The sequence below is a fragment of the Nicotiana tabacum genome, chromosome 3, assembly GCF_000715075.1.
Source record: "Nicotiana tabacum cultivar K326 chromosome 3, ASM71507v2, whole genome shotgun sequence".
NCBI classification, from domain to species: Eukaryota; Viridiplantae; Streptophyta; class Magnoliopsida; order Solanales; family Solanaceae; genus Nicotiana; species Nicotiana tabacum.
In genome coordinates this window covers 85,808,662-85,880,750 of record NC_134082.1, presented here as the reverse complement: position 1 = coordinate 85,880,750, position 72,089 = coordinate 85,808,662, and the positions used below count along the sequence as shown (strand labels likewise).

The window sequence follows — 72,089 nt, the reverse complement described above, 5'->3', positions numbered from 1 at the left end:
CACTTGGATTGACCAACTTTGCTCCAAAGGCGTTCTAGGTCCTCCATCTTTTTTTGCAACTGAAGTAAACGAAACATTAGCCTCAGAAGATAGAAGAATAAACACGCACTCCCTTGAAACAAAAATTACCTGCTCCTCGAGGTAGCTTTCGTAGTTCAGACTTCGACTCGCCTCATACCGCAAGTGTGCCAATACGTCTTCCCTTTCATCGCAAAGAAGCTTGAGGGATTTCTTTCCATCCACGGCTTTTCGCAACCTGGTCTCACAACGAAGCAGCTCGGACTTGAGCTTGTTAAAAGCCTATGAAGGAGAAACTCGATAAGAGAGTAAAAATTGCAAAAACTATAAGACCAATACGATCGGCCAAAACTCACCACAGAGTAGAGGTGCTGAGCTTCCTCAAAAGTCGAGCGCACGTCTACTAGTCTGGCTCCATCAATCCCAGTAGAACCTCTCCCAGTTGGGATATGGTCGCTCGATATATACGGCCCCTAACTTCGAACATCCCTCAAAGTGCCTTCGACGGGAGAAGAAGTCGGGGGTAGAGAACCCTCGTTCCTCGAGGTACCTTCGACGAGAAAAGAAGACGGCAGCAGAGGAGGGACTGTTTTTCTAAAACCAGAGATCTCGAGCACTGCAGGCTCAACTGATACATCCTCTCCGAGCCTCCGGGCTGGACTTATCTTGCTATAATTACCATCGCCCTGCGAAGACCCTTTCTGCTTATTATTATTGTTCCTCGGCCCCAAAGTTGACAATCCTTCTCCCTCTCAGAGAGGCATGATCTCGCCTCAAAGAACTCCCCAATTCCTATGATGGCGGAGTTAGTACGCATAAAAAGAAAATTCCTTTCAAAAAAGGAGCAAATCACATAGCACGTATTGTGGTGTTTTGCCTCCTATCTACCCTTAGACAAGTCTCGCCACTTACATTCATCGTAAGTCGAGTGGGTCACCAACTTCCAAACCCAATCCGTCAGGTCGGGGACCTCGTATGGCATCCATGTAATTACTGTAGAAAGGGAAAGAAAGGCACATTTACGGAGCCCGCCTCCGCCATAAGCAAAACAATGAAGGCACAAGTGTACCACTTACATGTAAAATTCCATTCCTTAGGAAATGGAAGAAACTCCGCAAGGATAATATCAAGAGTCCGTACTCGGACGAATCGGCTCATCCATTCCCGACCCCATATTCTTCATCATCGACACGAAGAGCGTAGTGGATCGGCATTGTAGGGTTAGCAGGACTCGGTGGTGAAAAGGCCAGTACAGCCTGATGAGATGACTAAGGGTGAACTCAAGCCCTACTTCTTCCGCAAAGAACTTCATCATCAATACTATTCTCCAAAATGACAGATGAACCTGTGCCAAGGTAACCTGGTACTTTCGACAAAAGTCGAGCACAACCCTATCAAGGGGGCTCAGCGTAAAGGGGTATGTGTATACGTTCAAAAACCCCTCGACATGATCCATGATGCTCTCTTCTGGGGAAGGTACCTACAGTACTACCTTTTCCCCCATCCACAATCTTTCCTCACTGACTCAAGGTGCCCTTCTCCTATTAAAGAAATAAACTTCGAGGCATACTCCCAATGACCCCAAACATTATGAGGTTTTTCTGACGGAAAGTCCCCCCTCGAAACAAAATTTCCCGAGGTTGGCTCACCTGGCACCAGCGGCGTAACACTAACCAGGCAAGAACCAGAGGCGAAACTTCCTTCTCCTTGCCGAGCGGACCCTGGCGTAGCAGCTATAACTATGGTAAAACTAGGTAATTAGAGCGGGAATTTGAGCAAGGGCTTCAAAGTTAAATAGTGAAGGACCTAACGAAGGAAAGAAGAACTCTATGAAGGAGGACAACTACTCAGAATAGCAGAATCCTCGAAGGAGGGAAGACAACCCTATATATATAGAGAAAGTGGTGATTGTACGCCTACCTTAAAGGCCAATTAAAAATACTGACTAAGCCATTATTGCTTTGGGAAGATGTACCAGCGGGATTTCCTCGGTCGTTTCATAACCATGTCATGCAATTAATGTTGTCGTACGATGTTTTGGGGATCAAAGACCCCGCATCAATAAGCCTCGAGATGGTATCTGATCTCGAAGAACTCTGTCAAAAAGAAGATAGGCTCTAAGGAGCCATTGATATCTTTACAAGCCTCGAGATGGTACCCAATCTCGAGGACCTTTGTCAAAAAGAAGATAGGCTCTAAGGAGCCATTGATATCATTACAAGCCTCGAGATGGTACCCGATCTCGAGGACCTCTGTCAAAAAGAAGATAGGCTCTAAGGATCCATTGATATCATTACAAGCCTCGAGATGGTACCCGATCTCGAGGACCTCTGTCAAAAAAAAGATAGGCTCTAAAATGTCATTGATATCATTACAAGCCTCGAGATGGTACCCGATCTTGAGGACCTCTGTCAAAAAGAAGATAAGCTTTAAAAATCTACTCATACAGGCCTGACCTCGAGGTGGTACCCTACCTCGAGGATTTCTACTATTGTAAATATGGGTCATTTACCTGATCCTCTGTCCCTTAAGCTACCTGAGCCCGAGCCAATTTGCACTCGAAAACTACTAATAAAGCCTTAGGGCTATTTCTTGCCTTCAGATCAAGTTAAACGTCCTCTCGGTTACTTTAATCCAGGGGCTATCCGAGTCCATGTGTACCCTCATTCGGGATCTATCTATAACGCCTTAAGGCTATCTTCGCTTTAAGTTGAAAACAAGTTTTTAGGTCGCCCGAGCTTAAGCGAACTCTCACTTAGGGACTGCCTTCGAAAGCCTAAGGGATATCTTTATTCTCAGGCGTCCGAGCAAGTTCCCCCTCGAGGACTATCGATGGGATCTAAAAGGCTAAGTTTTGTTTTAAATATTTGAAGCCCTACTTTCACTCAACTCGAAGTCAGGGGTCCCGGCGGCCTAAGCTTGTATCAATTCAATCTGGGCTTAGTTTGAGGAACGACAAAGGGCTCCATGGGATATCGTATTGACCAATTAGGAACCGGGGAAATACCTACACCCGGGCCCGGTATTTAGACCGATTGGTAGAGTCATGCACTCGATTCTTCACAAACACAAATAAAAGGAAATCCGGCATAAATCAGGTACAAAATTGAAGAAACACTTTTTCATTAGTAAACAATGATTACAAAAGCCCACGAAAGGTCCTTACACATAATTATAAAAGCCCATGAAGGGTCTTTACACAGAAACAAAAAAGCCAAAAAAAATACATATAACAGCTACAAGCCTAATCTGCTCTCGGGGGTACATCCTCGGGGGTAGTATCTTCGAGAACCATTTCCCTGGGTGCCTCATCGTAGTCTTTCAAACGGTATCTTCAAGATTTAAGAAGAAGCAGAAAACAATGAAGAAGAAGAAGAAGAAGAAGAAGAAGAAGAAGAAGAAGAAGAAGAAGAAGAAGAAGAAGAAGAAGAAGAAGAAGAAGAAGAAGAAGATGAAGAAGAAGATGAAGAAGTGGTTGGGTGAAAAATCTGGCGAGTATGGGTCTCGCCAGCACTACTATTGTGAAGCCACTTCTTGAGACGTTGCACCAGTGCAGGATGCAATAGTTAGTAGATGGCACCACCTCACTCCACGGAAAGCAAAAGGAGTGAAGTGCTGCACCGGGTAGTTAAGAGAGATGAGTAGAAATTCATAGTCTGCATATCCTTTAATGCGAAGATAACTTGAGATTTATCTCTCATTATTTCGGGCCAACAACAACAACAATAACAACAAACTAGTGCAATCCCACTCAGTAGGGGAAAGCTCTAGGAAAGGGCCATGGCATAACTGATGAGAACACTGCCGTGGGACCTTATGGCCACGGGCTTCAAATATGGGAAATAACGTTGGATGAGGACGAAGAGAAGAAAGAAGTAAAAGGCTGTTGAAGAACATTTGAATGAAGTTTTGGTTCAAGAAAGCTTCCATTTATAAAAAGGGCGGCAATGTAACCGACGGCGCAATCAATGTCTTTGGAAAATGTACCGACAGGTGCAATCAATGCATTTTAGGAAACGGACCAACGACGATATTATCACTTTGGAGAAAATAAACCATCGGTATAGTGGATGGCTCTAGGAAGATGAACTGATGGGACGCTTCAGTTATCACAAAGGCTTATGTCATAAGCATGACATCATCGCGGGAAGCTCGAGGAGATAGATATCAAAGTCATTTCTTTTCGTTTCACTCTAAGAAACGCGGGGACTATATGTATACAGTAAAAATCAGTGGTCCGATTTTATGATCATCAAGGTGCCTCGTAAAGATCGCCCCCAAAAGGCTCGAAGCTCATCTCGGGGTTTTGACCCCGAAGGTTCTCAATGATCGACCTCGGGGAAGTGCAAACGAGCAGCTATGGTGGATCGATGTGAAGTTCCCAAGGCATGAGACTAGAGCTGACAAAGTCTATTAGGCTAGTTCTAACCCATATCATGGCATTAAATGGTTGTACCTGCCCCATATCTTTGTAATAAATGTATTTGTACTATGTTGGGATTCTCCCTCATATATAAAGGGGATCCTTGTCATTTTGTAAGACATAATATCATTACACACTACATCCAATACAAGAACATTCTCTACTCTCTAATTCAAACATATTCTCTGTTTGATCCTATTGCTTACATTTATTGTCTTGCTCATATTTGTTACATTTCATTAATTGTTCTTCATTTATTGCTCATTATTGGTCATAAAGAGACGCCATCAAATTTATTATAACTGTTAATCCTCTATCGACTGCCCTTAGTCGGGCATCCGACTCGAACTCGAGGCTCCGTATACGCAAGCTCGAGGCCCCGATTTCCAGCCATTCGGTTTGATTATTACACTGTCTACAAGCTATTGTCTTATTTTCTAATTTTTCACTTAGCATCTATTTCTTAACAAGTAGCATAAAAATATATCACATATTTTTAGAACCACAAAATCAAATCTAATTGTTATTACCATTTTCAAGGTAAACAATTAGTAGATCGAAAAACTTATTTAATTTGGTGGTGGGGTTTAATAGGGTGGGTGTAAATTCTGTTCATGTGGAGATAGTTGTGCACGTGGGGTTACTTGTTTTTGTCTTTCATAAATGTAGTGTAAATCATTATTTATTCTCTGAAGTTCCATCCTTTTATGTTTTTGTTCTTTTCTATTCCGGTCTCCCAAATAATTGTCTTTCTAGGGTTTTATTATTCTTGTATTTTTTAATTGCCGATGTGTAATTCTGATTTATTCACTCAATTTTCTATTTTGTTTTCCTTTTGCATGTGAACATTATCGCATCATGACTGACATAGTGGATGTGTATTTCAACTATGGGGGTGAATGGGTAATTTCTCCAGATTTATTGTATAATAAGAAACTGGTCCATATGTTGAATAGGTTTGGCCCGAATTTATTGTCTTATAAAGATTTATGTAAAGAGTTCACAAAAGAGTTAAGGTTTACTGAAGTGAAACAACTTTTAGTTGTTGGGCCGTCGAGTAGGTTCTATATAATTGATAGAGATGATGGTATCAGGGCATTACAGTGTCTTATATGTTTGGAGTTCAAAATCATAAAGTTGTTTGTTGTAGATGAGTTAGATTTGATTGTCCATACTCAAAGTATTCTGCATCATACTGAAATATTTCATGTAGATGTTGAAGTAGTATCTGAAAATGAACATGTTATTGGGAATTATAATTTTGATGTTGATATGCTCTATCTGATATTGAATATGATTCTGAAGGACTTGGGGTTATTAGCAAACAAAGGAGAAGGGTAGTGAGTGATAGGTTGGAAAACTTTAAGGAGTTGGATAAAGGTATGACATTTAAAGATATTGTGGAAGCTAGAAGTGTAGTGAACTATTATGCAATTTCTAATGGTTATGGCTTGAAGATTGAAAAAACAGATCCTAGTAGGGCTAGATATGTTTTTGATGTTGGATGCCCTTTTACATGTTCTATATCAAGGGATAAAAAGACTAATGAGTTTAATATCAAAAACTTGAAAGCAGAACATAATTGTAATCCTTGTTATAAAATCCAAGGGCTGATGCTAAGATATCAGCACAATACTTTAAGAATAAACTACAAAACAATCCCAAGTATACTATTAAGGATATGAGAGGGGAATTAGAGAATGATTTTAATTTTAATGTGACAAAATCTAAGCTTAAAAAGGCTAAGGTGATGGTCCTTGAGAAGTTAGATGGGAGTTTCAAGGATGAATGTAACAAGCTTGAAGCATATGGTCAAGAACAAAGACTGTCTAATCCTGGGAGTGATGTTGCAATCAACATATCAAAGGATGCTTTGGAAGAAGGAAAAAAGAGGTTCTTGAGATTGTACATATGTTTCCAAGATTTGAAGCTAGGCTTCAAAATTGGATTGAGACCACTTATTGGTTTGGATGGTACTTTCTTGAAGGGAAAATGAAAAGGCCAGCTATTGGTGGCCATGGGATAGGATTCTATGAATCCGTTCTATCCACTTGCTTGGGCAATGGTTAACAAGGAAACAAGAAGGACCTAGAGTTGGTTTGTTGAACTTTTGAAGAGGTCTTTGGACCTAAATAATGGGTTTGGAGTGACATTTATATCAGACATGTAAAAGGTACCAAATTTCACTTCTGAAAATTCAACTAATTTGTTGATCTTCTTCTGTTTTCACTTTTGATTTTTCTTCTATTTCACTTTTATTTTTTCTTCTGTTTTTTCTTCTTTTGTTTCTTTTGTTTTCAACAAATTTCACTTCTATTTAATTTACTAATTTGTTGATTTGCGCCATCACATGAATTATTAGATGATGTGAGCACTGTACTACCTTATGCTCATCACATGTATTGTACTAGACACATTGAAGACAACTGGTTAAAAAAATGGAGGAGTGGGGAAATGAGGAAGTTGATGTGGTGGTGTGCTTGGAGTACTTATGAAGAAGAGTTTAAAGATCAATTGTTGAAGCTTGGGGGGATGTCAAAGGATGTTGCAAGGGACTTGGTCAACTATCCACCAAAAGCATGGTGTAAAGCCTACTTTGATATACAGTATAAAAATCTAATGGTGGATAACAACTTTATTGAGTTCTTTAATGTATGGATCCTAGATGCTAGACATATGTCAATTATCAAGATGTTGCAGAACATAAGGATCAAGGTAATGGAAAGGCTTGCAGATTATGAAGGCAAAGCTATGAGCTGGAATGCCAATTTCAGTTCACCATATATGAAACTATACAATGACTATAAGGCAATATCACATGATTGCACTTTGAACTTTAATGGAGACAATGGCTTTGAAATCACTAAAGGTAAAGACAAACATACTGTGAATCTTGAGAAGAAGAGATGTACCTGTAAGTTGTGGAATTTATCTGGAATACCTTGTCCTCGTGATATTAAGGCATTGATGCATGAGAAGATTGAACAAGTGACACAAATACACTAGTAGTATAGTAAGGAGGCTTATTTGCTAAAATACAACTACAAAATTCAGCTTGTTAGAGGGGTACAATTCTGGAAAATTCTGCCTAGTTAGGCCATGGAGTCACTTGAAATTTTCAAGATGGTTGGAAGACCCAAAGTAAAGAGGAATAGGGTTGCTGATGAAGCTTTGAAGAGGAAAGGTGAGTGGAGTAGTTCAAGGAAGGGAATTATAATGACGTGCAGTAAGTGTGGTGATGAAAATCATAATGCAAGAGGATGTTACAAGGTAAAGATTTATATTTCTTGTTGTTTATGAAATACTTACAATTTTGGCAGATTATGTACTAGCTATTGTCTTTGATTGGCAGGGTAGTGGGGCTGGACTTTGTTCAAAAAAGAGGAAAGACTTGGACAATACCCCCACATTTACATCTTCAGAAGATGAAACACAAGAGCTTGGACAGAGTTCAATGTTTAGTGAAGCATTCTTTGAAACTGAAGTGGGAACACAATAGTCACAATAGTAAGTCTTTAACACTCAAGCTGGAACACAAGAGTACAATAGTTATGGACCTGATATTGGAGATGATGAAGACCCAACAATTAGGCTGATGGTTATATCTGAGACTGACACAAAACTAGCCATGAGGAAGGTACATATGAATCTAACTAGTACAAGAAGTATCCAATTTACTGGAGATGATACAGGTGCAGTAACACCAACGAACTTACCTTATTCACCAACAAAGGCTACTTGGAATGAAAAACCAGTAATTACTTTAAGCCAACTTCAAGTAGAAATTAGAAAAAAGAAGTACAAATTGAAGGAAAGGAAGGGCCAAGGAGAACCAGTAGATGATTGAAGCTACAGTTGTTGAAGCATAAGCTACTATTGAAAGCTACTTTTGGTTCAGTTTTTGTAACGATTCTAGATGTAGCTAGACTGTTGAAAACTACTCTTTTGTAATGTTCGATTATGCAGCTAGACTGTTGTAATGTTCAGTTAAGCTACAATGGGTTAGTATTATGTATTTTGAATACAACTGATACGAGACATCGGTTTGGTTTAGCTTCAATTTCTATGTGAACAGTTTGGTTTAGTTTTGTAATGTCCTAGGTGAACTGTTTGGTTTAGTTTAGTTTCTATGTCAATAGTTTGGTTTATTAGTGCAAGTTATTTCTCTGCTTTAAAGGTCAAAGGGGAATATGATCTGAACTAATTTGAGCTCTTTTGAAGGCTATTTTATCTTGTACAGTAGTAGTATATTTTCTGGGTTTGGAGATTTGGCAAAGATTGGTTGATTATTAGGGAACTGCACCTGCACGCATGAAGAAGCCCTTGTCAAATTTTTGCAGCTCATAAAGCAACTTAGTTCAATATCATAGTGACTCTCACGAACAACCAAGGAATTCAACTGTGATGATAACACAAGATCAGATCAAGTTCAAAACATAGACTATTACATGATTCGGAAAGACTGGAGACAAGTTCAAAATATAGACTATTACATGAAGTCAAAATTACATAGCACAAACATATACCTAACAAAAGACCAAACTATAGAATTCTAAGCAATGATCATTACACGGATCATTTTGTAGCCCATGCTGCCGAGAGGAATGAGTTTCCTAGCATGCGCTTAGGGCGAAGACATCAAGGTCTCTTTTAATTTCCCCATATTTTTTCCCATGAGCATGGTTTTGGGCTAGGTTATCAACCTCAAGAGGAGGATTCCTTTTTATTTTGAGAAATGGTTTCATTCGCGCTAAAGCACAGCATACTTTCAAGGCTGAAGGAAGATCTTTCGACCCCAGCAAGCCATACAGACTCAATCTTCCATAGCTACTTCCTCAAATAAGGTAATTTTCTCCTCAACTCCACAATCTTCAAGTTATCCTCAACAGCAGACGCTTCAAGTGTATCCAATCTTTCCCTCAACTTTATTATCATTTCAGCATCAATAACAGCAGAAGCTTCAAAATCATCTATCTTCTTCATCAACCTATTTCTTTCAATTTCAAAAGCTTCCAATTTTCTCCTTTGACTGCTAATGACAATTACAGCTCGCGGGAAAAATTCAACATCGTCCCATTCTCAATACCCACAGCCTTGTTTCTGCCAAATAATTACACAATAAAATCACAGATTATGTTCCAATAAAATATTACACCATAAAATTGTGAAATGCATTATGTAAATTATACTTACTTCAGGCAATGGACACTTGTAAAAACGTCTCCATAATTTATAGGAGTCGTCCCCATAAAATGATGGGCTACAAATCCACAACGACACTTCCTCTTTGAGTCAATTGAGTCGCTCGGCCCAGTAGACATTTTGAACTCTTTAACAAGAAAAAGTTACTGTGAAGATGAATCGTAATTGAACAATAGACCTAAACCCTATTAGGAATTTTAGAATGATAATGGAGAAATTGAATTTAATGATGGATAGAGGGTTGCTGATTTGGGGGAGACGACTGGAGCTAGGGTTTAAATCTGGGTTAGAAAATGAGTTTGTTTTATCGGGTTGGGTATTGGTAAATAAACCTAACCAGGGTTAAAACAAATGTAGGGCAGGGTAAAGACATACCAATAATAAACAGACACGTGAAAATATGGGGTCTAAAAATTAATTATAATTATTTAAAAAAGAAAAAGTTGAACCGTTTGGCAAATAATGGCATAGATAGGCCAAATGTATAACGGTAGTGGCATGGAAATAGCGACCTTTTAACGGATGACATCGATAGGTCATTTCTATAAGTTAAGTGGCATTTTCAGACCTTTTCCGATTTAAAAAGTACTATTGTTATCTTTTAACTAAACACATTACTGGTTTCTATATAGAGTTATTCTTGTCATTTAATTTGGTTGTTTTAAAACCATGTATTAGCAATTCTACATTCTTATTTCATATTTTATCATACATAAAATATTAAAATAGTATATAAATTCCCCCACAGCCTACGCGAGTACATTGGTTATGTGAAAGAAAAATTAGAACCAAACATTGTATAAATATAGCAAAATTTTATGTCCAAAAGAAAAATGAAATCAAACATTGTATTAACAATGTTAAATTTTATGTTGAGATCATTTCCTCCTAATTACGAGGACCACTTTATTATTTTGAAAAAGGTGGTAATCGATTAATTGCAACTAATATATTTAGCGTCTAAAAAATAACTTTATATATATAAATATCAGTTTTCTAACTTATTTTCTGCAAGTCATGCGCTTATAAAAAAGTGTGTAGACTTTCGTTGCCATATCATCCCTCAAAGGTGTATTAGCCCGTAACAAACAAGTCTAGAGGTAATGAATTCCTCCCAAAAGTATATGTATGTAATTTGAAATTAACAAGTTTAACGGTGTTTTCTATACCTTTTCCTCAAAACTGTTTTGGTTACGAGATGTTCTAAAGCCATATAAAGGAATACAGATTAGCCGATCCACCAATTACTTTTAGGGACTTTTTCGTATATATACACGATTTTAAACTTATTTTCACGGTTTTGTCTAAGTTTTCATATTTACAAGAAGTGACAAACGTTTTTTTTACAAAATATATACGAATCCGGTCAATAACTCTAATTTACAGAATCCGGTCAAAAACTACAATTTATATACAACTTATATACAATTATGTAAATTGTAGAAATTTTGTATACCATTTCTACACTCAGACATATAAAATATATACAATATATTTATGTCTTCTTTTTCGAGTTTCAATCTGAAATTTCAACCAAAATCACCTCGAATCTTCACCAAATTGTCTCAAAATTGAGATATAAACTCTAACGGATATTCCCAATCATTTGCAACAACACTCAATCCAAATAAAAAATAATTTCATAAAATTTGATTTTCGAATTCAAACTTCAAAGCATTTTAATGGTTGTCAATGGAGTTTTTAATGGATTAACATAGTTTTCAATTCAATCTACTCACTTCTAATTAATTCTATTTTGTTTATTGATTCAAAAAAGCTAAAAGAATTATAACTAAAATGGTTCTCTTCATCAAAGTTAATTTCTTTCTTACTTACTTCCTCGATTTTGTAAGATCTGAAGCAAGAACTTTTCTAGGTACTAATGTTCTCTCTTTTTTTCACTTAACATTAGTATCATTTCTTCAGTTAATCCACATGAAGATATTAATATAAGAATACTAATCGAAAGAGAGAGAAGAGGAAATTTCTTACTCAATTCCTTATACAAAGAGATATACATTAATACTAATTTATATATAATTGGTAAATTGTATATCAACTTGTAATTAAGTTAAAACTTACTCCCTCCGATTCACAATAAGTGACCAGTTTCCTTTTAGCACGCTCATTAAGAATATACTAAATCCTATACAAAAATACCTAGTATGACTAAACTACCTTTATTAAATATTGGTCACATAGTTATAGTGAGGAGTGAGAAAACTTTTTAGAGATATGCACATAAGAGTAAAGGAGTAAAAACAAATTGAATTTTTTCTTGATTACCTAACTGGACACTTATTTTGAACCAAAATGAAAAAGTAAACCGGTCACTTATTGTGAACTGGAGTGAGTAAACAGTAAGGGTAAATAAGTTTCTAATGTAGTATATATAGGTAAAAATCCCTTACTTTTACCAGCTTTAGTGTACGTGTGTTGCACGTGTTTTTAAGTCTATTAATAAAAAGTTTATAAAATTTAGAATAAGAATGAATTATGTGTTATAACAATTAATGTAATATTTATATAATTAAGAGTAAGGAAAAGGGGTATCATTACTTTTAGCTTGCGCCAGAAATTATTTACATTCGGTAGCCGGAAAAGTGTATAAAATTTGTATAATATTTGTATATAACATACATAGTGTCTCTCTCTCTCTCTCTCTATCTATCTCTATATATATATAATATTTTTTGGTTATTATTTTGAGAGCAGTTATACAGTGTCATTTTCATTAAGAAAAATTTCTCTATTTTTCTTTTTAATCAAGATACTGAAATTATACACAGTTAAGATATTAGTTCATTGAAAATTTAGAAAATTAATTGAAATATCCAATATATAAAATATTAATGGCAGTTATCATTATATCTAAGTGGAATATATATTTCTGTTGATATATTTACTTCTCATAATTCAAAAGGTTGTAATTGAGCCTACATACCCTGCAGGTCAAAAAATTGCATCCATTTGTGGTAATAGATATAGTGAGCTTGCGATTTTTAAAAGACAAGAGACTAAAGACATGATTGCAAAAGCAGCTGATTTAACCCCCGAGGAGAAAAAGCAAACGAAAAAGTAGGGTTGATTGAATAGGTCCATAAGGCAAAGCAAGGTCTGCTTCATTTCCAAATAAGTAACTTATACACTGACAACGTAAAAAAAAAAAATTATGCCACCAAATCACCTAAAAGATAAGTAACGATAACTATCCATTATAAATAATAAAAGCAATGACTAGTGAAATAAAGCAAACAACTACAGATTGTGATTATACCGATAACGTAAAAATTGCCTGCAATGTTATCAACTACAAGTTAGATCATTTTCATATTGCGTTGCGGAACACACTATAAGTTGGCGCGTTTTCACTGTTTGTACTCTTTTTTGTTCTCGTCTTTAACTGGAATTGGACCAGGAAAAATATGTATGCTTTATCTTGTAATGAATCGGAGTTGAAGCTATCCCACAACTTTGAATGTAACGAAAAATAAAGTGCTCAACTGTTTAAAAAGGAGGAAGTCGCCCTGGCTTTTCGGGGGAAAATATATTTTGGGTAGGTGCTAATATGTGTTAATAGTACTCTTGTTGATGGGTTATAAGTGCGTATTTTAGTCGCTTATTATACTTTAATTTACTGCATTTTAATTGAGTTTGAGCTTTAATCGCTAGTGTTTTGCATTAACTGTGTGTTTTATGCCTTGTAGAAGTGATTCTGAGCTATATAGATGTTATGGAATGAATTCAAGTGATTTGGAGCTTTGAAGTCTGAGTAAAAGCCCAAAGAATTAAGTTGGGATCGTGTGTGGGGTCAAATTTGATAGTTAAGAACGAACGAAGATTCGAGTAGGCATATTGCGCACTGTCTAGTAAAATGGACATAACTTTTTTCTCCGAACTCCATTTTGACTATATAATATATAGTTGGAAAGTAACTCAAAGGGCTATAACTTTCATGTTTTACATTTATCCAAATTCCAAATGAAACAGGGTGAAAAACGCGGTCGAAACCTCGACCGCGGACCTGGACGCGGACTGAGGCAGTGCACTGTGAAAATACCGCGCCCGGACCGCGACTACGAGTGTCCAGACCTGAAAAATTTTCCTTTTTCGCGTAGGAGAAGGTATAATTGTTTGGGCCCAACCCTACTTGGTATATATACATGGAAAAACGGTATTTTGAGGAGGTAGGACATATTTTTGACACAGATTCGACCTAAGGAGGCAGAGAAACAATAGGAGCAAGGCAGGTAATTCTTCTACGAGTTTTTTCTTCCTCTTCCTATTTTTCATTGTTGGTTATGACTTTTAGTATTGTAGTTTTACATACTATTATGAATAGCTAATTTGTTATCTAGGGTTTTGATGGAACTTTTTGTAGGATAAATTCTTGTTATGTTTTTATATAATTGAGACGTTGGATTTCTCTACTTGTTCAACTACGTGTTTATTGTTGTTGATTGAATGGTCATTGATTGACTGTGCCTATTTATTATGTGTTGCTTGAGAAAGGATACATATTTAGGGGGTTGTTGAACAACATCACTCCTAACGTATATGAGAAATCAATACAACGGGTTTAAAGGCAGGTTTAAAAATAACAAAGTCTTGATGTGGTCATAATGAGTGATTAGATAAAGCCAACTAGCATAGTTCGAGAGAATATGTCTAGTAAATTGTTGTAGTTACTCGAGAGAGAATTACGGTACTTAAAGTGCTCACGATCAATAGAGGATATATTGGCAAAATTGTAGGAAACATAGCTAGAAGGATTCCGACAATTAGGGAAATCATAACTCTAGACTTCCTTAATTTAGTCTCCAGCCCTTTGTCTCGTTAGTTTTACCGCTTTGTAGTACTTGCTAGTTAATTAGTTAGATATATAAATCTCAATCTTTATAATTTAGAAAATTGTTCAAACTTGTCTTCTTAGTGATATTAAACAGATATAGCTAAACCTTAGTTCTCTGTGAGATTCGACACCGGACTTTTAGACCGGATTATATTTGCAGAGACCGCTTATCCTTTTTAGGACTAGAGTTGGGCGTGATAAAATTTTGGTGACGTTACCGAAAAACTGACGGTATAGCTATAGGTGTACATATTGCTAGGTTACAAGTTTGAACTTTTATTTTTGTTTTGTTGTATTTGATTTTTTTTCTTTTTTATATTTTTGTTTTACTTGTTAATTTGAGAAACATGGCATCCTGGAATTATAGGAGTTTGGATATTGGTAATTCTACTTTTAATCCTCCTTGTGCATATTGTGAAGGAAACCACTCATGGCAAAATTATCAAAATATTTCCGAGAGCGAGTTATATGCACTAACTCAATCTTATATTTGGAATGTATGTGATATGTGTGGTGGTCAAGATGGTCACTTTTATGGTTGTGCTTATATTTCTTATCTTCGCCCAACCCTTTGCTTTGATGGTTCTTCTTTTTCTTGTAAAGTTAATAGGAATAAAGAACCCAGGGATGATGACCTGAAAGAGATCAAGGATATGCTAAGGTGCCTTGTGGAACAAAATAATGAGAAACAACTGCACATACAAAGTTAAGATGCTATTATTCGTAACCTGGAGGCACAAGTGAGTCAACTAGTTGAGGTAGTTAACGCTCAGCAAGCCAATATTATGGATAGTAGCCAAGAAGAGCATGAATTAGATGCCGAAATTGAGGTGCAAATGGAGGAGGTCAGAGTAGAAAACCAACTGGAATTTGAGATGGCGATGTTGAAGAAGTGAGACTAGATTCAGCCAAGGACATTGAGGATATAAATTTGTTGACTCTAGTATCATTGATGTTGAGGATGCTGAAAATCCTGAAGCTCATATGTGTGAGTGCATTGGTCCACACTCTAAGCATTTTTTCACATTGTGTTTGGATGATGATATGGAAATAGATTCGTCCGAACCAATTGAAGAGTCAAGGAATGAGAAACAAGGTACATATATTTTGGAATTCTTCTTGCCAGAAAATCAATATTACATATCTCATACAAAGGCCAAGGAGTGCTGAATATACATTATTTTCTTGGTCCAGTTAGATTCGTTCCACTGTCCCAAGAGCATAATCATAAGCTTGAATCAAAACTTGGGGTTCAATTCATAAGCTCGAGGTAGAGACAAAAAGTGATCGTATCGTGCCGCGACGTTAAATCAAGCGCTTGTTGGGAGGCCAACCCAACTTTCTTGCTTTTTTTATTTTATGTTTTTTAATTGTATTATTTTTGTAATGTCAATTTTTGATCTTCTAGGAACATGGAAAGCAAAGCTATTGGAAGGATGCAACAACAAACCAAATGGTTGGAACTAAGTGTGAGGTACCCGCACGAAGGACCATGCTTGGGAGAAGTCTAAGTACTCCATGAGCTGTTAGTGCTTCGGCCTTTGGCCTACCAGGGAGTCTCTTTTACCCTTTTATTAGTTATGGTGTGCATTGGGGATAATACATAATTTTAAGTGTGGGGTGAGGAGATTGTCTGGGTAACTTTCTATACTATTTTAGTTGTGTTAGTTTAATTGAATATGCTTTTTATTTTTTTAGAAAAACGAAAAAAAAGAGTGGACTTTTCCCGAAGATGGATCTAGTAGACAATTTTCTTGAGGGATTTAAGTCTAAAGAAAAAGACAAAAAGATTTTCTGTTGTTAGGTAGTGTAGTAATTACCCCAGCCATGGTTCTTTTTCAAAGGTTTTGTTTGAACCAGGTGTAATTTTTTTTATTTTTTTAGGAATAGGAGTCATTGTGTTGTGTTTTGAATTGAAACAATATCTCTTGACTTTGTTATTCTTTGAGAATAGTAAGTACTTTGGTTGTGAAGCTTAGGCTCAGTTTTTGACTCTTGTTTAAGTACATTAAATTGTATGATCTTAACTTTGCTTAACTGTTTTGACTAGAGTGCATTGATGAAACCAATCCTGAGTGAGTTATGTGTCATGTGTGTGTGAGGTTTGGGTGTTATTCTGTGCATTGTATTTGATGCCTAGAACTTACCCCGTGTGTTTGCAAAGCGAAATAGTAGTTTTGTTCAGTCTTAGAAGTGATATAGGCATTTTTTTGTTGAGCCAGATATGTATATTTTACCCGCCTAATTGTTATGTATCGTAGTTAACTCTTTTGAGCATGTAATCATATTTCTTTGGCAACCACGTTATAAGCTTTACCCATTTGTTTGTATTAACCATCTATTTGAACCATTGTATACTTTCATGAGCACTTGAATTGTTTATGAATTGTGTAAAAGTTAAAGTATGGGGTGGCTGGTTTGGCTTTTGAGTGGAATTAATAAAATAAGGAGAAAGGTGCATTGTTTTGAACAAGTAAGAGCCACTTGAATTGAAAAAAAAATATAGTTGTATTGCTATGAAAAAAAAGTATTCCTTGATAAGTGGTTACTCTTGATGTAATTGTGCTTAAAGAAGTATGGGGTAATATACATTGATGTGAAGGTGGAGTTTGGTTTGACATAAGTATGGGGTTTGAATGTTAAAGTATATGTATTAAAGTGCTTAGGGAGGTGTAGTCACTCTTATATCTAAATATAGCCTACCTTGCCGCAACCTACATTACAACCAAATAAAGTCCTACTTGATCCTAGACTAAATAAGCTCGATTAGTAGAGTAGTACACTATGGGCAAGCCTATGGTGCATCTTTTGTGGCATATGAATGTTAATTCTAAGAGTGAGTGAATTCTTTCTATCTTGAGTTCCTAAGTGTTCTTAAATTTTATTGTGTGGAACTACTCTCTTTTGTTGTGTGAGGGCACTTGATTCATGAAGGAAAGGTAATGTCAGTGACATCTATGTTAGAGTAAGTGGGTGAGTTGTGAATAATGTGTGGTACTTGTGAGTCAAATCTTGAGGTGAAGATATTACAAACTTTTGTGCTTAGTCTATTTTAAATATACTTGGTGTGATGAGTTGGAAAATTGTTTAAAAAAAGGTCATGTCTATATAAAGTGTATTTTAACTACTCGAGGACGAGTAATGGTTTAAGCGTGGGATGTTGATGATAGGCTATAATTGCGTATTTTAGTCGCTTATTACACTCTAATTTACTGCACTTTAATTGAGTTTGAGTTTTAATCGTTAGTGTTTTGCACTAATTGTGTGTTTTATGCCTTGTAGGAGTGACTCCGAGCTATACAGATGTTATGGAATGAATTCAAGTAATTTGGAGCTTTGAAGTCTGAGTAAAAGCCCAAGAAATTAAGCTGGAATCGTGTTCGGGGATCAAACTTGATAGTTAAGAACGAACGAAGATTCGAGTAGGCATATTGCGCTCTGTCTAGTAAATAGACATAACTTTTTTATCCAAACTCCATTTGGGCTATATAATATATAGTTGGAAAGCCAACTCAAAGGGCTACAACTTTCATGTTTTATGTTTTACCAAATTCCAAACGAAACAGGATTAAAAACGCGGTCGAAACCGCGACCGCGGACCTGAACACGGACTGAGGCAGTGCACTGTGAAAATACCGCGACCGTGAGCGTCCAGACCTAAAAAATTGTCATTTTTCGCATAGGAGAAGGTATAATTGTTTGGGACCAACCCTACTTGGTATATATACATGGAAAAATGGTATTTTGAGTAGGTAGGACATATTTTGACACAGATTCGACCTAAGGAGGCAGAGACATAATAGGAGCAAGGCGAAGAATTCTTCTACGAGTTTTTCTTTCTTCTTCCTATTTTTCATTGTTGGTTATGACTTTTAGTATTGTAGTTTTACATACTATTATGAATAGCTAATTTGTTATCTAGGGTTTTGATGGATCCTTTTGTAGGATAAATTCTTGTTATGTTTTTATATCATTGAGACGTTAGATTTCTCAACTTGTTCAACTACGTGTTTATTGTTGTTGATTGTATGGCCATCGATTGACTGTGCCTATTTATTATGTGTTGCTTGAGAAAGGATACATATTTAGGTGGTTGTTGAACAACGTCACTCCTAACGTATGTGAGAAATCAATACAGCGGGTTTAAAGGCAGGTTTAGAAATAACAAAGCCTTGACGTGGTCATAATGAGCGATTAGATAAAGCCAACTAGCGTAGTTCGAGAGAATATGTCTAGTAAATTGTTGTAGTTGCTCGAGAGAGAATTACGACACCTAAAGTGCTCACGATCAGTAGAGAATACATTGACAAAATTGTAGGAAACAAAGCTAGAAGGATTCCGACAATTGGGGAAATCATAACTCTAGACTTCCTTAATTTAGTCTCCAACCCTTTGTCTCGTTAGTTGATAATTTTACCGTTTTGTAGTATTTGCTAGTTAATTAGGTAGAAATATAAATCTCAATCTTTATAATTTAGAAAATTATTCAAACTTGTCTTCTTAGTCTTCTTAGTCTTCTTAGTGATATTAAACAGATATAGCTAAGCCTTAGTTCGCTGTGGGATTCGACTACGGACTTTTAGACCGGATTATATTTGCAGTGACCGCTTATCCTTTTTAGGACTAGAGTTGGGCGTGATCAACTCCCTCCGGTCCACAATAAGTGACCAATTTGCTTTGGACACACTCATTAAGGAAATACTAATTCTAGACGAAAATAGTTAGTGTGACTAAACTACCCTTCATTAAATGTTGCACCATATTTGTAGTAGCACTTACTTCTCTTCTTAAATGTGAGGAGTAAATGACTTTCTAGGGATACGTACATAAGGGCAATTTTGGAAAAACAAATTGATTTTTTTCTAATTATATAAATGGACACTTATTTTAGGCCAAAATAAAATAATAAATTGGTCACTTATTATGGACCGAAAGAAATATAATATTATCGTGACGACTACAGTTAATATTCCAAACAGAAGTTTACGAACAACGAATTTGGAAGTGATACAAGTGATTGGCATAAATACAGCCCAAAAGGTATGTTCTGCAGGTGAACTTCGTAAACATAGTACGCTGCAAGTAGAAGACTACCCTTTTTCTTTTAACATTTTATTCGGAGGCGGATTTAGAGTTGTAAAACCGGGTTCAACTGAACCCAATATTTTCAACACAGAGCATAAATTTATGTATAAAAATTTACTAAAACTGTAATAAATAGTAGGTTTGAATATATAATTTAAAAATACAATAGGTTCATGGCAGAAAACCTTGATGGTTGAACCCATAAAGCATAAATCTTGCAGCCGTCTCTGATTTTATTCGAGTAAGTTGATCCCTAACGAGAATTTGTGATCCCTTGCTTTTTGCTAACACAGGCATACTTACCTCACACTTATCATCATGAAAGAAATGCTACAAATTTCACGTGTATGGCATCATCAATTGGTGAATATTGAAAATGAGGAGCAAATATGGTAGTAGTAAGGCTGTTAGAATCTTGCGAGCACTTATTATTTGGGCGACAAACTATTATGATTCCAGCACCCGATTCCTAGTTTTTCCACTTTTACCTGGTAAATACAGCAAGTAGCATCAACCGGAAAACATATTGGCGAAAGCAAGAATTTCTCTACATCTTTTTGATGTCAATGCACATTGACATAAGATGATCGAGTTTGTTGTCAAGTGCAAAACAGACAACCTAAACAGCATTGCAGCCTCATTAAAATTGATAGCCAACTTTATTGAAATTTCCAAATGGTACATCATTTAGTGCTAGAACCATAAACACGGTCAAGAAAAGAAAGCAACATCTGAGTCTGACTAATTTAATAACACTCTTCCAACATACACTCAGAGAACACAACATTATTCACTTCACGAAAGTCTCATTGTAAAATCAATTTTGTTTCAAGATGCATATTGGAAAATGACGAAAGCACATAACATTGCAGAACATCATCAGGTGCATTATTGGCAGCAGCAGCATTTTGCCATGACTAGAGACCCTGGTAGAAAGGGAATTCCAGTAGTTAAGAATCATACACAATATTCTCCCTGAAGCTGAGAAAAGGAATTTCTAAGCTTATGAAGCAGCAAGCAGATAATCTGACCAAATAAAACAGAAAAATCTTAGAACTAAACAAAAGGTATTTTTCCACCTAACTGGGGATTGAGGCACAGTGCACTGTGCACATTACACTGTCCTCTCATAACAAGTTACATTTGAGCGGTCATTGACTAATAACTTTTGAGTGTATCAACTTTACTATTCTCTAATTAGTTCAGATAAAGCTATTTCCTACTTGGAAAGCACCTCTTAGCAGACATAAGATATGAATTTCTAGACACAATTTTCGAACTTTAGGACACGATATCTTGAGTTTGAACATTGAGGTTTAAACTTCAGGACCCCGTGTCCTGAAATTTGGGTGAATTGGTTAATCTTTAAATACATTATAAACTGCAGATATTTTTTAAACATGCTCGAAAGTGGCAACCTGGTGTCATTTCCACCACGAAATATGGTGGACCATTAAGGGGTATAGACTTGCAAGCCGTGAACCCACGGCCACACACACACCTTGTTGTATATTGTAAGTTTGTAACCGAGCTGGTATAAAGTGGCTTGGACAGTTGAACATGCAACCTGCAACACAACTTTTGGCCTTTCAGCCCTTTCTGTAGACTGGCTTGCAACAACACACTATTTGGTCTTTCAGCGCTTTGTTTAGACTGGCTTGAGAATAAATTTAGCGTTAGTTAAGTTCTCATCCCAACAACAAATAGAAGTCACAAAACCCATCCAAGGCCACCATCCTAAATCAACTGGAAGCCTGCAATCTTCCCAATAAGTTTCAGAAGCAGACCAGCAGCGCATTGTTTAACAGCATAGTTGCACCAATTTCCCATTTTAACCTTAAAAGCATTTGATCTGTTTTGCACTTATTCATTACCTTGTTCTACTGTCAAGTCAAAAGTTTGTCTCAGTTCAACAAACATGCACGAAGAGGGTAATAACAATGTAGAAAGGGATTAGAGAAGGCACAACCTCCCTATGTTTTCTCTAGAAAGTTGAGAAATTCAAGTAGTAGGTCTAAATTTTCATATATTCATTTTGCACCAACAAGCTGATACATTTGAGCAGTCCTACTTCAGGGAGTTCACTAATACACTTCTGTTGTAAGAGCATCTAAAGGTATTTTCCTTCCTAACTCAATAAAGTGTTCTGGAATTGTGTACCACATCCTTCTTATATTACCTGTACCTGTCAGTTATCCCTCCTGACCAGCACTAACAGCCTCCCTTCAGTGAAGGGGGTAACACCCCCTTGGTGTAAAAATGCAAAGAAATATATCGCATAGCTATGTCTTAATGTAGGCCCATCCTTTCTTCTCTCTTTTCTCTCTCTTCGATAACGGTAACATCTTCATCCTCTCCGGCAAATCCACCGGCAAACCACAGCGCCGCCGGCACTCGTCCAGGTAAGTACTCGTCTCCTTTCTCTCTCCCCGCGTCCCTCTCTTTCTCTCTCCTTTCTTTCTCCTTTCTCTCTCCCCGCGTCCCTCTCTTTCTTCCTCTTTCTTTTAACCGTAGCAGCAGCTAGGCCGGCGACCGGCGACCCACCGTCGCCGTCTCATCTTCCTTCTGCTTTTCCGACTCAACCAGACCACCCTCCTCTAGGTTTCCCTTTCATCAAACCTTTCCTCGCCGTACCATTGTTTCTCGGACCGGCACTGTTTTCCGGCGACCGTTCCGGTGACAGTCCCCTCCTTTTCTTGGTCCCGTGGTGTGTTGTGTGTGTTTCAGGTAGCACTTTTGGTGGCTGTTTGGTGACGGGTGGGAGGTGCACGGGCAAAGCAGAGCAGGCCATTTGGCAGTCACAACGGGTTGGACGTCGGGTTCCAAAGCACCCGGGTTATATTCGCGGGAATTGTTGCGTCTGCCCAGGCAAGCGTGAGGCATACGGGCGAGTAGAACGGAGCATCACCGGGCGCATCAAGTCATATTTCCAAGTTCTTTCCATCGAGAGTTGGTACCTCCCGTTTTCTTGTCTCTTTCTCTATGTTAGTTAATTTGTGGTTATTTAGTTAGCATCACTTTAAGCATATTATTAGAATACTTGTAGTTGCAACCGGTTATTTTCTAGTTTGGGTCTGTGTTAGTGTTTTTCGGAGTTTGTCGTAAGTATAGTGGTTGTGGTGTGGGATGGTAGAGTAAGGTCATGTCCTCGAGGGGTACCGGGGGTGAGTAGGGGGTGGGGAGGGGGTCAGGGGTTGGGACGAGAGGAAAGGAGGGTAAGGGGAAAGAGGAGCTTGTAGATTGAGGATCGGGTCGTGGAACATAGGCACGCTGACGGGTAAGTCTATTGAGTTGGCAAAGATTCTCCGGAAGAGAAAGGTTAATATAGCTTGTGTCCAGGAGATTAGGTGGGCAGGGACGAAGGCGAGGAATGCGGATGGGTATAAGTTGTGGTACTCTGGAGTCGTGAGGGGTAAGAATGGAGTGGGTATCTTGGTGGATAGGGATCTTAGAGAGTCTGTGGTTGAGGTTAGGTGAGTGAATGATAGGCTGATGTTTATTAAGTTGGTGATCGGTGAGTGCACCCTCAATGTCGTTAGCGCTTGCGCGCCGCAAGCGGGCTTGGATGAGGAGGTTAAGAGGCGCTTTTGGGAGGGCTTGGACAAGATTGTGCGTAGTATTCCACCTACTGAAAGGTTATTTATTGGAGGGGATTTTAATGGCCATATTAGGGCGGCTGCTGGTAGTTATGGCGAGGTGCATGGTGGCTTTGGCTTTGGGGATAGGAACGGAGGAAGTACATCGCTGTTAGACTTCGCTAAGGCTTTCGAGCTGGTGATTGCGAACTCGACTTTTCCGAAGAGGGGGGGAACATCTGGTCACTTTCCGGAGTTCGGCGGTGAAGACTCAAATCGATTACCTTCTCCTCAGAAGGTGTGATAGAAGGTTGTGCAAGGATTGCAAGGTTATCCCGGGAGAGACCCTCGCGACTCAGCATAGGCTCTTAGTGATGGACATCGGCATTATGATGAAGAGGAAGAAGAGGTATGCTCGTGGCCGACCGAGGATTAGATGGGGAGCTTTAACCAAGGATAAAGCCCGGGAGTTGGAGGGGAGGTTATCCGCTATGGGAGCTTGGAGGAGTAGTGGAGACGCGAGCACTATGTGGTCGACGACGGCGAACTATGTGAGGGAGGCGGCGAGAGAGGTGCTAGGTGTATCGAAGGGTTTTTTTGGCAGGCACCAAGGAGACTGGTGGTGGAATGACACAGTCCAAGGTAAAGTGGAGGCGAAGAAGGTAGCATACGCGAAGTTAGCAGGGAGCACAAGCGAGGAGGAGAGGAGTGCGAATAGAGAGAGGTACAAAGTGGCTAGGAAGAAGGCAAAGTTGGCGGTCACGGAGGCTTAGAATGCAGCGTTTAGCCGTCTATACGAGGAATTAGGGGAGAAAGGCGAGGAAAGGAAGTTGTTTCGGCTGGCTAAAGCGAGAAAGAGGAAGGCCCGGGATCTGGACCAAGTAAGGTTCATCAAAGACAAGGATGGTAAAGTATTGATGGGAGAGTCCCAGATTAAGCAGAGATGGCAGACGTACTTTTACGGTCTTCTGAATGAGGAGGGGGACCGGGATATATAGCACTAGGGGACTTGGGGCATTCGAAGAGTCCCCGAGATTTTAGGTATTGCAGGCGCATTAAGGTGGAGGAGGTCGTGGGGGCGTTGCGTAAGATGAGTAGGGGTAGAGCGACCGGGCCAGATGAAATTTCAGTTGAGTTTTGGAAGTGTGTGGGTAGAGCAGGATTGGAATGGCTGACTGGGTTGTTCAATGTAATTTTTAGGATGAAGAGGATGCCGGAGGAATGGAGGTCAAGTATAGTGGTACCGTTGTACAAGAACAAAGGTGATATCCAGTGTTGTAACAATTATAGGGGTATCAAGTTACTTAGCCATACCATGAAAGTCTGGGAGAGGGTGGTGGAGGTGAGGGTGAGGAAGACGGCGTTTATATCCGACAATCACTTTGGGTTCATGCCGGGCCGCTCCACTACGGAAGCTATCCACCTTATTAGGAGGTTGGTGGAACAGTACAGGGATAAGAACAAGGATTTGCACATGGTGTTTATTGACTTGGAGAAAACGTATGATAAGGTTCCTAGGGAGGTGCTCTGGAGATGTCTTGAGGCGAAGGGCATGCCGATAACCTACATACGAGCGATCAAGGACATGTATGATGGAGCTAAGACTAAGGTTAGGACGGTGGGAGGCGACTTGGAGCATTTCCCGGTTGTTATGGGATTACACCAAGGCTCAGCGCTTAGCCCGTTCTTATTTGCCTTGGTGATGGATGCTTTGACACACCATATTCAGGGGAGGTACCATGGTGTATGTTATTTGCTGGCAACATAGTTCTAATTGACGAGACGAGGGCCGGTGTTAATGAGAGATTGGAGGTTTGGAGACAGACTCTCGAGTCTAAGGGTTTCAAATTGAGCAGGTCTAAGACAAGTACCTGGAATGCAAGTTTAGCGCTGAGTCGAAGAATGTAGGCGGGGACGTGAGGCTTGGGCCACAGGTCATCCCCAAGAGAGATAGCTTCAAGTACCTTGGATCGATGATTCAGGGGGACGGAGAGATCGACGAGGACGTCACTCACCGCATAGGGGCAGGCTGGATGAAATGGAGGCTTGCATCTGGAGTCTTGTGTGACAAGAAAGTGCCACCGATACTCAAAGGTAAGTATTATAGAGCTGTAGTTAGACCGGCCATGTTGTATGGGGCAGAGTGTTGGCCGGTTAAGAACTCCCATATCCAGAGGATAAAAGTAGCAGAGATGCGGATGCTGAGGTGGATGTGCGGGCACACTAGGATAGACAAGATTAGGAATGAAGATATTCGGAAGAAGGTGGGCGTCGCCCCTGTGGATGACAAGATGCGGGAAGCGAGGCTTAGATGGTTCGGGCACGTGCAGAGGAGAAGCCTCGATGCACCGGTGAGGAGGTGTGAGCGGTTGGCCGTGGTGGGTACGAGAAGAGGTAGAGGGAGACCTAAGAAGTATTGGGGAGAGGTGATCAGGCAGGACATGGCACGACTGCACAGTTCCGAGGACATGACCCTTGATAGGAAGGCCTGAAGGTCAAGCATTAGGGTTGTAGGATAGGGGTAGTAAAGCTTTCCTTACTTCATTCCAGGGGTGAGGCGAGGTTGGATTAGGGTTGGTCTTAGATGGTTTGCAGTTTATGTTGGACCCACACTATTTTTGTTGTTTGTCTTAGCCCCGGGCCTTAGATTATGGTTATTGTTATTGCATGTCATTCATCTTTCGGTTTTTATGTGTATGTTACTATTACGGTTTCTATTGGAGTTACTAATGAATTCTCTCCTCTTGTTTTTTTTTTTACTTTATTTTCGTCTTTCTGAGCCGAGGGTCTATCGGAAACAGCCTCTCGGCCTTTATCGGGGCAAGGGTAAGGTCTGCGTACACATTACCCTCCCCAGACCCCACTATGTGGGATTTTACTGGGTAGTTGTTCATGTCTTAATGTAACAGTATGAATTAAGTGACCGAGCAAAGTTCCCTGGATCCACGTGTTCCTAGCTAGACCTAAATCACCCCAGGAAGCCTCCTCGAATTCATGACTATAATTAGGGCTGTCCATTATTACATTTCTATACCCTAAAGGAATGCCCACTAGAGAGGATCACAATTTATTTGCATACTCGAACAAGTAGAATTTTTTTGGTGTGCAACTTCTGCAATTGTAGCATCCATAGGCTTCCTCGTAGTCTAGGCATAAAAACAACACAGAAAAATCAATAGTTCTAATCACACACTATTACAATCCATTTTCTCATAATTACCTCCATTCCCACCGTTTAGCTGGCATGAGTTTAGTTGGGTTGTGCATTCCATCTTTCCTAGCACACATACAGCATCTGTTGCAAAACATAAAATTTAACGAATAGATAGAAAAGCATGTTCTTTTTCTAAATTACAGCATGCATAATGTAATGCGTTCCAACTGAAGCAAGCTGCCTTAAGAGGTGCATTGTTTCTCCAAATTATCTTCAGGTCCAGTCATTGCTAGAACTTGCATTTGTGCGTAATGTGTATAGATCCGACAGGAAGAGACAAGCCCTTTTTTCACCAAATCTCAAGGACTCGGTTAAGATAGCAGATCTTTAACCACCTTTAGCTCCTTAGTGGAGAGACCAAACTGTCAATATTCAAATTTTGACAGTTTCTTCTAAATATTAGCTCCCATACACATACATTTTGCATTGTGATATAGTGACAACAGCCCTTTTTCTCTTTTTGGCATGAATGATATAGCGACATCAGTCCATAATTAAAAAGAATGATATTAAAACATCAGTCGTAATGGCAAGTTAAATAAATAAAGGAACTCCTCTTTAAGGGGAATATGACCAACCAAAATCACAACATAATTTTAATATCCTGCCATTTCCCACTTTAAAGCATATCCTGGCAGAGAATTCATACATAATTTCCTGAAGACATACGACTTTGACATGAATCAAAGTCTTCTAAAACTCCGTTTGATCTATAGGATATATCTTCGCAACCATATATAAACCAGGCTTCTGCAACGTATTTCAAGTCTCTTACCCAGGAACTCCTCCTTTCTATCCTTTGATAACCTCCTCCCACTTCACCAAATGAAAGTTCTTCTCCCTTACCTTCACATAGAAAGTACATCCTAATTTCATCCAGCTTATTCTCAACTGCAGCTGGTATTTAAAAAAGAAACATTAGAAAGGTAGGTATGCTATCAAGTATAATGTTACTAAAGGCTAGTGTGCCTCCCATATACAAATATTGTCTTTTTTTATAGAGAAAATTCTTTCCTCAAACTTCTCTATTACACCATTCCAAGAGGAGATGCATTTATCATTTATGTCTAACCCCCAGAAGCAAGCCTACAGATGCAGTAGAAGATTCACCAATTCTACGACCAAGAATCCTTGCTGATGATTGTACGTTCTGAACTTCAATGACCAGCTATAAGAAAATTTTGATAAATTAATATGCAACACAAACACAGCCTCGGAAAACAACTTAATGAGTATGAGAATCATCAGTCAAGCGATGTGCTGTCAGCAATAAAAGAATGATTGAAAAGCTGTCTTGATCACTATCTATGCCCAAACTCTTAAACCATTGGCTTATCTCCTCCCAAAAGTAAATTCAGCATCTTGCTGAGGTCCTCGATCACCAAAATATATAGGAAGTGTGACAAAAGTTCCCCTAGCCTCCATTCCCTTAAGCGACGGAAGAATATAATTGGGTCAATTATTAAAAATTGAGAATTTAAATGTGGTAATGCCAAAACTTATGTCTTCCAGAAGAAAATACTTACTTGGATAAAAGCTTTTTCAAAATCCAGTTTAAGGAGGAGCCAACTTTGCCATGTTCCATCCTTTCCAAGCATTTGTTGACAACTGAAACAGCATCACTGATTTGGCTCCCTTTAACAAAAAGCCATCCAGGTGTCAAACACCAATTTGCTAATAACACTCTTCGGTCCGTAATTAGCGCTTTCGAATGATTTTATATATGCTTCTCTCAACTTATCGAAAACTATATACTGCTCTCAGGGTTAGTAGGTCTGAAGTCTCTTGATTGTTCTATACCACTTTTTTTGGTGTCAAAGCAATAAAGCAAGTTGAAACTCCTTTAAAGGTCTCAAACAGAGCACAAATGAAATTGACTGAGCGCATAAAGCGCATCCTGTAATCATTTGTCAACATTCTTGAAAGATGGCTATGATGACACCATGAAGTCACCTTAATTAACTCCTTCACCAGTGTTTTGGATAGCGTGCGGCGACAAATAGCAATGAGGGCCCGCTTCACTGAGGCGCGCAGCGAAGCACTCGCCTTTTTGATGTGAAGCGACAATTTATACAAAAACATAAAATATTATATACATATAACTAAAAATTCAATAACAATAATATATTAATAAATTTATCATTCAAAAATTAAAGACTCAATAGATAGTCATAGACTCATAGTAGACTATAAGTCAATAGTTGAAAAAAAGGCAAACAAAACAGGGCCTGGAAAAAACAGAGTGTTTGTTAAGAGAAGCAGCAGCCTCTGTTATTTTGCCATAACAGGGCCTCGAAACAGCCTCTGTTATTTTGCCAAAACAGAGCCAAAAAAAATTAAGAGAAGAAGAAAGAGGAAGGAAGGAGCCTCTGTATTTTGCTCGAAAAATAGAGCACAAAAACAGACCTCTGTTTCTGTTCTTTTCGACAAAAAACAGAGGACAAAAAATAGAAAGAAGAAGAGAAGAAGAAGGAGAAAGAAGAAAGAAGAAAGAAGAAGAAGAATAAGAAAGAAAGGATACTCAGAGAAGCATACCTGGTCTTTCAATGGCAGAAACTTGATGAAGAAGAAGATGGCACTTGGCAGAAACCTCAAGCTTTCAGATGAAGAAGACGATGGCACAGTAAATGCAAGCCCTAATCGGCTAATCGCGAGTTCAGATGAAGCTCTGTTGTTTTGTTCGAAGTTGAAGAAGCTCTGTTGTCAAGCCCTAATCGCAACCCTTTTTGTTTAATCTTTGCCCTTTTTCTTTTTTTTTTTAAAAAGCAACGCAAAACTCGCTTCTCGCGACACTGTCGCCTCTCGCCACACAGGCAAAGGCGAGCGCTATTTTGAAACGCAACGCAACAGAGGGTCTGTAGCGACACTGCCTCGCATCGCATCGCCTCACGCTATTAGCGCTAGGCGAGCGCTATTTATAACACTGTCCTTCACAGCCCTTAACAATTTTAGCTACCTCCTCCCCACTATTTGCAGCATATACCTTTCTTCCTCAATAAGGATATGCAGATTCTCATACTTAAAAGAGGGCCTCAGAGTCTCCAGTACAGGTTTTGGAACAAATCAATATGACCTTTTTCAATTTCTTCTAGATCCTTCCTTACTTCTGTTTTAGCTAGTCGATGTTACTGCATTTCTGTTAGCATTTGTCATCTTTTGAAAAATTGTGTTGTCGCCACCTATTTTGCTACATAGGAAAATAAAGTTCCACATGAAATTGCTTCTGCTCTAGTAACTTTCTAGAAATTCTTTGAGCAATTATTTTTTCTGTGGAAGCCCTTCATCTGCTAGGACTCTTTAAGATCTGGTTGAAACTTTTATTTTTCTACATACTGTTAAGCTTGCTCCACGCTGCAAAAAATATTCAAATTCAATTCTCTTAATCTCTTCTTCTGGAGTTTTTACCTTTTGAGCCATATGAGACTTGGTTTTCCTTTCACTTCAAAAACATGGCTCCTGCTTCTTACCATGTTTGTGAAGACATCTACTTCAACTACATGTTTCCAAAGTTAAAGTAACTGGCCTTAATTTCCCTCTTTCCGCACTGCAGAAATTTTAAACAAGACGGTTTTCTCTGGTTTTGAATCAAATTTTTTTTATGCATGATGGATTGCTTGATAATTCTAAAAGCATCGTCTCATAACCATTCAGTAGAGAACAGGAATCCATCAATTCTATATGCTACCAACCCTTAACTCATTTTATTGGAGTTTTTCGTCATATAAGATAGATCTTAAATGACCTTTCTTGTATTGTTTGCAAACTTGGAAATTCTAGCGTTATTCTTCTTTCCTTTGAAAATTTGGTCAACTAAAAACTTCCCTTGTGAACCATGGGAATTCCCAAAGTTCTCTCACTGCTAGAATTTCAGACACAATCTTATCATACCTCAGACTTGGAGCATACAGCCAGTGAAAACCCAGCAGAGATTTGTGATAGGTCTAGAACTGGTAATGAATAATCACCAGTTACGGAGTCTTTGCCAACCCGCCACCTACAGTTAATCAAAATAGTAATGTGAAAGAGTGAAACCCATGAAGCACGATATATCTAGGGTGCGATTTAAGCTTGCACTATTCATCCCAATGGTAGAGTTTGACTGCAAAACTACCTTAGGATAACAAGAAAAATTCCAAGTTGTCCCAACCTCACTAGCCAAATCATACGACCTGCACACCATTAATACCTACATTTGGTTTGATGAGCCAGATATCTTAGGTAGGCTGGAGGGTCGGAGTGGGGACCTAGTCGTGGATTTCAACATGAAAGGATGATGAAATAAAGATAACCCCTGAAAGCAATGTAATATATCGAAGATTCGGGGTAACTTTTGCTATCTCTATTGGTCAACAAACTTCCATTTTTCACTGCTAAATCAAAACAGATTCCTTAAATTGGCGAAATCTCACTTCATCCTTCAGTGAAGGATGTAACTAGAACCTAGGTATTTTGACCTATCAGAATACCAACCAATATCAGGTATCTGTCTCCACTCCTTAATATTATTAATAGTCGCTCTAACAAGAAGTTCTAACTTCACGAAATATATATATGGACTAAACATCAATGCATAGTCATCCTATTGCACGTTTGGAACGGCAACAATCTTTTTTTCCCAAGAATTTTCAGCAAAAGTTATTTTCCTTTACAACTATCCCAATTCTTATTTCATATTACTTGCTTCAATCACTGCCTATGCATCGCTATCCATCTTTAATATTAGAAATGTCACCAAAACATTATTCTTATGCTTTATTCTACAGTTTGTAGGATTACCAATATAAATAGATGAGGATCCAGGATTTGAAGTTTTGAAGTTTATGTGTGCATGCAACCACATCAAGTTAATTTACAATAGTAACTGGATTCAGAATCAAATATTTATGAATATATAGTGGATTCTTAATACATATACAGGGCCTGGCAGAAGCTACTGTATTCATGTGAACCCACAAATTACAAGCTCGATCCAGCCAAACACTGATTTTTTCCAGCAAAGTTACTTTCACGAAAAATATTTTACCTAACAGGAAAAACAGATAGAAGCCTCAAAACTGATAAATCAAATATGGACTTTTTTAGCTAAACAAAATTGAGACTGAAAAAGAAAAGAAAAAAAGGATACCTTATACCTTCATTTCTGGTAACCACCACCAATAGCATTATAATCTTCCTCAACCTTAGCAGTCAAATACGGCTTCGGGAAATCATTAACATCAAAGGTCTTCTCCTTCATCATCTTCTCCACGTCAGCTTTTTTTAGAACAGTGCGCTTTATAGGAGGACGATTACGCCGCTGATCACGAGAAAAGTACTTGATATCATAAACGGTTTCGGGATTTGACGTAGGGACGATTGCCTTAGCTTGTGCGGTGGCAGGGGAGAAAATTCTGTACTCCGTAGCTAATGGTACGGCGGATTTATATTCCGGACTTGATTGTGGTCCTGTGATCTCCCATGGTTTCTTTAGGTAGCGTTTTAGTGTTTGGATCAATGATTTGCTCGCGGAGGCCATTATTAGAAGTTTTGTGGTGCGTTTGGAACTGTGAAAATCGCTTGGATAATCGCAGAAATTGTTCGAATACAACGCTGGAAGTTGCGATTGTGTTGGTTTAGAATAGGTGTGCAATTCTAGAAATGGAAGTTCTTCTAGAATGCTCTTCGCTTTTTTTTCCTTCTTTTTTTCTTCTTTTTTCTTTTTTTTGGTCAATTCTTTTTTTCTTCTTAACTAGTGCGCGATGCACAAATAATTTAAAGTAATATTAATATTATAAAATTATGATCTAATATATTTTGATACACTTATCAAAGGATACAAAGCATGATAGTAATCAAATTCCTTTTTTATTCTTTATTCAACTAGTAAGTACTTAGTACTATACATTTATTAATGTGATTTTTTATTAATTTGTCAATTGGTTTAATATTTTGATATTACTTCTCTTCTATTAGAACATATGTATATATTTTTTATTCTAAAAATATATATTTTTATACTTATGTTATACTATTTATAATTCTTCAATTGTCTAAATTTATTAATAAATTTTTTGAGTATTATTTATTTATATTTTATTTAGTAATTAATTCAAAATATAAATATTATAAAATTATGTTTATCCACCTCTTTTCGTACATTTATTTCTACTATAATATTTGATTAGTTATCTCATTTTATATTTACTGAAAATTTAAATAATATCATTTTTTAACTAAATTATAATTTTGAATTCATCAAAAGTATAAAAAGATAAGCCTTTTATTATTATTATAAAAAACTGATAGTTTATATGAGTCCATCAAACCATAGAGTACCAGGTCCTCTATGAGTTTCCACTGGGAATACTAATAAAACAGTAAGTAAATAAGACAGGGAGTTTTACGTGGAAAAATCTCTGCTCAAGGGATAAAAACCTACGACCTACACTGGTAGGATTTCAACTTCACTATGAGCAACTTTTAGATTACAACCTATGCAATCTAGGAATCAAACTCTTAATTCCTCACTAACTCGTAATACACCTATTACAAGCCATTTTGCAATACACCTAGTACAAAGACTTCAACTCATGACTAGTTACGACACAAACACAAAAGGTTTATGGTTTTACAAAGGAGTTCCTAAGTAACGCTTCTAGCTAAGCAATTTAGGAATTATAATAAGAACAATTACAAAGTTACAACTCAACTAAGGACAACAAAATACTGGATTTAGGAACTGGTCCGTAGTAGCGTTTAACTTTGTTCTTCAGGCTCTTCAGAATTAAGTTCACTGTCGCAGAAGGCTTGAATGCTTGAAGTGAATAAGTGTTCAAATGATGTGTTTGTTATAATGCTCTTGTTAATACACCTTTGATGACATCACTTGAATGATATAAGCACTTGGTTGGTCAAAGGACAAGTGACTGCAAAACTGCTACACTGTGTGCACTATTTTTGTGGCAGTCACTTTTCAGCTGTGCACAGTTGACTTGCGTACTGCTGTCAGGGAAACACAAGGGATCAGGTCTTTGTCTTATTTCTCTATTTTCTACACTTGCAGCAGTTCAACATTAGCTGGAGTCCTGGCTGGAATCCGTTCATTAGCAATGTGTACCAAGTATGTCAGGTTCCCTATCTAGTTCTTGACAATAAGTTTGTTAGATCATCAAAATATAAGGCAAAGACATTGAAAACTCATCAAGTTCCCCTATTTTGATGATGACAAACTTAGACATTGATAACATGTATTTAGAGCAAAAATAACCAAATGAAATAACAGGAACTTCACAAGTTCCCCCTGACTTTATGTGTCCCCCTTAATCAGATCCATGCTTCAATTATACTTCCCCATTTTGGCATCATTAAAAATACACAAGCAGACAAACAACATAAAGAAGTTTAACCTAGCTAACTTATGCCACATATGTGCACGCAACATGATAGAGAAGAGAAATAGAGAATACAAGCATTGAGATAACAAAAGAGGATAGTTTATATATATAAAACATATGCCTTTGCTTAAAAAGCAAAGGCATAATTGGACTGTTGAAAATAGGAGCAGTACTGATACATCCCAAGCACATCAAAACAAAAGAAACAAAAACATTTGCCAAGTCATAAAAACAAAAATAGACAATCCAAAAACTGGTCACTGAAAGGGTTGCTTAGGTGCACTAGGAGCAGAGGGCTTGGAAGCTCCAGCAAGAGTTTGGAGAAATAGGTCTATTCAGGCATTGACCGACTTTTGCTCATTGAGGAGTTCTGCTTTCAAGTTCTCCACTTATGCCCTGAGATTAGCATTTTCTTTTGTCAAACGGACAAATTCCTCATTTGACTTCGGGGCCCCTTGGGCCTACTGAATTTCCAGGATAGCATTCCTAGCCTTCAACCTTCAAATCTCCTCAGTTGTGCTATTTTGAGCATTAATGAGCTGTGAGATTGTTGATGTAATGCCTAACCCCTCATTCTTCTCGATGCACTCACATTCTTCCAAAGTTGTTTGAGAGAAGGTCTGTTTTTTGGTTCCTACCTTACCTTGCTCCAGTGGCACCTTGAAAAACTTAAACACTTGCGTAAGCAGAAACCCATATGGAACACCATGATTGCCATCCTTGAAGGTTGCTACTTTCTGCATATGTTCGATCATGATAGCAGGCAAGTTCATAGGGTTAAATCCATCCAGTTGCTCCATTAGAAACAAGTTAGATTTGGAAGTCATGGACCTCCTCTCAGCTCGGGGTAACAGAACTTTGTTCACCAACTCGAAGAGCAACTGATAAATAGGGAGTAATGCCTTCTTGTGAACTTGGTCCCCCTTTTGGTTCGCATTATCCTTTACTACAGCATTCCGGAAGTTAGACCCACATGCATCTTTCATACTAGACACACCAACCGTAGGGAATTTAAGAATATCTCCAAGCATACTCACATCAAACACAATGTCCACCTCATTCACCAAGGCACAAATATGATCAATATCAACAGGAAATAGGCTTGTATAAATGCTTTGAACCTCATCATCATACACGTTGGGTGCATCTATTTGGAACAGATGCCCCCACCATTGAAACTCAACCATTGCAAGGACTTGTATCATACCAGCCATATCAGAAATTGATGGGTCAAAAGTGCGACCCAACAGAACTTTTTGGTGCCTTAATCGTTCTGAAGCAGAACTGCTTTCACTTCTCAACCTTTGCGCAGAAACAGGTTCCTTAACAAGTTCTAGCCTTCTCTTGCCAAACTTCACACCACTTGATTTTGCTTTTCCCTTAAACTTGACCAACACATCCTCATCAGAATTTGAGGGTTCACTCACAACATCTTTCACTTTAGAACTGGGGGTTGTAACATTCTCCACTGAAGCAGATTGCTTCTTCTTCTGGGACCTTCTCACTAAGGAACTAGGTTCCTCAGTTGTTTCCTCCTCAACTTCCACCACAAGGACATCCTTACCACACACTATTTCATTGTGTTTCACCAGTTTTCTCTTTTTCTTCTTACTGCTCTTTCTGCTCTTTTGAAGGGCAGAGTCATAAGCTACCTTTGCTTGCAACCTAATAGTAGGTCGCTTAGTAGAAGACTCAGGAGTGGACACTACCCTTCGCTTGACTATGAATGCATCAAAAGGAATGTTGTCTTGATCCTCCTCATCACTAGACCTCATCTCAGGGACTAGAATGTCCAAGGGCTCAATAGCAAATGGAGGAGGAGATGCAGGAGCAGAACTAGCCTGGGAGTGAGAACCCTGACCTGTTTCCTCCGGAGAGGGGTCAGGTTCCTCACGAGAGGGCCAATAGTTTCTGCTAGTACAGAGCCTTCAACAACTACCATGGATACTTCTCCCACCAATCCCTGTGTCTCGTTCTTTTGAGACATAGGTGCACCAGAAATTATATTATGTAAGACTCTATCAGCAGATACCACAAAGATGGTCGCTAAATTTTCATCCTCAATAGGCTCCATGGCCACCACAGAATCTGAAGCAACAATGGCAGAAACCTTTGTGACTTTAGGACTTTTACCCTTTTCTTCCCTTTTCCCTTGATCAATAGGAATCTTAGAAAATAAAGAAGGAGGATCAACGACTTTAGGGGTTTCTGAGATAGTCCCCTTAGAACAGGAGGGTGACGAAAAATCTCAGTTAGGGGTGATTTCAGTGATGAGGATAGGGATAGTTATAGAAGACTCATCGGGGACGGAGGACTCAATGGGTTTTTCAGTGTTAGTGACGATTGAGGTAGGAATTTCAAAGTTTGAGTCAGCCATTGAAGAGATAGAGAGAAAATTCTTTAGAGAAGTTCTAATGGAGGACTATGGTCTATGAAGAAAGGAGAGGGTTTTTAATGAGAGAGGATAATTATGAAGAGAGAGATAGGAACCAGTTCTGAAACGGCGATTGTGCTTGGAGAGTTGCAACGTTTCAGAGGGAGATGGAACGATTTGAAATGAAAAGACATGACAGCAGAGTCTGAAAGGTGGATGACATGGCAGTTGACATTTGTACCTTTTCAAGACATGTATTAAAAAATACACAGAACTACTAACCTTTGGTACAAGAACCAGGTTCTTGACCTGTCATTGAAAATTTCAATCCTCTTTTATCACCTATGCAATGCATCTACAGCTTCTATAATCATCATGTGTGTTTACCTGCAACGATATTGAAGTGAGTTAGACTTGGTCAGAAAACACTTTAACTAATTTTACCTAAAGGTGATTTTCATAGCCAACTAATACAGAATCAGGTTCTCAACTAGGCTTCAATAACCCCAGTTTCACCATGTTTCTTTCAAAATGTTCCCTACTCAATGCTTTGGTGAAGATATCTGTAATTTGGTCCTTTGTACTGTAGAACTTCATACAGATCAGCCCTTTCTCCATATTGTCCCTCAGAAAATGATGTCTCACATCAATGTGCTTGGTTCTTTTATGTTAAACTGGATTCTTGGCCATGTTGAGTGCACTGGTGTTATCACATAGAAGAGGCACACAATCAGTAAATACCCCAAAGTCCTCTAGTTGCTGCTTAATCCATAGGATCTGAGCACAACAAGAGGCTGCAGATACATATTTTGTTTTAGCTATTGAAAGAGCCACTGATTTCTACTTCCTTGTGCCCCAAGAGATGAGACATGATCCTAGAAAGTGAGCCATTCCAAAAGTACTTTTTCTGTCCACGAGATAACCTGCATAGTCAGTATCAGCATACATAATGAGATTGAAACTATCACCTGAGGGGTAATACAGAACTAGGTCATGTGTTCCTTTAAGATATCTCAAAATTCTTTTCGCAGTCTTCAGATGAGATTCCTTGGGATTTGATTGAAACCTTGCACATAGCCCCCACACTGAAGATAAAATCGGGTCTGCTGGCAGTGAGATAGAGAAGAGACCCAATAATGCCTCTATACATTGTTTGATTCACAGGAGATCCAGTTTCATCCATGTCCAGTCGAGTAGTCGTAGCAATGGGAGTGTATATTACTTTTGATGCTTCCATATCAAACATCTTCAAAAGCTCCTTGATGTATTTCTGCTGACAAATGAATGTACCCTTCATGGACTGCTTCACTTGAAGACCTAAGAAGAAATTCAGCTCCCCCATCATGCTCATTTCAAACTCACTTCCCATGAGTTTTTTCAAATTCTTCACACAGAGAATCAGTTGTTGCCCCAAAAATGATATCATCAAGATAGACCTGAACAATGAGCAGGTTCATTCCTCGTTTCTTCAGGAACAAGGTGTTGTCAATTTTCCTTCTTGTAAAACCATTTTCTAAGTGGAACTTTGACAACCTTTCATACCAAGCTCGAAGAGCCTGCTTTAGCCCATACAATGCTTTGTCCAGTTTGAACACATATTCAGGGTGTTCATGACATTCAAACCCTAGAGATTGCTTTACATAGACTTCTTCCTTAAGAAGTCCATGCACTTTTGACATTCATTTGGAACAGAATGAATTCCATATGAGATGCAAATGCGATTAGGATTCTAATAGCTTCCATTCAAGAAATCGAAGCAAACGTCTCATCATAATCAATCCCTTCCTTCTTATTGTAACCTTTAACTACTAGCTTGGCCTCGTTCCTTGTAGTGTTTCCATGTTCATCAACATTATTCCTGAATACCCACCTGGTTCCTATAACAGTTCGATCTGAGGGTCTAGGTACCAGGTATCATACATTGTTCCTTTCAAACTGATGCAGCTCATCTTGCATGGTTGTAATCCAGCCTGCATCTTTTAAGGCTTCTTTGATATTTTTGGGTTCTCTTTGGGAAAGAAAGGCTGAGAAAGCAAGTGAATTTCTGGCTTTTGATCTGGTTTGCACTCCAGAATCTAGAGGGGTAATTATGTTGTCAAGAGGATGGGAGCTTTTGTGTTTCCGGTTGGGAATTTGAGGTTCATTTAGAGAGGAGATGGGTATATCTGACTGGTTCTCTTGTGTTCTTCTCTCGGGTACTTGTAGAGTACCCTACACTGCATCAACCACTCTTTCTTCAGCTTTAGTGGTTGTAGTTGAGGTACATGGTTCCCTTGAGGAAGAGGCAGCATTATCTCCACTTGACTCATCATATCTGCCGTCCCATTTGTCATGTCAATGACTTCACCAGGAAGTAAGGGATCTCCGTATTGATCATCCTTGGCACTTTTCTCACAAGAGGGATAGGACTCATAGAAGATAGCACGAACACTTTCCTAAACACATTAAGTCTATTTGTTGTATATTTTGTAAGCTTTTCTTTGAGAAGAATACCCCATAAAGATTCCTTCATCACTCGTAGCATCAAATTTACCAAGTTGATCCTTTCCATTGTTGAGAACATAGCATTTGCACCCAAATATTTTTAGGTGAGTCAGCTTGGTTTTTTTTCCATTCAGTAACTCATAGGGGGTTTTGTTCAGGAGAGATCTGATCATGCACTTGTTCACCAAGTAGCAAGCAGTGTTGACAGCTTCAGCCCAGAAGTTCTTTGCAATCCCACTGTCGATCAGCATTGTTCTTGCCATTTCTTCAAGAGTTCTATTCTTCCTTTCCACAACTCCATTTTGCTGGGGAATTCTTGGAGCTTGGAAGTTGTGAGTAAAGTCATTTTCATTGCAGGACTCATCAAATTTGACATTGTCAAATTCTGTTCCATGATCTGATCTAATACATGCGACTCTAGACTCCATCTTCACATGGATTTCTTCACAAAAGCCACAAATACCTCAAAGGTTTCATCTTTTGTTCTAAGAAACAGAGTCAATGTGAATCTGGAGTAGTCATCCACCATCATAAAAATGTATCTTTTTCCTCACCTGCTTTGCACTCTCATAGGGCCACATAAATCCATATGCAGAAAATCGAGTGGCTTTGAGGTAATGACATCCTTTTTAGACTTAAAAGAGGACTTCACATGCTTTCCTCTAGCACAGGCATCACACACTTTCTGTACTTTGAACTTTGACATGAGCAGACCACGGACCAGGTCCTTATGAATTAGTTTATTCAGAAGAGAGAAGCTTGTGTGCCCTAATCTTCTGTGCCAGAGTTCAGCATCATCATCAACAACTTTCAGACAACTCAGATCACCACTTTGTATAGACTCGAAATCAGCAACATAGATGTTCTTGTATCTCTTGGCCACAAGTACCACTTCACCAGTTACCAGATTAGTAACTGTACATATCTTGGACAAGAATTCCACCTTATTTCCTTTATCACAGATCTGAGTGACACTCAAGAGACTGTACTTAAGACCATTGACATAGTATACATTCTTAATAGAGTGAGGCTTTTCCAGCTCCAAGAATGTACCTCTTCTTCCCATTACCAAAGGATACACTCCCTCCTTGCAGGGCTTTTAGTGAAAGGAGGTCCATGATGTTCCTAGTCATATGCTTTGAACATCCACTATCCATAAACCATTGCTGACTGCTTCCTCTATTAAGAGTTAGTTTTAGGAACCCAAACAAGTTTGGGTCCCTTGTAGTAGGCAAGAGGATGAATAAGAGATCTCTTAGTCCATGCAGGTAATATGCGTTTTTTGTGGGTGGCACCTGGTCCCTTTTTAGTAGTTACATTTTCAGCAAATACTTTATTTTTCTGAATAGACTGGACCCTGGCTTTGCAATTTTCCTTGAAATGCCCATTGTTCCCACAGTGGATACACATCCAGTTATCCGGTACAGTAACATACTTGTTATGGGGGTTGTAAGGGGTTTTCTCCCTTTGGAACCCTATTCCCTGCATGTTTCCACCATTATTAACATACATGGCAGTGATAGCTTCTGAGGACCAGGTCCACTTTAGGGACTTTTCAAGATTATTTTTTACTCTTTCCAGTTCAGTTTGGAGATGTTTGTTTTTCTCAGTTTTAATACACATGCTAGTTCTCACAGCCTTCACCTCGTTTTCAAGCCTAATGTGTGCCTCACTAGCTACCTCTTTTCCTTTTCCAGAATTTCCAGGTTTAGACTCAGTCCCTAGTCCCTCTATTATTTCCCTCAGGCCTGCAATCACTACCAAGAGATCATCTCTTTCTTCCTCAATCTCAGTCACTCTCTTCACTAAGGCCTCTTTTTCTTTACTGAAGTTCTCAATAGTTTCCTTATGGTCAACAACTACCACCACTAAGTCATCTCTTTCATGTTCTATGTTAGCAATTTTTCGGTTAAAACAAATTTTTCTTTCTCCAACTCACAAATGGTTTCCTTCAAATCAACTATGCACACCACCAGATCATCTCTATTTTATTCAGCTTCTCCTAGCTCTAAGGTCAAAGCATCCTTATCCTCCACAAGACTATGACAGGCATCAATCAGTACACTAGCTAAAGACACGAGTTTCTTAGGAGAGTAGAATTTCAGGTTTCTCTGAACATCCTTGAAATTTACCTTATTGTTGTCATCGTCTTCATCATCATCTGATTGGGTCATCAAAGCAAATATTGAATCATATTCATTTTCCTCACTTTCAACTGCCATCATGGAGCAATCACCTGCATCAGTTTCATCTTCAAACTCACTAGAGGAGTCTCCCCATGCTGCAAGAGCTTGTTTCACCACATTGTCAGTAGATCTCTTCCGTTTGAAGTGCTTGTCATGAACCAGGTTCCTTTTGGCTGCTTTCTCAGGGTTGTACTTGGAATGTTCTTGCTTCAGGAGAGGACAATCTTTGATGAAGTGACGTGGCTTTCCACATTTGTGGTAGAGATCATAGTTCTTTAGTTTGCTGGAGTTGCCCCTTTTCAGTATTTCTCCATTTCTTCTGACCATCTTATGAAACCTTTTGGTTAAGTAAGACATGTCACTGTCCTCCTCACTCGAGTCATTGCTTTCAACTTTGAGTACCATGTTCTTTTCTTTCTTTGGTTCTCTTCTTTCACTGTCTATCTTCCTTTTCATCTCGTAGGTCTTCAGATTTCCAACCAACTTGTCTATGGTCAGCTCCCGCAGGTCCTTTGCTTCAGTAATAGCATTCACCTTGCTTTTCCAAAATTTAGGCAGGATACTGAGAATTTTCCTCACTAGCTTGTTCCTAGGAATGATCACCAAGTGAGTGTAACTCATTTATGATAGAGGTGAATCTTATGTGCATATCTTGAATAGATTCATCGTCCTTCATCCTAAAGAGTTCATACTCGGTGGTGAGCATATCAATCTTAGATTACTTTACTTGAGTGGTTCCTCATGTGCTGTTTGTAGAGCTTCCCATATCTCCTTGGCGGTTTCACAAGCAGAGATTCTATTGTATCCATTATGTCCTATTCCACACACCAAAATTTTCTTGGCACGAATCCACAATTTTTCTGTCTGCGTCAGTGTATTCTTTTCTGGTTTTTAGCATTGTCAATGGAAGGTCTCCAACTACCTTTGTTGGGATGTAAGGACCATCACATATGACATCCCACAACTCAGAATCTTCAGCCATAATAAAATCATGCATTCTTGTCTTCCATCACCCATAATATTGCCCATTGAACCTGGGTGGTATGTACGTAGATTGACCTTCTTCAAAATTTGGTGGACTAGCCATAAGGATCCTTCCTAGGTGTTAGCCTGATAGGAGGAACCTGCTCTAATACCAATTGATAGTTTATATGAGTCCACCAAACTATAGAGTACCAGGTCCTCTATGAGTTTCCACTGGGAATACTAATAAAACAGTAAGTAAATAAGACAGGGAGTTTTACATGGAAAAATCCCTTCTCAAGGGGATAAAAAACCATGACCTACACTGGTAGGATTTCGACTTCACTATGAGAAAATTTTAGATTAAAACCTATACAATCTAGGAATTAAACTATTAATCCCTCACTAACTCGTAAACCTATTACAAGCCATTTTGCAATACACCTATTACAAAGACTTCAACTCATGACTAACTCTAGTCACAACACAAACACAAAGGATTTATGGTTTTACAAAGGGGTTCCTAAGTAACACTTCTAGCTAAGAAATTTAGGAATTACAATAAGAACAATTACAAAGTTACAACTCAACTAAGGACAACAAAATACTGGATTTAGGAATTGGTCCGTAGTAGCGTTTAAATTTGTTCTTCAGGTTCTTGAGAATTAAGTTCACTGTTGCAGAAGGCTTGAATGCTTGAAGTGAATTCTCAAGTGTTCAAATGATATTTTGTTATAATGCTCTTGTTAATACACATTTGATGACATCACTTGAATGATGTAAGCACTTGGTTGGTCAAAGGACAAGTGACTACAAAACTGTTGCATTGTGTGCAATGTTTCTATGGCAGTCATTTTCCAACTGTGCACAGTTGACTTTCGTACTGCTGTCAGGAAAACTCAAGGGATTAGGTCCTTGTCTTGTTTCTCTATTTTCTACACTTGTAGCATTTCACATTAACTGGAGTCCTGGTTGGAATCTGTTCATTAGAAATGTGTACCAAGTGTGTTAAGTTCCCTATCTGGTTCTTGATAGTAAGTTTATTAGATCATCAAAACATAAGGCAAAGACATTTAAAACCCATCAAAAGTGTACTAATATTTTTAATAATTAATAAAATGTGTTTTATATATAATATATTATCTTATGTATAATATCCTAATAGTTTCTTTATATTTTTATATTTTTCATTAGGAAATTATGAGTTCTACTTATTAACTAAATTTTCCAGAAATTTAATTAGTATATGTATTTTTTACGGTATCATTTGATTTTTTTATTAGTATTCTTCATTTATGACTATTTGTTTATTATGATTTTAGTTATGTGTATATGTACGACTTTTCTCATAATAATATATATATATATATATATATATATATGATCTTGAATATCACCTGTTGATCTTTTTTTTCTTCTTCTCGTCCATTAGCCACAATAGGTGCCACTTTATTATGAAGTGCATATGATGTTGTTGTTGTCACGACCCAAATCGATGGGCCGCGACGGGCACCCTGTACCTTACTCAACTGAGTACCAACATAACGTATCTTTCATATCATTCTATCATAGGTAAAAGAACTGGAGTAAAGCATGAGGAAATGCAAATATATACATATGAAGTACGGGCCTATAAGGCCGGCATAATTCTGTATATACTCGAAACATAGGCCGACAAGGCCATACAAGTATCTGTATACATGACATCTGTCTACAAACTTCTAAGAATACATAATATCATAAAAGTCGGGACAAGGTCCCGCCATACCAATCAATACATGTACTAATCATACTGACCAAAGAAACAACTCTGAAGCAAATGGAGCACACCAACACCTTCTACTTAGCTGACAGCCTACTTGAAGGACTCTTGACCTGTCTATCAGGACCAACGGGCATGAAACGCAGCATCCCCAGGCAAAAGGGACGTCAGTACAAATAATGTACCGAGTATGTAAGGAATGAAAATCAGTAACTAGTAGACATGAGAGAAACATAGAGTAAAAGACTCAACATGTATATCTGAATAACTTTGTGAATCATTTAATATTATAATGTCGTGCATATATGTATAAATGTCATACCATGCATGGGTATATGCATTCATAACATTATCAAGCCTCTGAGGGCATCCCATCATATCATCTTGGCCACTATGGGCAAATCATCAACGTATACCAGCTGATCAGGTGGTGGTGCGTATATAACGCCGTAACCTTTTCCATATCCCATATACATATATATATAAGCGTATATAACACCATCTGGTCATATATATATATATATATATATATATATATATATATATATATATATATACAACTCCATCTGGTCATGGGTCAATGTACATGAATAAGTACGTCAATAAAATCTCTTGGAATGTTATAAGACCATTATGCCTTTGAGTAATATCATGAAGTAAAATTTTTTCAACTTACGTATTTTTCTGAGACCCATGAACAGATGATAGAATAATATGACATATAAGGAATCAAGAACATAAGCATCTCTAGTATTTCTATGAATAGAGCCATTTATGGAAATTGTGCATTTGCTCTTTTCGTTTGTATCGTATAGATCATGCCAAAAGAAAGAAGGGAAAGCCTTAACATACCTGAGCTGATTCTCTTGAAAATCCCTCTAACACACGTCACTTACGACAATACATAATGGTGGATCGAAGTAGGGAAAAATCTATATGATATTTTGAGAAAGATTGCACCTCTTTGTCGTGACCACTAGTAAGATAACAATCACCTTATTAATTGTTGCATGTATGAGATGTACGCTTGAACCTTATAAAATAATGAAAGATACTCATAAATGATCATGTCATATCTAACTTCGTACTTTATTCTCACTGTTTCCATCGCATGAAAGCAGTCATACTCACGACATGAATATATTTTATTATGTGGATTGACTTTTGTTTCCTTGTCTTGTCCCAGGACACTAAACTCATTAAGTTGTCCGTTTAAGTCATAGACCAGCAAGGAATTTCCTTTCTCCACATTTTTTTTCACGGCAACCCCCTCCATAAGCTTTTTTTTCTTTGAATTGTGTCTAATAATCTCTTATCTTGGAGATTTGTGGGCCCCCCACTTTGTGGATGTGTTGGCCAACTATTATTCTAAATGTGCCACTTATATGTGGACTTTAAAAGTCACATTTTTGTGACTTTGCTGGCTTTGACGTGAAGCCACGTTGGTGGATGCAATTCTTATCCAATATATCCTCAATTAATTAGGTAATGTCCTGTTACCCGGTAATTAACCAACTACCCGCATAATTAAGAATTATCTTAGCTTACTTAAAATACTACTCGCTTTTAACAGACCTTGTACACCTTACTGTCATGGTCATGTAGTACCTTGTATGGCACTAGTTCATAAATATGGGGTATTAACGATCGGCCTGTATTTTATCCCAATATGCCAAACTTGGACAAAAAATTCATCTTCTTTGACTTGCTTCCCCTCTCACCTTCACGAATTTGTTAATCATTTGTTTAAAATAGCATAATCCTTATAATCTCTAAATAATCTTTTTCTTTGGACTAATTTCAATTACCTTACGATAATTTCAACGTACAATACTACAGGGTGCAACATCGTCGTAATTTAATACTACAGGACGTAATATCGACGTAATATTGCGGGACGTAACATCATTCCCCCCTTTGGAACATTCGTCCTCGAATGTTGACTGATGCTCTTATATTCTCATAACCCATAGCTCTTGCAAATTCCTTAATACTCTTCTTGCCATTTTGGAAACTGTGCTTTGAATAAATCCAAAAGCTAAGGCATTCCCCCCTTTAGGCCTCTTTCTCACACCACGACTTGTGGTTGGAATCTGTTCATATCTTCCGTCATGCAGCATGTGCGACGTTTTCCTTGTATGTGCACCTATGTGACTCTTCTCTTTAACTTTTAGCCAATGTCTAGGCTTTACTTTTGGGAACATACACAGAACTTGACAAGATTTCCCTCTAGCATATATAGGTGTACTGAAGTTATTTGCTCGGTACTTTGTTGAATTTACGAATATTGCTTTTTCTTTACCGTTCATCTTAAGAATGTTTGCATAATATTATCTCATACTCTATAACTTTTATCCATCTATTGTTGATTCACCTCAATATTGATCTGCAATCCACTGCAGATAACTTGAAACCTCTTACGTAATACATTGTCACTAAGGCTTATGTCTCGTCGGGGGATATCTGAAGTGATTAGACTGATCCACCTGGGGGCGATACTATACTTCCATAACCATATTTCATAGTATCCAACTGTGATTCATCCTTTGGGGGTATTTAGTCCCTTACAATTCATGAAATCCTCTTCCCCCCTTTTCTCTCCCGCTTTTTTCAAATCATTACTCAAGGGAAGGCCTAAACGTCATCCTTTATTTATCACAATTACACTCTCATTCTGCTAGGTTCTCAACCACGATTTCTATAATTTTCTGGTCCAATAATCACTCTTCTGATATACTTAGTTGATGTAACTTTTTAGTTTCCTTTCCCTCTGATCAACCTTTATGTAGGCTTAAGCTATCTTCTAGTTTGCGGCTCATGGCATTAGTTATTGCCTTAGCCTTTTATGGACGTTATGGAATATCCATGATATAATATTCTAATGATTCAATCCTTTGTCTATGACCTAGACTTAATTCCTTCTTTTAACTTATACCAGAGTCTTCTATGGCTGTATGATTGTCAACATATGTGCTGCATGGATAATATTTCGGAATCTTAAGTGTGTTCATAACGTACTCTGGCTCATTAATCGAATAATTCTTTTCTTTCCTTCTCATATCTTTTTTTAAATGCAAGCCATTACTTTTTCAGGTCTTTCTGCCCCCCTTGTTGCGTGCATACTTAGCTTATCTTGGTTCCCACGCACGTTGGAATTCCATACCACTCATATGATCTTGAATATTACTTCTGATTTTTACTTTCCATTTATTAGCCACGGTAGGTGCCACTTTCTTAGGGAGTATATACAATGTTGTTGTGAGACTATTGTTATAAGTCCATTTGCTCCTTAGGTTACCGATCTTAGATCGAAGCCTTCTTCTTTACTTCCTCAACTAGTCTTTCATTGTAGTATTTAGGGAGGACCCTCTGACTCTTGTAAAGTGATGAGCTTATTACATCGTATACTCAACAAAATTTTTGATGTCCTTTCTCTCCTATACTTATCTATGGTTACTTACATCCACGCCCTTGTCCTTGTAGGGTTGTTTCTTCTTGATATTTTGTCCATCTTCCCATTGGCACTCTCTTTTATTTCCGCAACACTCATATGGTACCTTTAATTACCCCGATTCCTATCTGAATATTTCTCAAGTATTACAATGTCATAATTACGGGGTTGAATTCACTATACTGGGTTTTACTATTTTTATCTTGCACGACCTACTGATTTGTCGGTATCCTTCTGGCTAGCCATAACTAGGCTCTTCCTGAAACAACTACTAACTACTCATTGTCTCACTCTCATATCAATACTCCGCATAATGTTTCTTGGGTTATTTCCTTTGTCTTAACTTACATCTTGCGCTGGCTCTTTATTTATCAATAACATCTCGGTAGGAACCCTTACTTTCTTTCTTTGGCATCGTGTCTGCATAATGTTCTGAAATCGTAGTATATGTGTAGGATTTGAATAAGTGCAATCCCATCCCCTTCTCATTTTTTTTCGCAGTCTTCCTTTACCATTACATAATTACTAGAACTACTTAATTCTGACTTAATGACACATCTCTCCATATTCCCCCCTTTAGGGGAGCACTAAGATTTAGTGCTATGATAATCTATATATAGATGTTTTACTTCTTCATCTTTGGCGTCTTTTCACATCGTCGATGACCCTTACTCGCCTCACGATAATTCTTTTGTACCAAAGATAAAAAAATTCCTTACTCGCGAGGGTGATACTTAGTTTAACTGCTTAAGCTTAAATTTGCTTACATGGCTTGCTTTAGGGAAGCGTCTTCCTGAATGACCATCCTCTGAATTTCTCATGAATTTTCTTCTATTATCGCCGGAACAAAATCTGAAATTCACATGATGTCGACCATTATCAAATCATTCAGTCCCTAATTCATGTTTAGTTTATCTTGTTCCCCAGCCCATACTGATTTCTATTACTTTAGGTTTAACTCTCCCTTCTGATAGTCGCGTTGGAGTCACGAACTTATTTTTCGAAATGAGGATATGACTTTATGGCCTATACTCTTTTGTTTTCTTGAGGCCTATCACCTCTCATCTCTTCTTTCACCTGATTATGGACCCGGTAATACCGTCATCTTTTTTATCTACCGTTGTCATCCATGCATCGCATCTTACTCATAATTCTTCCTTATCTCTCTTCTCATCACTCTGCTAATAATTCTGACTATTCCTTTCTTTTGAAAACTTCAGCAAAGCATTCTTTTGCTTTTTGCTTCCCTTGTTTCATTCATCAGCTCTTCGGGTTGCTCAACGTCCTTGCTCTACTAGGGGAAAGAGTGACACTAAGGTAATATTTATCCCTTCCGGACTTTCAGTGCCTATCTTCTGAATTTTTTTGATCATGCTAGTATTCACATCTAATTTTAATATTCTAGAGTGCACCATCTGGGTGTCTCACAAGAAGATATATTAGCACATTTGTAATACCCTTCGAAAATGTCAACTAACACAAACAATCCATTCACCATTTTGGGCTACTCTAACCTTAGTCGGATCGTGATGTTCCGTCCTTTTATTAAACTACACCTGTTATCCCCCATAGGGCATAACTGAGATGGGTACAGCCAATTGTAGATACCTCTATTACTGTTGAATATAACTCAAAAAGCTTATATTCCTCTGCCTGAATTATAAACACTGTTAACCTTCATCAACTGGGCGCCTCGTACTCTTCTTCGTCTTACTTCTTTTGCTTGTTGAAACTTGTATTTATCTTCTGAATCTCTCATTGTATTTCACTATTAAGGTGGATAGGTATTCTTGCCTCAAGACTCCTTATCAAGAGGCTTACGCCTTTCAGTACGCACATGATTTGCTGAAGACCTCACATTTACTTATCATAAATATAATGCAAAGTCGAGTTCCTCTGACTCAACTCTTCCATAGCCATGTCTTTTACCAACCGTCTTTCTGGATGTAGGTATCGTCCTATTACGAATAAAATAGAAGTTAAGAATTTGAATTCTTACAACTGAGCTCTACCACACGATCTAAAGTAAGAAGAAAGAGTGACAGTCCTAAATGCCCTGTAGTCTCCTGCTTATAAGTGTGGTGCATAACACACCCATAAACAAGACTCTACTAGACACGGTTTGTAGACTTCCTAGGACAGAACTGCTCTGATACCACTTTTGTCACGACCCAAACTGATGGGCCGCGACGGGCACCCAGTACCTTAATCAATCGAGTACCAACATAACATATCTTTCATATCATTCTATCATAGGTAAAAGAACTCGAGTAAAGCATGAGGAAATGGAAATATATACATATGAAGTATGGGCCTATAAGGCTGGCATAATTCTGTATATACTCGAAACATAGGCTGACAAGGCCATACAAGTATCTGTATACATGGCATCTGTCTACAAGCTTCTAAGAATACGTAATATCATAAAGATCAGGATAGGGTCCCGCCATACCAATCAATACATGTACTAATCATACTGACCAAAGAAGCAACTCCGAAGCAAATGGAGCGCACCAACACCTTTCGCTTAGCTGACAGCCTACTTGGAGGGCTCTTGACCTGTCTATCAGGACCAACGGGCATGAAACGCAGCATCCCCAGGCAAAAGGGACGTCAGTACAAATAATGTACCGAGTATGTAAGGAATGAAAATCAGTAACTAGTAGACATGAGGGAAACATGGAGTAAAAGACTCAACATGTATATCTGAATAACTTTGTGAATTATTAATATTTACAATGTCATGCATATGCGTATAAATGTGATATCATGCATAGGTATATGCGTTCATAACATCATCAAGCCTCTGAGGGCATCCCATCATATCATCTTGGCCACTATGGGCAAATCATCAACGTATACCAGCTGATCAGGTGGTGGTGCGTATATAACGCCGTAACCTTTTCCATATCCCATATATATAATGCCATAACCCTTTCCCATATCCCATATACATATATACGCGTATATAACGCCATCTGGTCATGAGTCAATGTACATGAATAAGTACGTCAATAAAATCTCTTGGAATGTCATAAGACCATTATGCCTTTGAGTAATATCATGAAGTAAATTTTTTTCAACTTACGTATTTTTCTGAGACCCATGAACAGATGGTAGAATAATATGACACATGAGGAATCAAGAATATAAGCATCTCTAGTATCAATAGAGTCATTTATGGAAATTATGCATTTGCTCTTTTCATTTGTATCGTATGGATCATGCCAAAAGAATGAAGGGATAGCCTTAACATACCTGAGCCGATTCTCTTGAAAATCCCTCTAACACAACTTACGATAACACATAACAGCGGATCGAAGTAGGGAAAAATCTATATGATATTCTTGAGAAAGATTGCACCTCTTTGTCATGACCACTAGTAAGATAACAATCACCTTATTAATTGTTGCATGCATGAGATGTACGTTTGAACCTTATAAAATAATGAAAGATAGTCATAAATGATCATGCCATATCTAACTTCGTACTTTATTCTCGCTGTTTCCATCGTATGAAAGCAGTCATACTCTCGACATGAATATATTTTATCATGTGGATTGACTTTTGCATCCTTGTCTCGTCCCAAGACACTAAACTCATTAATTTATCCGTTCAAGTCATGGACCAACAAGGAATTTCCTCTCTCCATATTTTTTTTCACGGCAGCCCCCTCCATAAGCTTTTTTTTCTTTGAATTATGTCTAATAATCTCTTTATCTTGGAGATTTGGGGGCCCCCGCTTTGTGGATGAGTTGGCCAACTATTATTCTAAATGTGTCACCTATATGTAGACTTTAAAAGTCACATTTTTGTGACTTTGCTGACTTTGATGTGTAGCCACGTTGGTGGATGAAATTCTTATCCAATATATTCTCAATTAATTAGGTAATATCTCGTTATCCGATAATTAACCAATTACCCGCATAATGAAGAATTATCTCAACTTACTTAAAATACTACTCGCTTTTAATATACCTTGTACACCTTACTATCATGGTCATGTAGTACCTTGTATGGCACTAGTCCATAAATATGGGGTATTAACGCTCGGCCCGTATTTTATCACAATATGTCAAACTTAGACGAAAAATTCATCTTCTTTGACTTGCTTCCCCTCTCACTTTCACGAATTTATTCATCATTTGTTTAAAATAGCATAATCCTTATAATCTTCAAATAATCGTTTTCTTTGGACTAATGTCAATTACCTTACGATAATTTCAACGTACAATACTACAGGGTGCAATATCATCGTAATTTAATATTACGGGACGTAATATCGACGTAATATTACGGAGCATAACAATATATTTGTTTCTTGGCTATCTAATTGTATTATCCATTAATTAATATTGCTAAATTGACATATGAATTATTAATAAATTACCAATTTAGTATAATAACTACTCCCATATATGTATACACACATACACTACTACTACTATATTAGGAAGAAATTACTCTCTAATTTGAATTGGTAGTTTTTTATTTTTTGTTATTTTTGTAATTTTATTGTAAAAATAATTTTAAAACTCCAATTTGAATGAGTAGAATATTTTTTTTGTATTTTCGTTTTTTATTGATAAGATATCTATATTTATTAATTCAAGTAGTGTAACAAATTAATTCTTAATTTAAAATTCAAAAAAAAAATAGTTTATTTTGTCTTAACAGTGCCACTTGGCTTTTTGTGATTAAGACTCTTGTCTTAATGTAGTTCTTTATTTTATATAGATAGATTCCTTATTTTTTGAATGAATGTTTTAATTTGGCGGTACCGGGTATTCAGGATTGGTTCAATTCGATTTTATCAAATAAGAGATTAATTAACATAAATTGTGTTTACCGAACCTCTTAAATTAAAAATAAAAAAAGTATAATATATGTATAATCATATATAATACTCCTATGTGTATGATTGTCTATAATAAGGGTATAATTTATGTATACCTATACAAAAAAGGAAACAATAAATCGGACTTGCTATTTGTGTAACTCAAAAACAAAACCAAACCAATAAACCCAATCAAATCAGCTAAAAAAATAAAAACAAGAAAATCGAACCAAAATGACATACAAACATATTTATTTTATAGATAATTTTGAATTATATTTTTCTATTAAAAATTAATCTAGACACATTCGTGACACTAGCAAAATATAATATTGTATCTAATATAGTAATTAATATGAATGATATACTTTTGTTTATTTAAATACTTTTTTTGGTGCAAAAGATAACTATTTATATTATATTAAAGTGGAGTAGTATAAAGAGCAGGTGAGAGCATAAGCATTGTTCTAATGGGCGACTTCGTGATGGGTCGTGACAAAAAGGGGATCTAGGGTAAAAGCTACTACTATTGGTTCCCGTATCTTCGAAAATACAAAAAGGCCATCCAAGAGGATTTTGCAAACAGATTGATGTGGAAGATCTAATGGTGCCATTATTTTAACAAAAAGTTTTCTTGAGCGGTCGTCCTCCAAAGTTGTGCGAACAAAAGATGGTGGTTGTGCAAAAATAGTGATGCCTGCAGAACTATCCATAGCAACCAGACTTTGCTAGTAAGTCAGCTGCTTGATTTTGCTCCTTATAAGTGTAAAGTATTGTGGGATCATCCAGTTGCGCGAGCAGGAACCTGCAATCATGTATAAGATTAGCATATAAAGGATGCGATGTCTGTAAGATAGTAATGACTGCCTGAGCATCTAAGTTCACTTCAAGTGGTTTGTATCCATGAGTAAAATCCAACTGCAAACCATGATATAATACAAGTAATTCAGTTTCAACGATCCCATGACAGATATGGTGTCCTGCAAAGCCCGTAAGCCAGGTACCTGATTATACCGCCAATCTCGCATTGTCCTACATTCAACCTAGTTGAACCATCGGTCTTTAGTTTAAATGTTGCAATGCTAAGGAAGGTGCCATTTGATATATAGAGGTATACGACCTTGTGGGGACGGTGGTAGAACAGTAATGTAATAATACTCTGTCGTCGTGGAATAAAGAGAGTGATGTTGTATGTGAGCAAAAGACTTTTACATTTCTAGCTAGCCAAATATGCCAGAAACAAAAAGGTATGAGGATGAAATTTGGAATATTAACGGAGTTGGGAACACCATTATGTAAGATAATTTATTTTAGCCAATGAATTGGGGGATCCGCAAGACTATCCAGATTAGCGATTTCCGGGAGCATGTTAATGTCATACCAGAGTCGTGCAGCTATTAGGCATTCCAGTAGGAGATGGGTAATAGTTTCGGGACCACTCAGGCACTAGGCACAAGTATCATTTATAAGTATGCCTATATGGTGATAGCATGTTGCAGTGGGTAGTCAATAGTGACCACATAGCCAGAGGAAATATTTTATTTTTGGAGGTATTTAAAATTTTCAAATCCACGTGAAAGACTGTCTAGGGTTTGTAGGGAGTAAATGGTGGTATAGTGATTTAGTTGTGAATGTCTCATTTTTCGTGAGGGCCCAAGCAAAGGAGTCGGGAAAAGGTGTGTAGGAAGGGATATGGACATTTAGTATACTCTGTAGGATTGATGTTAGTAGTTCAAAATAGATGGATGTGAATCCCAATGGCCATGGGAAAGATAGGTAGAGACAGTATTGGTATAGGCATGGCGTGGTAATGGCCCAACTAAAGAGATACAAAGTGTTGTATGAAGTGGAGCCAGTAGTTTGTCCAAAAGTTAATAAGAGAGCCATTACTAAAAATCCATTGCATGCTTTGTCGGCATAATTACAATAAGATAACAAGGTTAGTCCAAATGAAAGAGCCACCGGTTGTTCGATCCTCTCGGTGGTAGAAATATTTATGCAGTAGAGTGGCAGCCCATAATGAAGAGGGTTGTTTGAGTAGTTTTGAAGCTTGACTTGCTAGTAAGGTCTGGTTCTTTAGGTGAAGTTGTTGGATACCTGGTCACCATGCTACTTCGGGGTGGTAACTTTGCTCCATTTTAGAAGATGCACTTTTTTCGGAGTGGCCCCCTAGAGAAAATTGTGCTAGCGTTATGGGGGGTGGACTATATATTGAGGAAGTTTAATATATTGCATTACATGATTTGGTAAATTGTGGAGTTAATAAGAGTGGTGCGTCCTGCCATGCTAAGGAAATTTGATTTCCAACCAGCGAGCTTAGTTTTGAAATTATCAAGAAGGAATTGAAAATCGCGTTTCGAAGATCAGGAGGTGAAGATGGAAAACCTGAGGTATTTCTCAAAGGATGTTCCTTATTGTATGGGGAGAGAAGTGAGAATAAAGTTTCTATCTTGCGGGATGCAATTTTTAGAGGAAAAATTTTGATTTTGAAAATTTATCTTTTGGCCAAAAATTTGGTTGAATTCATTAAGAATATCAATGATAGTATGGCAACTGGTAGATGAAGTTATGGATGTAAAGCTGATATCATCTGCGAAGAACAAGTGAGAGATTGGTAGTCCACGACGAGATAAGCTGATAGGTTGCCATAGTTGATAGTCTACGCTATATCAATATTTCTAGTTAGTAGTTCCATACATAATATAAATAAGTAGGGGGTATAGGTGTCGCGCCTCCTCTTTTCCTCGCGGAGTTCGGATTTCGACATTCATGGGGGAACAACTCGTTTCCTTTTGGAAATTGGGTATTTGAAGAGTTGCCACCTAACGGATTATGGTGCGTTAGGGCACCTAGAGTAATTAACTCATGTAACTAGTTTGCATTACCAGAGATTAGGGTAAGGGATCGAAATAACCTTGAGGGGAAGGTGTTAGGCACCCCTCGCGATCTACAACGGTGGATCCCGGCCGAACATAAACTATGTGAATTAGTTATTTTAACACGTATTTGCAAATAAAGGTAGTTTTCACAGTCTAAGCACATATATGATTCAAGAAAAATTAGATAATGAAAGTAAAAGAGGTTTGGACAGCTTACACATGTATATGTAAAGGAAAAGGGAAGTCTAGATAATTTAAACACATGGAATTGAGAAAGGGAAGTCCTAAGTTGATTAGCCTGCAGGATCAATCTGTGCAATGCCCGGTAATCCTCCTCAACTAGAGGGGCTACACGTGACATTAGCGCATAGGTCATCATATCCTTTTACTACCCATTACCCCACCCCTTAATGGTTATATAAGCGAGTTCGATTAACGACTTCTAAGCATGTTATTACCCGTCCCTTCCTTGTGGTCCCGGAGGAGCTTAGGACCTCTAAATCTAGGCAGTTCTAGACAAACCTAAGGTATTTAAAAGGCAAAAATCTAAGCAACAAACAAATAACATGTAGGACAAACAAATAGGAAAAAACAGTTAAAAGGCTCAGGTTTACCTCCGCACGTATATAGGCAATTAAACAGCACGTCTAAAACACAGATTTTGAAGAAGTTCAAAAATTCTAAGAACATGATATCTAGATGAATATTATAGATACAGGATATGCAGTGTTTTATTTTAGGGCAGAATCCTAACCAGTTTGCCTACTGGTTTTCAAAATCTGTTGGACTTAAGAAATTTATAAACAATCAGAACATAGTTTCAGTTTTTCAAGGACGTTAATTACCTAAGGCTTGCCTAGGCGTGAGATCATATGCAATCACAATTATAGGAGATGATTAACAGTTTGAGATTATTCATCCTATAGGCATGCTGGATCTAGGTGATACAGATTATAACAGGCGACTTATCAATTATTTAGATACATGATGTCTATGTGAGAAGTTGCTTTTATACCTTCTCTGGGACAATGACTTATTTTAATCGAAATAAGCAGGGTCAAACAAATGCAACAAGGTTCCTAAAAACATGATATCTAATGCATACAGGGATGGCCGTTTATTAAAACGAGATTATTAACCTAGTAGCAGGATTTCTAAGTGGAATTATTTATGCGAATTGAACCGTGGAATAGTGATGTAAAGCATGCTGAAGTAATAAGCTTGAAGCCCTAAAATAGGATATCTAATGCAGGTTTGATATGGTTTGAATGTAAATGATCATATCAATCCTAAGACATGGCTTCTAATGCAGATTCACAGAATATAAGACCTATAGCATGTTTTCTACCCAGGATTACCAACAATATCATATAACTACCCTCCCTTTTACAAGACACCCCAATATCTGTTTATAATTAATTATTACAGACCAATGATCGAATAAATTACATAAATAAAATAGAAATTAAACTATAGGGAGCCTGAAGTAGGCCCGAAGCAAATCCTGGTAATGCCAAGCCTTCAATTGTCTCAAATGCCAAGGATTTCATAGCCAATTTCATGTCCAAGTGTGTCAGAGCTCCCTAAGGACCTCAAGTATCCCAGGCAGTACTCATACACAGACTTTTCACAATAAGGATTGAGTAGGTGTAGTGTGGAATAGCCAGCCCTGATATGCTAGAGTTCAGAGAGATCTCAATGATCTCTAAGCAGTACACATACAACAGGGGCAGAACTTAACAACCTATGAGTAAGTGAGAGCGCTTGACATAGCTTGAAAGACTTACTGAAAACAGTTTAGGAGTGAAAAAGATTTTTCTAGAATAGACCAGTTTTGAGAAAAATACTACTAATGAAAGCCAGTTAAAAGAATACTAAAAGCATTTTGAAAATAGTTTAAAGAGAGCAAATTAAGCAGACAACCATTCAGTTATGGAAGGTTCATATTTCCAAGTACTACAGCAGGCAGGCTTGCACACAGAGGGAAGGGATTGGGGAACATATAGGAGTCTCATTGAAGGTGCATGAATAGGGTGTAGGGAAGCATGTAGACAACAATGTGCATAGAATACTTAGGAGCTTCATAGCTCTAACAGATTATCCAGAATAGTAGGCAATTAAGACATGGAGAGAAGATGTAGAAAACTGAATTAGACACACAAGTAGGATGATTACCTAGTTGGGGGATTAAACATGAATTGCAAATAGGCAAGCATCACATAATAGGTGGAGTATCGACATGATAATTACTAATTTGAACTGGCAGAATTTAGGCATGCTAGATAAAGCAGTAGATAGGCTAATACAGTTAGACATGCTAATCACATATAGGACAGTGTTCAACAAGACAATGATCAGAAACAAGAATGGGACTTATAATTGGTGAACTTAAGGCAGTAATGAAACACATAGGGTTTGGATTTTTAAAAAAATAATCACGGACATACCAGTTAGGAAGGAAAATACAGAATGCAAAGCAAATGTTGAGCAATATCTAGCCTTGGCTTGCAGCCAGCTAGACTAATGAACACCACAAGTAGTAGGAAAGAACAGATATCTTTTAGAGTGTAAGAGTATTTTTGTGAACTAATGTTCGTGTCCAGAAGTGAGAATAGAGGAGAGTATATATAGTAATCAAGAGTTAAATAGAATAAGGTAAAGAATCAATTATGTAAAATTAGGGAAATTTACAGAATCAATCATACGTAAAATCAGTAAAATCTCCCCTAATCAGCAGGTAATAAATCAACGGTAAAGAGCAGGACAAATATTTAAGGAAAGAAATAAAGTAAGACTTAGGTACGGAGTAGGCAATTAGGGGTGAATAAACAGGAGTTTAATTAAGGAAACAATTAGTAAGAATCAGCAAGTATCACAGTTAATTCAAATAAGGCAAGAAACTAAATAAGGTTGCAAATAAAGGAATAATCAAGGCTCAGCATATAAGTTTTAACGAAACAAATTAGTAAATCAAGAATTCAAAACAACACTAATTTAAGGAGAAAAATATGGGTTTTCCATGAAAAAATAAATATAATGAATATAAACACATAGAATCAGTCGAGAAATTGAACCAGGGACCTTAATAGAGGCACATTAGGGTAAAATCACAAGACATTCAAATTAAATCAAAGCACAGAACGAAATTATGTAACAAGTAACATGGACAAGCTCAGAATACAAACAAAAATGTCAAACAATTTGGGGTTTTAGCACAAAATAGTTAGGGTTGAAGAAAACTCTACGAAATCAGTCAAAAACACATAAAATAGAAGATTAAATACTTAAAGTCAGCAAAACGTTTTGGAGAAAGAGATTTTCAGGAAACCCTAGTTTAGGAAAATAGAAAGACACTCGAAAATCGAAAGATTTTTGTAAAACACATGTAAAATAAGTTCAATCCCTCTCAGATCTTTGTACAGATCTGAGAAGTTCAAAGGACGAAATTAGGGTTTTGAGAAACAATATAGAGATGAAGACGTAGGCTTAGAAATCCATAGGTTTAGGGCGGAATAGGAAGATCTTACCCAAAATCGAACCGGAATGGCCTCAAATAGGCAAGAAAGGGCCAAAGGTGTAAGCGGACTGACCCTGGTCCCTCAAGGACCTTAGAGACGGCGGTACCGGCATATGAGAGGCCATTAAAGGCCTGGGCGTGGTAAGAAACCACCGTGAATGGTAGTAGATGAGTGACGACGGGGGAAATTAGGGTTAGATTTAGAGAGCATTTGAGAGACGGAGAGGAGAGTGACAGCGGGGAAGGGTGGAAATGAATTAGGTTAGAAGGGGGTCGTTTGGGTTTAATTATGGTAGGAAGGTTCTGGGCCGTTGATCAAAAATGATCAACGGCTAAGATTCAACAAGAATTCGGTCGGGTAGGTAAGGGGTTTGGGCCTAGGGTCTTTTGGGCTGATTTATAAGGGTTTTTGGGCTAGTAGATTTTAGGTTAAAATTGAAATAAAAGAGGCTATTTGTTAAATACCCCAAACAATTGATTAAAAATAATTTGTAAAATAGCTACTAATTATAAAAATGAATTTCATGCATAGAAATATTTTAAAAATAGTTATTTAGTATTTAAAAATACAAAGGACTAATTTCTGGTAAAATAATACAGAAATGTACCCGCATGGGCTATAATTACAAAGTTATTGTAATTATAGCCAAAAGGTGCCAATTTGGATATTTATGAAATAATTTGGACTTGATAGGACCATAAATAGTAATATTAAATCAATAAATATTTTAAAATCATTCGTAATGCAATTTTGTATTTATTTATATGAATAAAATATTGAGATAAATTAATTTAAAAAAATAAAAATTACGGAAAAATACCAACTGATACTAGTGAGTAGTTTTAAAGGGATATATATGCATTTCAAAAATAGTATAGGGAGAAATTGGGTATCAACAGCTGCCTCTCTTTACCCGGGAAGGATGAAAGAGTTTTCGGGTAAAGAAATGATGGCTAATTTTGACCGAATGGGATGTTTTGAAAGATAGAGGCCGGTTTCTGGTCTTTGAGCTACCTATATATCCTTGGTTTTACAGGAATCAGGCCATGTGTAGTTCCATATCCATCGACGGAATATACCGATAAAGTCATTACAAGAACGGACACGAGATTTCAGGATGGATGAAAGAGTGGTTATGGTGAACGGTCAAGTTTGAGATAGTTGAAGGAACTGGAGCGAGGTCGCTCCTATTAGGATAGAGGTTGCTTACTGGTCACCTGCAGATAAAGAGACTACAAACATGTATTTGTGCGAAAATTTAAACATGATGCAGATTCCCTTTGGACCATGAAAAGTTGTCTTTGGACGGTTGAGGATGATGTCGTTAGACCATGACATCCTGGGCCATGAATTGTTCAGTGAGGGATTCGTAGGCCATGAAATGGTGTTCTCGGGCCATGATGATGGTGCCTCCGAACCATGACGCCTTTGAATAATAATATGTAAATTTGAGAGATCCTCAGGCCATGGCATGGTGTATTCCGGCTATGAGGATGATGCATTTAGGCTATGACGCCTTCAAACAGATTGGCGATATTTCAGCCCATGAGATGCAATAATATGATGTTAAGTGAACAAGACAAGGCTTAGTCTTGTGAGGTTGAGGGAAGAGCTTAGCCCGAAAGAGGAGCAAATAGATAGTACCGGAATAGAGCAACATTTATGCAAAGAGGGACAATGCTTAGTCCCATGAAAATAGAAGGCAATGCTTAGCCTTATGCAAATATGGAGGCAGAGCTTAGCCTCATGCAGGATTCAGGACAGGGCTTAGTCCAATGCAAATGGAAGGCAATGCTTATCCTTATGCAAATATGGAGGCAGAGCTTAGCCTCATGCAAGATGCGGGACATGGCTTAGTCCCATGCAAATAGAAGGCAGTGCTTGGCCTTATGCAAATATGGAGGTAGGGCTTAGCCTCATGCAAGATGGAGACAGAGTTTAGTCTCATGCAGGATGCGGGACAGGGCTTAGTCCCATGCAAATGCAAGGCAGTGCTTAGCCTTATGCAAATATGGAGGCAGGGCTTAGCCTCATGCAAGATGCGGGACAAGGCTTAGTCCCATGCAACAAGAAGGCAGTGCTTAGCCTTATGAAAATATGGATACAGGGCTTAGCCTCATGCAATATGGAGACAGAGTTTAGTCTCATGCAATATGCGGGACATGGCTTAGTCCCATGCAAATGTGAGGCAGTGCTTAGCCTTATGCAAATATGGAGGCAGGGCTTAGCCTCATGCATGATGCAGGACATGGCTTAGTCCCATGTAGATGGAAGGAAGTGCTTATCCTTATACAAATATGGAGGTAGGTCTTAGCCTCATGTAAGATGCGGGATAGGGCTTAGTCCCATGTAGATGGAAGGCAGTGCTTAGCCTTATGCAAATATGGAGGCAAGGTTTAGCCTCATCCAAGATGCAGGACAGGGCTTAGTCCCATGCAAATGGAATAGCAAATAGGGGTAAAATATTTCTTAGCTAGGGATACGTTCAGTGTCTGGTGGCCCGTTCAATAGTGATTTTGCTTTGTGTATATATGTTTGCGAATGTTATCGCTACGTCAGATGTGCCTGCGCTCAAAGAAAATTGTAAGTTTTGTAAGGGGAGGTTGGTTCATGCCTTTGTCCACTGGCCTTGCTTTTCTCCGTTCTAGAGGCCTTGTTTGAGTTTCCCTAAGTAACACCTGACTGTTACGGAAATAGAGTTTTCGAAAATATGCAATTATTGATAAAAATAGAGTTATTTTAGAAACATATTGAATCATCAAGTAATTTTAGATGAACTAGTGACTGTAATACATTTCAAAGACATTGCAGATTTCTCGTATTGGAATTTTGAGGGTCCTCCTCAAACTTATGCCCTAGTTTAGTGTATGATCCTTCGGCCGTTTGCGAGTAACGAAACTTGTCGATCCTTATTCGGAATTTTGAGAATCCTTCTCAAAATTCTGCCCCAGTTTCTTAACCAATTTCTGATTTTCTGGCATGCATTGGCGTTGGCTGGACTTGCTCCGGAATTTTGAGAGTCCTCCTCAAAATTCTTCCCTAGTTTTTGATCTTGGAGGGAAATAGAAATTTTATTATGATATGACCGAACCCACAGGGCTGCCTACGTATCCCCACTTAAACGGGAATCAGGTCAAGCGTAGTTCAATTACATCATATGAATGTGAAATATCTAAGTATAATATCTTTTGACTGCGTCTGAATTGATTTGTTTTGGCCAAATTTCTTCATCCATTTCTGCAAGTATGAGTGCTCCTCCTGTTAGCACCCTGTGAACCATATAAGGACCTTGCTAGTTGGGAGAGAATTTCCCTTTGTCTTAATCTTAATGTAGGAAGATCTTCTTTAGTACCAGCTGTCCTGGTGCAAATTGCCTTGGTTTGACTCTTTTCTTGAAAGATCTAGACATTCTGTTCTGATAAAGCTGACCGTGACATACTGCGTTCATTCTCTTTCAATCTATAAGGGGCCAATTGTTTATAGCAGCTCCTTATCCATTCTGCATCGTTGAGTTCGGCTTCCTGTATGATCCTTAAAGAAGGAACATCTACCTCGGCTGGGATGACAACTTCGGTACCATAAACCAGCATGTAGGGAGTTGCCTCGGTTGACGTACGAACTGTAGTGCGGTATCCCAACAAAGTAAAGGGTAGCTTCTCGTGCCATTGCTTGTGGTTTTCGACCATCTTCCTTAGTATCTTCTTGATGTTTTTGTTGGCAACTTTTACGGCTTCGTTCATCTGAGGTCTGTATGATATGGAGTTCTTGTGCTTGATTTTGAAAGTTTCACACATTACTTTCATCATATCACTGTTGAGATTGGCGGCATTATCAGTGATAATTGATTCTGGAACTCCAAACCGGCAAACAATCTTGTAGCAAACAAAATCTGCCACGACTTTCTTAGTTACTACCTTGTAAGTCTTGGCCTCTACCCATTTTGATAAGTAGTCAATGGCCACTAGAATAAACCTGTGCCCGTTTGAACTGGTGGGCTCGATCGAACCAATAACATCCATTCCCCAGGCGGCAAATGGCCAAGGTGAACTTGGGGCATTGAGCTCATTTGGCAACACTTTTATCATATCGGCATGTACTTGACATTGGTAGCATTTGCAGACAAACTGGATGCAATCTGTCTCCATAGTCATCCAAAAGTAACCGGCCCTAAGTATCTTCTTAGCCAGGACAAAACCATTTAAATGCAGGCCACAGGTCCCAGCATGTATCTCCTCAAGTAACTAAGAAGCCTCTTTTACGTTGACACATATTAGCAATCCCAAATCACGAGTTCTTCTATACATGTTTCCTCTGTTGTGGAAGAAGTGATTGGACAATCTCCGAAGTGTGTGTTTCTGAGTGTGGTTTGCATGCTCTGGATATTCTCTTTTTTCCAAATACTCTTTGATGTCATGGAACCAAGGTTTTCCATCTATTTCTTCTTCAACGTGGGCACAATACGCCAGTTGATTATGAATTCTCACTAGGATGGGATCAATGAAATTCTTGTCCAGATGTTGTATCATAGATGATAAGATGGCCAATGCATCAACAAACTCATTCTGAATTCTGGGCACATGCCGAAACTCTATCTTCGTGAACCTCTTTCTCAATTCCTGTACATGGTACAGATATGGAAATATCTTGGAATTCTTGGTGGCCCACTCTCCTTGTACATGGTGCATAAGCAAATCAGAATCACCTATTACCAACAGCTCCTGAATATTTATGTCGATTTCCATGTTGATCCCTAGTATGCAGGCTTCATACTCTGCCACATTTGTTAGTGCAGGGAAATTTGAGTTTAGCAAATACCGGATAATGTTGACCTGTTTCTGACACCAAAATCGCAATACCTATTCCTTTGAAATTTGCAGCTCCATCAAAGAACATCCTCCAGCCATCGTATACTTCAGTAATGTCTTCTCCTATGAACGATACTTCTTCATCAGGAAAATACGTTTTTAAGGGTTCGTATTCTCCTCCCACGAGATTTTCAGCAAGGTGGTCTGCCAATATTTGTCCTTTGACCGCCTTTGAATTACATAGACGATATCAAACTTACTTAACAGTATCTGCCACTTGGCTAACTTCCCAGTCGGCATGGGTTTCTGAAATATGTACTTCAAAGGGTCCATCCTAGATATGAGGTATGTGGTATAGGCACAGAAGTAATGCCTCAATTTCTGGGTCATCCAGGTTAAAGCGCCACAGGTGCGTTCCAGCAGAGAGTATCGTGCTTCATAAGGTGTGAATTTCTTACTTATGTAGTATATGGCTTGCTCCTTTCTCCCTGTCTCGTCATGTTGTCCTAGAACACATCTAAATACTCCATCCAACACAGATAGATAGAGTAGCAAAGGTCATCCTGGCTCTGGCGGGACCAAGACTGGTGGTGTAGACAGGTACTCCTTGATTTTGTCGAAAGCTTTCTGACAATCCTTGGTCCAGCTTGTTTCGGCATCTTTCCTCAGCATCTTGAAGATGGGTTCACATATGACTATAGACTATGCTATGAAGCGACTGATATAGTTGAGACGTCCTAGAAAGCTCATCACATCCTTTTTGCTCCTAGGCAGCGGTAACTCCTGAATAGTCTTAACTTTAGACGGGTCCAGCTCGATCCCTCGACGACTGACAATGAATCCCAGTAGTTTTCCTACGGGAACCTCGAATGCACACTTTGCGGGGTTCAGTTTCAAGTTGTACCTTCTTAACCTATTAAAGAACTTTCTCAAGTCCACTATGTGATCCGCGGTCCTCTTGGATTTGATAATGACGTCGTCCATATACACCTCTATTTCTTTGTATATCATATCGTGGAAGATGGTTGTCATGGCCCTCGTGTAAGTAGCCCCAGCATTCTTTAGACCGAATGACATCATTTTGTAACAGTATACTCCCTATGGTGTAATAAAAGTTGTTTTCTCTACGTCTTCTTCATCCATTCAGATCTGGTGATAACCCACGAAGCAATCTACAAAGGATTAGAGTTCATGCTTGGAGCAATTGTCGATCAAGATATGTATATTTGGCAGTGGAAAGTCGTCCTTGGGACTTTCCCTGTTTAAGTCTCGATAGTCAACACATACTCTGACTTTCCCATCTTTCTTCAGAACTGGCACAATGTTGGCTAACCAGGTTGGGTACTCAACCACCCTGAGGACTTTGGCTTTTATCTGCTTAGTAACTTCCTCCTTGATTTTCAGGCTCATATCTGGTTTGAATTTTCTGAGTTTCTGCTTCACTGGCGAACACATGGGATTGGTAGGCAACTTGTGAGCTACTATGGATGTGCTCAAACCGGTCATGTCATCATTTGACCATGCAAAAATGTCCTCATACTTCTTTAAGAAACAAATGTACTCTTTTTTCTCTGTCGGAGATAAGTGAATGTTGATGCGAGTCTCCTTGACGGTCTCGGCGTCCCCCAAATTTACTGCTTCGGCTTCGTCCAGGTTGGACTTAGGCTTATTATCAAAGTTTTTAACCTCCCAAACAACTTCCTCAGGTATCTCATCTTCTTCGTCCTAATCACTATCCTCATATTGCATTGCCTCATTACATGTCACAGTCATCGGTTCATCAGGAAAAGTAATAATAACGATGTAGAAAGAAAAAAGTGTGGAAGATAATAATGAATAAATAAGAGCAATGCATTTGATTAAAACTAAAACATCCAAACAAGTACGGCTCGATGAATTGAGCATTTATTATGAAACAAGTAAGTCTTTAAAACAAAATTACTGAAAATCTTAGATGCCTAGAATGGCTATAGAAACAAAATCTGCCAAGCTACCCAGGGACTCGGTGGGCCCGGGATGGTGTGGCGGTCCAGTTCTTGAGAACAGCTCCCTTCTCCACAGTCTGAATAGTGAGGCCTTATTCCTCCTCCTCCTCAATTATTGCACTGCAATTCATGTCTTCGTCCTCCAAGAACAAATTCCTCAGCCCAGCCAATGCTTCTTCTTTTGCAGTTCCCCATATTGTGTCAGCTTGGTGAAAAGTTTGACCCAGATAAGGTACTGGTTGCTCAAGAGGGTAATAAGGTCCACGCCATGGAGGCGACCAATCATCATACTCCTGCCATGTATACTGGTATCTGAGCCCGAAAGTAGTACCATGACGTTTTAGCTATATCGGTTTAGTAATACCCTGGAGATTCTTCCCAAGCCCTTTGCTGGGTTCATACCTAGATCATGCCAGTATGATTTCTATTTTGCTACTCCACCATTTGTCTTTTTCAACAGCATTGACATGTTCGATGTGACAATAGGTTTCCCCTCCTAGCCTTCTTATGTTCTAGACAAACAGGATGGTTTGATTGGTGTAAATGGGGTTACTCCCGTATTCGTGAATAATCACGTCCTGATGGTTCCATTCGAATTTCACGGCTTGATGTAGTGTGGAAGCCACAGCCCCAGTGGCATGTATCCATGGTCGGCCAAATAGAAGATTGTATGAGGATGATATGTTGAGCACCTAAAATTCAACGTCGAACCAAGTTGGCCCCATCTGCAGGCAATGATTAATCTCCCTGATCATGGCCCTTTGAGACCTATCGAAGGTTTTCACGTTCATGCTCCTTGCCCGTATTTCATGAAAATCTTTGCCCAATCTTTTCAGAGTATCAAACGGACAAATGTTGAGGCTTGAACCCCTATCAATCAAGACCCTGGCGATGAATTTGTCTCAAACCAAGTTGGCCCCATCTGCAGGCAATGATTAATCTCCCCGATTGTGGCCCTTTGAGACTCATCGAAGGCTTTCACGTTCATGCTCCTTGCCTGTATTTCATGAAAACCTTTGCCCAATCTTTTCGGAGTATCAAACGGACAAATGTTGAGGCTTGAACCCCCATCAATCAAGACCCTGGTGATGAATTTGTCTTCAAATTGCACCATGATATGCAATGCTCGGTTGTGATCCAACCCTTTAGGCGGTAGCTCATCCTCGTGGAAGATTATTTTATTACTTTCCAGCACCTGCCCTACCATGTTGGCCATCTCTCAGCAGGTGATATTGTTGGGTATATAAGTTTCACTCAAAAATAAACCTTCATCAAAGCATTCTTGTACGCCTCTAAATTTTGCAACAGTGAAAGGATGGATATCTGAGCTGGGGTTTTGTTCAAATGATCAATGACGGAATATTCCCTTGCTTGTACTTTTCTCCAAAGGTCATCTGGCCCTATTTCAATGACATGTTGTTTGGTAGTGGTATCCTTACTTGGTCCTCCCAAGTGTTCAGGTGTATAGATTCTTCCAATCCTAGTCATTCCTTGTGCAACATCGGATTCCTCCATCTTTGCCTTTCCTTTTCGCCTAGCTTCGGCAACGTAATCCCAGGGTATTGCTTTTGAGTTGAAAGGAGGTGTGGTTGATACTGTCACTATGAAAGGTGTGGCCATTTCTACTTCAAATGGAATAGGGGTGGCCGCAGGTGGAGCTATCTCTACCTCAAATGGAACTGATGAAGCTACCCCAACCTCGATTGGTGATTGAGTCTATACTATAATAGGAGTAAGTGTGACTGTGAGTTTGAAGTCATCTCCTTCTCGAATAAGCCGAGTAACCCCTCAGGATCCTATTCTTCGTCCATATCTATCACATGTATCCCACCACCCCTATGATCCGGGAGGGGGTTGTTGCGGATATTGGGTGCAGCTTCTTTCGCCTGTATGACCTGTTATCAATCAGTGTCTGGATTTTATCTTTCAATGTTCGACACTCATCAATGGTGTGCCCCTTCATACCAGAATAGTATGCACAGGTTTTATTTGGGTTGACCCATTCGGACGGGTTTTCTACTGCCACAGCGGGAATGAGAGTGACGTAACCAACGGCTTTCAACCTTTCATATAGCTGGTCGTTGGGTTCAGCAATAGCGGTGTATTGTCTGGGTAGTTTGTGGTCAAAATTGGGTCGTGGCCTTGGATAATTTTGGCGAGTTAGAGGTGATTGGAAATTAGATGGTTGGGAATTATAGGTATGATAGACGGTGGCCGGTTGGGAATATCTGGGAGATGAGGGTTGATATGTAGGTGGTGGTGCTTGGTATGTGGGTGAGGGTGTTTGATATGTGGGTGGAGGTGTTTGATATGTGAGTGGAGACTTCGGGCCCTGAGCCACCATTACTGCCCCAACATTTTTCTTCTTTGATATGCCGCCTGATTGTAATGCCTTGTTTGTGGCCTGTAATGCCTCAAAGTTTGTTACCATCCCGCTTTTGATACCTTCTTCAATCCTTTTCCCAAGTTTGATGATATCAGATAATTTATGGTTTTCAATAACTATCAATCTTTCATAGTATTGCGGATCTTGTGCTCTGACGAAAAATTCGTTCATTTGTTCCTCGTCCAAATATGGCCTGACTTTGGCTGCTTCCGACCTCCAACGAGTAGCATACTCGCGAAAAGTCTCGGTGGGCTTCTTCTTGAGGTTCTGAATGTAGAAAATATCTGGTGCATTTTCTGTGTTGAACCTAAATCGGTCCATGAAATCAGATGCCATACTCACCTAGTTGGACCATTTCTTAGGATCCTGGCTGATGTACCATGATAAAGTATCTCCCGTAAGACTCCTCATGAAAAGCTTCATCCGGATCTTTTCATCCTTTCCAACCCCGACAAGTTTGTCACAATATGTCCTTAGATGAACCCTGGGATCACCTGTACCGTCAAATATCTCGAACTTGGGAGGTGTGTACCCCTATGGCAGTTCTACATCTGGTTGTATGCATAGGTTTTCGTAGTTCAAACCTTCTATCCCTTTGCCTCCTTCGACACCCTGAACTCGACTTGTCAACTTTTTGAGTTCCTCAACCATGTTTTTGATGAGCAGGTCCTTCTCAGTGAATTCTGGTGTATAGGAAGTTGGTTGGATAGAGTGAGGTACGTTTTCCACGTATATAGGGTTGTTTTGGTGAGTTCTAGGAGCCTGGATGTAGTGGTGGTCATTGGTTGAGTTTTGAGGATCAGGAATGGGTTGTGGTGTATTATGGAGAGTGTGATAAGTGGCAGTTGGTGGGTACTGGATTGGTTGATGGTGGTGTTGTGGCGGAGTTGGTATTGGTAAGGTATTGAGATTTTGAGGTGGGGCTGCATATTGATGCGGTGCAGGAGGGTTTTGGGGATGTTGGTTCAGTGTATTTTGGGGAGTTGATGGGTTCTTGGTGTTTTGTTGGTTGACATCGGGGACATTCAGGGTAAGGGATAGGTTTCCCAAGTTGCGAACCTGCTCAAGCTCTCCCTGCAATTCCAGTATCTTTTGTTCCAACCTCAAAACTAAATTATTCAGTGCCGGAGTACTCCGACCGTCTCAAATTTCTGCATTTTCCACATTCTCCTTTCGAATACCACTTAAGTCGTCCATTTTAGCTTTCACTTTGCTCTTTGTATTACTTGGAGGAGGAGGAGGTGGAGGGCCTCTAGATCTAGTGTGATACGTTGATGATGCCAGTATGTGCGAACCAACCTTAGGGGATGGAAATAAAGAATAAAGAAAAACAAAATGAAAAACAAGTCAGTAAGGGTTCTGAAATGTTTTGCAGTATTTAAACACATATTGTGGGAATGTAAATTCGCATCCTAATTTGGGGACCTCATTGTGCCCGAGGTAGGCCTAGCAAAAAATAAATTTGGAGAAATTTAGTGCCAATAATTGCCTCCTTTCATTAATGTAAAAATAAACGACACTAAATAAGATAATGTTGCTAGTGGAACTTGGCCTTATTACATTTAAAGGGAAGAAAGTAAATCTAATCTATTTGGTCCCAGAAGGACCCTCTCCAGATCGAATGTTGTTGTCGATCAACTCTCCCAACTCGTGCAGGTTCACTAGTAGGAATGCCCTTGCCAGATGCCCTCCTTCATTTCCTTCAACATTCTGGCAGTCGGTGACCCTCTTCCTTATCTTCCCTTCCAATTCCATTAAACTATATTCCTGATATTCCAGTCTCTCGTTGGATTTAACAGCTCTTTCTTTCCATTTATTAATCATTTCCATGTCGGCCTTATGTTGTGCCATATGCTCAGCTTCAGACTCTTGAACTCTTTTCCACAGCTTGTTGTACTTCACATCTGCTTCGGCAAACCCATCTATGACCCTATTTCCTGGACCAACCCTTGGCTCAAAGACTCCTGATAGATTATCATCCAACCATGAGGGGTAAAAGTATGAATGGCCCGTATGATATCGGTCTGGCTCGATGGTATCCTTCTTCATAATAATCTTCAAAGTCCACATATGTTGTGCCTCATTCTTATATGGGATGGCGCCACCCTAGAAATTGGCTCTGAAGTGACTCATTTTAGCGACTCGTGGTATGACCTACCTCCTACATGCATGTCTCATAACTCTAAGGTGAGCATAAGGGTATATCCTTCTCAACCCGATCAACACCAAATGTGGGACATCTCTGGATCTTATGATGAACTCATCGGTGGGGAACCACTCGAACATCCAGTGAACCTGGTCCTCAGTCAACTTGTTGAAAACTACACTCATCCTACAGCGTTCTTAGGTTGATCGAACATGTCTGGAATGTAAGTCATCCTTTTAGGATGATAGAAGGCTATGTGGTCATTCTACGGCCTTCGTGGAAACTCTTGGCGGTATTGGCCCCTTTGGAGATATTCTAACAGCCAAACTTGTAATGGCAAATTGCAACCCTCAAAGAATCTGGACCCCTTCTGACAGCGTTCCAAGGCCCGGTATATATCCGCAATGATCATAGGTACAATAGTATATGTCTGCCCCTCGATCCCGTCCATCAGAATTTTGGCCACCATGGCCAGCCTAGTATGGATTCTATCCCCTTGGATTAGGAATACCAGCATGCCCAAGAAGCACACAATGAACACGAAGACCCTATGATGAACCCAGCCCAAGGAGCTGATTGAGAACTCATCATCAAAAATATGGTAAAGGCTACTATGACTGTATCTTTCATAAAAGAAATCAAAAGGTATGTAGGAGTTTTTCAGGCACTCCAAATCATCATTTTTCTTCAGTCACATCATCTTAAGGAACCCTCTGGTGGTGCGATTTTTAGGTGCCAACAGACCAGGGCTATCCCATGGTAACCCCGCAAATCCTCCTATTTTTCCTAGGAGGGGAGTCATTTCTATATCCCCGAAGTGGAACACATCCCTTTCCTTATCCCAAAATAGAGTGGCGGCCTCGATCAACATTTTGTTTGGTTGAAGATCCAATAGTGATGAGAAATTCCCTAAGACTCTTTTCACATGATTTTGGTCACTTGAGGGAAGGTCCCTCCATCAATCTATCAAAAGTGGAGGTATTCTACCAACCATACCGAACCTGAGAACTTCGTGCCTCATTTTCTGCAAAACAAGAGATAGTTAGGCCCTTTCCCCCTCCAGATTCATCTATTTATACAGTAATGATTAGTATATTGGCACTTATTTCTCCAAATTAATGCACACAATCGTGGTTACGTCCGTTGGGATTGTAGAAAACCCGATGGACTTTTGGACGGGGCTTGTCTTAAAGGGTTATTATGCGGATAACATATTAACCCGGCTAGGTTTGACCATGATGCATGTATAATTAATCAAAGTAAGGCTGCTATAGAGGTCTAGACTGGGACCCTCAAGTGGACAACTTGAGAGGGAAAGGAACGAAACCATCGAACGCACCGTTGATCGACTAGTTTTACCGCAAATACGTCTTTCTGAATTTAAAGGGTGATATATAGGAAGAGCGCAAATACTCATCTAGCGTTGCTATAGGATTGATTATACACGAGTGGAATATGATGTTGAGCATAATTTATGCAACAATAAATAGCATGTTGTCAAGTATTTGCACGTAAAAATGATAAATGCAGATTTAAATAATTGAAAGACAGTTACAGAAAAAGAAAACAAAGAGACAAGTCAGTTTCAAGAAAATAAAGAAATCATAAATGCTTGAAAATAGGTAGTTAAATTCAAATAAGGGAAAATGGTACATGGAATAGAGCATGTTTGGACTAATTCACAAAAATAAGTTCGTTATAGTATTGTCACGACCCAAAATCTCACCTGTCGTGATGGCACCTATCATGGAACTAGGCAAGCCTCAACTCGACATCTCAACACAGTAGAACTTTTAAATAAATGCGGAAGCAGTTAATATTAAAGAAATACTTTTTAAAAAAAATAGAATATAACTCCAAAATTACTATACAATTTATCCCCAAAATCCGGTGTCACTGAGTGCATGAGCATCTAAATGATAACAACATTCGACTGATAAAACATTGTCTGAAAATATAGAACAGTAGAATATGAAAGGAAAGGAGAGTCAAGGTCAGCGAACGCCATGCAGCTACCTTAATAGTCTCCTAAGTCTGACTCCTCAATCAGCAACCGCCATGACCAGAAGTGTCTGGATCTTTACACGAGGTACAGGGGTAACGTGAGTACACCAACTCAGTAAGTAACAGAAATAAATAAGGAACTGAGAAGTAGTGACAAGCTATGCAAATACAGTTATCTCAATAACTTTCAAATAAAAGTAGTCATACTTTCAATTTAACAGTTTAAGTCACATCAGTATGTACTCAATAAACCAGATATCAAATTTGACTGAGAAGTAAGTAATATCTTTCAATAATTTTCAAAACAGTGATATGACATCTGCGATGCAACAATAATGAAGTAAATGTATTTTCTCATAATAACAGTCACTTTGTCCTCCCATTCACTCCAACCTCACAATCACTCATTCCTCACATTCACTCATTCATCCCAGTCGCTCAGTACTCGGCACTCGCACTCAGCACTCGCATTCAGTAGGTACCTGCGCTCACTGGGGGTGTGTACAGACTCTGGAGGGGCTCCTTCAGCCCAAGCACTATAAACTGCAAGGACAACTCATGTGTTGC

The 72,089-nt window shown here is 38.6% G+C and overlaps 2 protein-coding genes and 1 long non-coding RNA gene across 5 annotated transcripts; 1 reads left to right on the top strand and 2 right to left on the bottom strand.

Annotated features, from left to right (window-relative positions):
- The first annotated feature begins 6,122 nt into the window (after window positions 1-6,122).
- LOC142176547 (uncharacterized) lies at window positions 6,123-7,447 on the top strand. The gene is made up of 2 exons (XM_075244507.1): window positions 6,123-6,414; window positions 6,804-7,447. Exons 1-2 carry the CDS (start codon window positions 6,123-6,125, stop codon window positions 7,445-7,447), a joined length of 936 nt encoding a protein of 311 aa, XP_075100608.1.
- A 12,773-nt stretch (window positions 7,448-20,220) lies between these two features.
- On the bottom strand, window positions 20,221-30,363 carry LOC107803987 (uncharacterized). 3 transcript variants are annotated; one of them, XR_001652135.2, is made up of 5 exons: window positions 28,905-30,363; window positions 27,896-28,004; window positions 27,145-27,266; window positions 26,376-26,450; window positions 20,221-20,506 (listed from the first exon to the last, which is right to left on the bottom strand). It is a non-coding gene; the product is annotated as an uncharacterized LOC107803987 (long non-coding RNA). The 3 variants fall into 3 exon arrangements; XR_001652134.2 differs by lacking the exon at window positions 27,145-27,266; XR_012707630.1 differs by lacking the exons at window positions 20,221-20,506; window positions 26,376-26,450 and having other exon boundaries at window positions 26,861-27,266; window positions 27,896-28,415.
- Window positions 30,364-31,503: 1,140 nt separating this feature from the next.
- On the bottom strand, window positions 31,504-31,884 carry LOC142161613 (uncharacterized). Its single transcript, XM_075244503.1, has one exon. The coding sequence runs from the start codon at window positions 31,882-31,884 to the stop codon at window positions 31,504-31,506; it is 381 nt and encodes a 126-aa protein (XP_075100604.1).
- Window positions 31,885-72,089: the final 40,205 nt, after the last annotated feature.

Excerpts from the sequence above, each read along its gene's own strand:
- LOC142161613 (XM_075244503.1), bottom strand. The coding sequence starts at position 31,884 with ATGGCCTCCGCGAGCAAATCATTGATCCAAACACTAAAACGCTACCTA.
- LOC142176547 (XM_075244507.1), top strand. The coding sequence starts at position 6,123 with ATGAGAGGGGAATTAGAGAATGATTTTAATTTTAATGTGACAAAATCT. Across the intron at positions 6,415-6,803 it reads ACCACTTATTGGTTTGGATG|ATGATGTGAGCACTGTACTA; the intron begins GTACTTTCTTGA and ends ATGAATTATTAG.